This window comes from Haliotis rufescens, unplaced genomic scaffold (genome assembly GCF_023055435.1).
Source record: "Haliotis rufescens isolate VD_foot unplaced genomic scaffold, xgHalRufe1.0.p SCAF_3, whole genome shotgun sequence".
Classification (NCBI taxonomy): domain Eukaryota; kingdom Metazoa; phylum Mollusca; class Gastropoda; order Lepetellida; family Haliotidae; genus Haliotis; species Haliotis rufescens.
This window is the reverse complement of record NW_025964001.1, coordinates 2358281-2430369: the sequence shown is the minus strand read 5'-3', so window position 1 is coordinate 2430369 and position 72089 is coordinate 2358281. Positions and strand designations below refer to the sequence as shown.

At 40.6% G+C, this 72089-nt stretch overlaps 1 protein-coding gene across 2 annotated transcripts; it reads right to left on the bottom strand.

Annotated features, from left to right (window-relative positions):
* Positions 1-26763: 26763 nt before the first annotated feature.
* LOC124148494 (homeobox protein SIX6-like) lies at positions 26764-62106 on the bottom strand. 2 transcript variants are annotated; one of them, XM_046519603.2, is made up of 2 exons: positions 61258-62106; positions 26764-29779 (listed from the first exon to the last, which is right to left on the bottom strand). In XM_046519603.2, exons 1-2 carry the CDS (start codon positions 62037-62039, stop codon positions 29572-29574), a joined length of 990 nt encoding a protein of 329 aa, XP_046375559.2. In that variant the 5' UTR covers positions 62040-62106; the 3' UTR covers positions 26764-29571. The 2 variants fall into 2 exon arrangements, with proteins under 2 accessions (XP_046375559.2, XP_046375560.2); XM_046519604.2 differs by having other exon boundaries at positions 26764-29776.
* Between the last annotated feature and the right edge of the window lie 9983 nt (positions 62107-72089).

Below are 72089 nucleotides of genomic sequence, written 5' to 3'. Positions count from 1 at the left end.
ACGCACCCTCACCCCTAACCCCCCACCACACGCACCCTCACCCCCATCACACGCACCCTCACCCCCACACCCACACCACACGCACCCTCACCCCTACACCACACCACACGCATCCTCAAAACCCCCCTCCACCACCACACGCTCCCCCAACCCCCCACTACACACACCCTCACCCCCCCCCCCCCCCCCCATCACCACCACACACTCCCCACCCCCCGCACCCTCCACCCCCACCCTGTGTTTTCTAAACCATATCGCTGTGGTGTGGTATGTTTAGTCTGTGTGACATTCGCGAACACCTGGAGTCATCACTGACTTTCAGTGATGCATTCCTATAATTATCTCCGCGAATTTGCCTTTTACGCCCAATGGAATCTGTTTCGGCGGATAATCGAGACTGGTTATTCTCTGGCGTTGACGTTTTATTTCAATAAAAGTCTCATTGACATCCTCCACTCCAACTCCATCGCACCCCTCCCATTCCCACACTACCACCTCACACACACACACGCACGCACACACGCACGCACGCACGCACACACATAGTTTCACAAATCCGTCTTGTACATATAGGTACTGGTAAGTGTTATTTCAAAGTCGCCTTGTGCTAACGGGACGCTTGGTGTTTGCGCTGATATCCGGCAAACCGTTTCTACCGCGTTCATATATTCTATTTTTAAAAATATTCATAATCGAGTCTATTATGTTTTTAAATGATTTTAACTAAAGATGAGAGTTGATAGGAAAACAGTATATCGACTGACTAATGTAACATGAATGGGACAGTAGATGCGTATTGCATGTCGCTGCAATTTTCCAGCATTCACGACCTGAGAGCAAAACTGGGCATTAAATTGTGTACCAAGTGTGGAATGAACCAGGGTCTTTGACTTTAAACATTAGACTTCACAAAGGTTAGACCAACGAGTTAGATTTCCCGAGGCTTTGATCAGCATCGAATTATGTGTTGTCAGCATATACTTTGATATCATTATTGTAACACTATCTCAATATATGATATATCGTAAATTGTAAAATGTAAACGATATATAACAGTCATATGTCATGTAATAATCATCCAGTTGGAAACTAAGATATATCCCTAAAACGTTATGTCATAATAGCTACATGTAGCAAACCCCGAACGTCTAGAATTGAAAGCGCTAAACAGATAGAAGTAAAATAATTTCCATTGAGCATAAAACGAAAAATTAACGTGTCTGGGCATAGAAATACAGACTCATCGGGTATACAGCTTTATGATGATACTTTATAATAATACTGTAATTATTTGATTAAGAATTGAATATTGCATATTTTGATAACTTTATTTTATATTATGTGTAAATGCTGAAGCGTGTCGTACATGTGAACCTAATGCAGAATTGCTATACTATTTTAATATTTTAGATGGGACAATCCGATTTCTCATCCTTATTTCACCGACCGAATTTGTGCAGTAATCCAAATTCTCCTCTACTTCTATTTAATAATAAAAGCAGCAAAACCCTTCCCATATTCCTACGAATTCTCTGCCAAAAGCAGAGTCGGTTGTACGATTCCGACTATATCATGAACACGTGTTTATGAATTACTATCAAATAGTGATGACGCCAGATGTTCGCGAATATTCGAAATAACAACTTCTTAATGATGCATACAGGGAATAAAGAAGTTCTTATCCATGACATTCCTTGTAATATTTATATACAACTTCCAAATGCATAAAAAGGCTCATCTACATTTGTAGTTTTCATAGTCTGTATTCACAACATTTAAGATGCGAGCAGGTGAGGTGCTGAAACGAAAACCAACTATAAAGTTCAATCAGCATCTAGTTTTAGGTGCCTGTATATCGTATAAGACAGTTCTGTTAGTGCGACAGTGATCACATACATGTACATGTAATCATATAGTTCCAATGTCAAGCATATTGCGCCTGTTGTTTTGCCTGTGCAAGATTAAAACATATATTTTTGAAAGTAAATTAATCGAAATCTTCTCATACATATTGTAATTGTGAATAGAAGAAGGTTAATATCTAATTATTGATGAAGATGTATGTGGATAAATTTATGAGCAAATCCGTTCACTTATATATGTTTCAACTAAACGCGTTAATAATACCTTGACCTCTTTGAGAGGCATTTAGAAGTTGGAGTACTAAGTAAGGATAACATGTGTAGATGAACAAATTCTTTATTACAATTAGGAGCGACATTTCGGTGTAGGTTCTGCTTGATAACGGTGTTGGAACCTACACCGAAACGTCGCTCCTAATTGTAATAAAGAAGTTGTTCATCCATATACCTTATCCTAACTCAATAATACAAATACAAATTATAATATTGTGTATATCCAGACATAAATAAATGTGATTTTTCGTTTTTTGTTTGTTTGTTGTTTCATAATGTAAATAAAAACGTGAAGGGTATATTTTGTGTATCAACAGTTATTTATGATTCCAAGTTTTCTTCTGCTCATAGTCTACAGAAATGTTCTTGACAGGATTGTTTTTTGGAAACAAATTCCATTCCCCGTCAGATGAATAGTCGAATCCAAACTAACTCACTAAGTCATTGTAATAATATTACAAATGAAAACAAATAAAGTAATAATGTTCAATTCAATAATTAATTAATATTAAAGTTTGAATATACTTTAAATATACTCTTCCTATTTTCAAATATGATCATTATTCAAGCCAAAACGAATTCAAATTACCCGATGTCTGAACCTTTTTTTGTGTGGTTTATAGTTGTCAAAAACCTTAGATAAAACGTAATTAGTGCAATAGATTACTTATCAGTTTACAAATCCAAACAATTTGTTCTCAGTATTGCTTGGAAATGTCCACCTTGCACACAAGGTAGGACTACAGAGACATAGTACATGTTTCAACGCGTGAGCATCGCCAAATCTGTACCGAGATATAAAATAACTGGTCTAGTTATGCGAACTATTATCGAGGTCGAACATGCCCTCGTCAACATGCGATACCTTAACATGTCGCATTGTGGACAACAAGCAGTGTAATTGTAAGAATACTGTTAAATAAATAACAGTTTAAAATGTAGAATAATTTCTGTTTGAGCAAAGTCCAAAATATTTGTTGCAACGTATTTGCATTTGTATGCCTTTGGATGTGTTTGTGACGGGTGCCACCGGTGGGGCAGGATACGCTCACCTTTTCGCGAACACCTGGTATCATCACTATTTGATAGTGATTCAGAAACTCATGCTAATTATACAGTCAGAATCGTACAATGGACTCTGCTTTTAGTAGAAATTTCTTATGAAGAAGGAAATATCGATGTTGAAATATCGATATTGAAGCGATTTTGATAGGAATCGATATTGAAGTAGAGTTTGCTATTCTCATAGGATCTACTGGTCTTCTTTTTAATTTGACGATATCAGCTCACACAGTTAAGACAGCGCCGCCGGGCACGTTCATTAAGTTAAACTGACGCAATGTGCTAATTTATTTCTACCATATCAAAACAAACTATTTTTTGGGGATAAATATTTAACATACAACTACAAAATGTATGTTTTACAATATTACAATTTCACATGTATGAATATAGTACAGGAAGTAATAAATAAATTATTCAATTTTTTTTTTCATATAAATAGTTTGAAATTTTGAAAACGATGACCACAATTAATTTCAGTGATTAAAACAACAGATAAATTAACTGTTCTAATTTTATAAACAAGAACTACTACACTGGTTGAAATCAAAGTAAGTAATATCTATATTGTCAGTAACAGAAGTATTTGTTAGAAATCGCACTTTATCTATATCTAATGTCTGTAATGAATTAAGCGCCCAGGAATAAAGGGGTCCACTGCAATCAATATCAATATAAAGGTGGTAAACGAGAAGGGTCGTTTGAGCTGTATCCAATATCAATTTAACAGTTACGAATAAGAGAAGTGCGCTCCGTAACGGTTCTCCGCAGTTAACATTACACATACTTTATATGATTAAAATTTTGATTTTAATAAGAACAAGCATTTACGAAATGAAACTGAACAAGTTCTGTGGTATTGATGGTATTTTTTTTATCAAATTATACTTGATCATTGATGACAAGACGAGATAAATTAGAGCGCCCTGTTTTATTCGGAGAGTAAGGTCTGTTATTTCGCCTTTGAAGTAGATTAACTCGAGAAGTAGTAAACGCGATACTTGAAATTTCAGTTCTACCACAAATGAAAAAACATGATATTAAGAGAATTAATTTTTTTAATGAGGACTGGGACTTCAGCAGGTCCCGAAAGTTGTTCGAGAGGCCTTATGGGATTTTCTCTGGAGTAGGATATCCTAGCCAATTGCTAATGAATTGAAGACGAACGGACCCAGACAAGATGAAAAGTGCTTTCGCAAGCTTCAAGCACAGACGGGCAAGTATAGACCCTCCTCATAGGGCAAATCTAATTGGGTTATGTTTGTGTAGGTTAACTGTCAAGGTGTTCATTAACGTCAACGCTCTTGTAAGTACGATTTTAAAGTGTGTATTAAACATCGAAAATTATATTAGCGATATTCGTTATATTTTTAATTTTGGGTATCAAACAAATCTTTCTTAACAACAAAAGTAATATCTTTGTTCCAGTATATCCTGATTTTCATAAATGCAAGACGTAAAACTCTTATTTTCTTCAAAGAATAAAAACGTTCTGGTGTATTTTTGTTCAATGTGGATACCATTGTTTTTTTAATGTTTTTAAGTTTAAAAAATACATAGAATGTTAGTCAATTAAAGAAATTGAATTAAAATTCTGTTTACAAATTGTATATCTTTAAACAAACAAGTTATGGTGAAATAGTTATTTTCATTACTCATTCTGCAAAGTGATTTGAAAATCGAAAATAATTTAAAGTGATCATTATTGTGCGCACAGTAAGAAGAGCAGGCGTCATAATTAATGTATATTAACAGTAATATTTATACACGACCACGGTTACTTTTGCCTTTGAGTAAAAATATCAAACATAAACTTAAAAACACATTGAACATTTTCATGAGAGTATTTATATGTAAACTGATTTGACAACCTAAGTTTACACGGAAAATATTTGAGTACGGTGTCGTTTTAGTGTCTAATTGCGGACTTGACGTTTGTAATGTCCGAATGTATATAATATTCTCTTCTCCTATCTACTTTCAGTCTCGTACGTTAGATAATTTGAAGGTAACACGGTCAGAAATTGTCTAAATACTTTCCAACGTCAGGAAACTATACTCCCTTGCCCTTTTACAATCGGAACATTTTTCACTGTCTTGTTTTCTTGAATCATGAGCTTTAAGTGAAAAACGACAAATATATTCTATTACTTATAATTACTCATGCTTATGTCGTATGGGTTAACACGGGAAAGATAAACAGACGGAGATCTTATTAGCGTCTCTCTGTTTTTATGATTTAAAAATCTAGCATTCCATTGAGACTGTCTCAAGACTAATTGTAGAGCAAATGTTTTGTTTTTGACATGCACGAAGAAACATACACAAATACTAGTACATCATAATGTTTTCATAGAACAGTATTTATGTCTAGTAGCGGATAGCATAGTCCGTTATACAGGCAACAGTCGTCTAGACTGTATACAATATTGCATAATTCTAAATATCAATAAAAGTAGTATTATTATTCTTCATTTAATTAGAGTATGAACTCAGTATGTCAGCCGGGTAAAAAATGACATTTATCGTCAACGACATTCTTGCATTATGGAGGCGACATGTGAATTTAGACAGGTCGTTTCTTTCGACAAAAGCAAACTTCCCATTTCTGCGTTGGGAAGTGTTTGTTTTGGTCATATAATGTAATGTAACTTACTCAGCAGTTGCTGGTACAATTGCAACCTTTTAAATTAGTTTAAAAACGTTTTACTATTAACATTCGTTTTTTTCAGGTTTCAATTGACTTGCATTAGCATGTTTGTGCATGCCCGTGATGGGCCCGGATGCACGTACCGTTTCGCGAACACCTGGTATCATAACTATTTGATAGTGATTCATAGACACATGCTCATGATACAGTCGGAATCATACAATGGACTCTGCTTTTAGTAGAGATTTCTTATCAGTATGGAATACACGTTGTAGCAGTATAGCTCGGGGTATACCCTCTTCAAAAAAAAAGAAACGCACAGGTAGAGTAGTAAATTTAGTAAATTTATTGTACCTAATAAATCGGTATATTTAATTTAATATCATAGATACAAATATGCAATACTGGAGCTCGATAGTCACATGTTGTCGTTGTACAAAGGCATTGAAAAACTGTTCACTGTCATCTCACATAAGACCACAAGGTTGCGCTGAACTCAGTATCTCGTGTGACCGCCTCTGGCAGCACTCACGGCTCTGCATCTCCTCGGCACTGACTGGATAAGTGTACGAATTCTGTCCTGCGGAATTCTGCGCCATTCTGCTTGTAACGCGTTGACCAGTTGTGCGAGTGTCTGTGGCATGTTCTGACGTTGACATACACGTCGATCGTCATCCCAGAGGCGTTCGATTGGGTTGAGATCTGGAGATCTCGACGGCCAGGACAAGGCGTTGATGTTGGCATTATGAAAGTGGTCTACCGTGACACGAACTGTGTGCGCTGGAGCGTTGTCCTGTTGAAACGGCTGCGGTCAATGATTGGAAGAAGGTGATGTTGAAGAATTTAGGGAAGAATTCATGTAGCGACTTGCTGTCGAGTTTCCCTGAAACACAACCCAAGTCAGACCTCGTGGTGGAGGATATGGCCCTCCACACCATGACACTACCGCAACCGAATTTGTCGAATTCACGTACACAATGTGGGGCAAAACGCTCATTTCAACGATGATAAACAGTTGTCTTCCATCTCGCCGGTGAAGAAGAAATCGTGATTCGTTGCTAAACTACACTCGTCTCCAGTTTCTCAAATTCTAAGGCTGTAAGGTATGGCACCAACGCAAGCGGCGCTGTCGATGGATCTGTTGCAGGGACGATAACTGGTCTTCTGGGTTGGATTCCAGCCTCGCGAAGATGGTTCCTGTCAGTCTGGTGCGATATCCTCCTCAAACCAGGGATGCGTCCGGCAGTCTCCGTAGCTGTGGCATTACGATGACATAGGTGGAACAGTTGAATTTAGCGATCCTGTGCAGGGGTCGTAACTCTTGGTTGGTTGGTTCTCGGACGGTCTGCAGTGGAACTGAACTGTGTGTAACGGTCCTGGGGCGGTCGGGTAGCCTAGTGGTTAAAGCGTTCGCTCGTCACGCCGAAAACCGGGGTTCGATTCCCGACATGGGTACAATGCCATGATATTGCTGGAATATTGCTAAAAGCGGCGTAAACCCATACTCACTCACTCACTCACTCACTGTAACGGTCCCAAAGGCGGCAAGTAGTGCTGTGGTGGACGTTGAAGTGGCGTGCAACAGAAGACTGCGATTCCCTATCTTTGGATACGTCCTATGATCCGATCGGCAGCGCTGTGTCTCGGCATTTTCGAACTTGAGAAATGTTGACAAATGAATGACAAATTATTGGCTTATGCTTGCCTCTTTATAGCCACGATCACGAGTTATGAATGCCATAACTTTCACGTGCATTTTGCTTTCCTGTTTTCCTCCATGACATTTTTTAACAAGTGTATAAACAATGCCGTTTAAAACATTGTAAATCGACAATGGCTGCGTTTTGATTCACCGTTTGTCGAATATCAGGCCACCAACATTTTCCGATAACATATATCCAATTTATATACCGGATTTTTTGTGGATTCATACTGCATGTGCGTTTCTTTTTTTGAAGAGTGTGTGTGGTTTTATGCCACTCGCCTCCGGCCTTGTCACATACATCCCAAGTTATACTGCTACAACGAATAAGTGTAGCCGACATGTTTCAATCTACCAGTGTGAAAGAATTGAAACAACTTAAAATATTGAAAATTGATAGAAAATATCTGTCCAGGATTCATTGACACGAAAGCAACGTGTGGCTTTTTGCTTCGAAGCCGGGTATGAGGGATTAATCTCCCGCTCAGAAATGTATTTACCTTCCAGGCGGGATGCACTATAAGCTGTAGCAGTATAACGAGGGGTACATGTGGTTTAATGCGTCCCGAGTTTTATACCACGAGCCGGGCTGATAAAAAAAACTATCGCGGGACGCATCAAACCATATTTACCCCGAGTAAGGTGAGGTGAAATTGAGTTTAACGTCGCGTCCAAGATTATTGCACTTATATAGTGACGTGCATGTACGTGTGTGTGTTTGTGTGGCTGCTTGTACTGGTCCGGACTGATGCCGATTTATAGTGCTAGCCCACTGAGATACCTGCCAAAGTTTAACATGAATACCCCACTCAGACCCAGTATACTGACTCCGAGCCGACCAGTCCTTATTTTAGCCCCTTAATGCCGAGCGCCAACAACAAGTACCATCTTTTAACGTCTTTTAGTGTGACGCGGCCGGGGATCGAACCCCAGACCTACGCTCTCCGTGCGGACGCTTTTTCCCCCGAGTGATACTGATACAACGAATTTATCTTACCGACATGTTTTAATTTGACATTGTAAAAGAATTAAAACGAATTCAAAATTGATAGAAAACAGATGTTCGATTGAGCTGCTTCGAAGCGGGAATATAAGGGATTTATTATCTCTCTCTCAGAAATCCACGTGCAGCCTGTTTTCTTCGTGGTGGGGTATAAAGGATTTATTCTTCCTGCTCAGATTTTTTTTCTCCACCCATGGCGGGATTCATAGCATTTTATCAAGATCGCGTGAACCAATCAGGTCTCAACATTCTGACATGGGGGTACGCGAAAGTGTTTTGTCGCTTTTATTATTAAGTAGCGTGGAGGATTAATTTGGATTAGTTTCTTACTGCCACACAAATTCGGTCTGTGGAATACAGATGAGAAATCGGTTTGTCCCAACTGAAATATTTAAACAGTTTAACACGAAATATGAAATAAAGTTATCAAAATATGCATTATGAAATAATTACAATATCATTATAAAATATCCATTTAAACATCACGACACCTAATCTACTGATGTGATTTATTCAAATATTATCCATCGTAAAAAAGTCGAGTTAATGTGAATTTTATTTTCAGCTGCAGACACTTACGTATTTTGTGTGTGTGCTAACTTACAAACCACGGTCGTGTTTTCCACCTGAACGAAAGAAGTTTAATGATACGCAAAACTGGTATATGCTTTCGGATTAATTCGAGACTCTCATATTCTATTCTGGTATTGACATTCAAATGAAGTGGAAGTTAAATCATGCTGAGTTTTATTCATGTAATTATAAATTCATGCTGACAACATTCTCGCACTGTTCTCAATAAATACAACGGTTTTCTCATAAGGATCCGAACCCATTAGTTAGTAAATACCCACGTCCAAACCGTGTTATAACGTCATTTACGACCATAATGTATTAGGGGCTGATCACTTAACCCCTTCTGTTATAGAAGTACTGAAAGCTCTTGGACATGTGCACTCGACAGTATCACTAAAATAATTCAAAACGAATAAAATAATACTTTCTATTCATTTGAAGTTGTGAAAAAAATATTTTCGGTGAGTTTTAACTGTCTTTCATGTCGAAAACCCCTACTAGTATGGTATCTGCAGAAAGAGCCGACCCTGGACAGTAATCTTTATACAGACAAAGGAAGATCGGGGGCACAAATGTCCAAAGACATATTTAAGAACCTTAGGGTATTAGCTCTGTGACTGCATACAAGAAACTAGTGTTTTGTCCTATTTAAACGGATTCATCTGGGTTATTTCCGATGCGACCATACTTAAAGTTTTTTTCGACAAACCTCATTCTATCCCAAGGATAAATCATGTGGACCAGAGGATGAGTGAGTGAGTTGGGTTGGACGCCGCTTTGAACAGTATTCCAATTATTTGGTGCGGACAAATGGACCAGAGGACAAAATTCCGCAAAGTTATAAATATAATTGATTGGTTTTTTTTGTTTAACGACGCACTGAGCAATATTCCGGCTGTATGACGGCGGTCTGAAAATGGTTGACTCTGGACAAGACAATCCAGACAACGGAACTATTGTTTTTTACGTTAAATTCACATTGACAAGGCAAAATAATGACAGATGGTCATTTATGGAGTAAATATAACTTCTTGCCGTTTGTTATTCAATCAAAAATGTTTCGTTATAAACTGTTAGTTTCTTTCTAATTTAACTCGTCAATCGAGACTTCGTTTCGCAAAGCGCCATTTTGTTACCTGACCAGGGTGTATTCTTTCGCTTCCAACAGCGGTCTCCTAGTTTTCAAGAATATGTTTTGTTAAAGTTGATTTTGTATATAATCATATCGAAATGTAAGACTAAGAATTTTCGTGACCCTAAATATTTTTTTATACCCTTGTTTACATTTGTTAAGATTTTGCAAACCCGAAACTACATTTTTAGTTGCAAATACAAGGGGTAGTGAACTGTCCTTGTGGGCTAGGGAGGGAGAATTTACGTTATAAGTTTTTACAATTGAAATGAAATAATTTAATTTTCCGGGACAAAACTACATAAAAAGTACATAATAAATAGAGGATATTTCATGTGTCTCGTGAAATATCATGTTTCTGTCATCTGGTGACGGGGGCAAGGAGATATTGTCACTCGTGGCTACGTCATTCGTGAAAATATCTCCTTTCCCCCCGTCACGAGATGACAGAAACATGATATTTCAAGAGACACATGAAATAGCCTCTATTTATTATTCAGACTGTGTGAGTGGCGGATGCGACTGATAGACATGCCAACCTTTCTCACGAACACCTGGTGTTATAGCTGATTTTCTTTGCTCTATTCATTTGGTTTTTATCACCGTTTTGCCTTTTACGCCCAGTGGAATCTGTTTCGGCTGATAATCAGGACTGATTGTTCTCTGGCGTTGAAGTTTTTACAATGGCTACATTTCTAGCATCATTGCTTGCTGTGATTACCATGGCGTATGTCCGGGCCGCTCAGTGGTAAAAGCGTTCGCTCGTCACGCCACAGACCCGGTTCAATTCCCTCCCCATTTGGCAGACACTGCATAAAGGTACCATGTTGGAAGCGCACTCCATGTCTCTTCGTCCGCGATTATGCTTGATATTGTCTCTAAACGGTGTAAAACCACACACACGCACACTCTCACTGGTGTAATTAAAAGTGACAAAGCCATTTCGGTAATCATAAGGAATCCGTAAGAGTCCATTGTAGATTACGACTACTTCATGAGAATGTGTTTGTTACTAGGTGTTCGCGAAAAGGTGGGCGTATCCTGTCTCACCGGTGGCACCCGTCACAAACACATGCAAAGGCAAGTCAGTTGTGTAACTGAACAAAAACCAACTGTAACATATACTACTCAAAAGAAGTTAAGGATCACCCGATTCTTTCATATTACAATAGTTAATCTCTGATGCCATGACAGATTAACATTACCAATATAAAAGAATCGGGTGATCCTTTTTTGAGTAGTATGTGTTACAAGTCAGAAGAGGGAATTGCTAAGGATATACGTTTGGTCACTGAAGTCCCCCATATGCCTACCATCAATCGCGGTCAAAGCTTTACTGAGGACAAGAATGTTGTAACCCTGATCAAGCAACTTTTGAGCAAGATATATATGGCGCCCCCTTTAAAGGAAAGACCAAGCTCGATTTTACCCAGCACATGTCTCGGTTAGTGGTATATTGCCCGAGGCATTCTTGGTTCATGATTTATGAAATGTTGGAAAATATAATAACATATGACGAACTACCAAATTCTCCCGAAAAGTTAGGTGAAATCCTGGAAGGGGGAGCCGGGTGCAAGGGGTATGACCCCGACCCCCTTTTGACAAATGACCACACACATTAACATAACATTGCTATTCCATGCTTCCGATAACCCCCCCCCCCCCCCCCCCCCCCACAACCCAAGTCTAACCCATCGTACCCACACACAACCCTACCCTAGTCTATCCTAACCTACCCACACACACCCTCTGCCCCAGTCTACTCCTCACTACCCCACACAACCTCCACCCCAGTCTACCCCGCCCTACCCCACACAACCTCTGCCCCAGTCTACCCCGCCCTACCCCACACACCCTCTGCCCCAGTCTACCCCGCCCTACCCCACATAACCTCTGCCGCAGTCTACCCCGCCCTACCCCACACACCCTCTGCCCCAGTCTACCCCGCCCTACCCCACACAACCTCCACCCCAGTCTACTCCTCACTACCCCACACACCCTCCACCCCAGTCCACCCCGCCCTACCCCACACAACCTCTGCCCCAGTCCACCCCGCCCTACCCCACACACCCTCTGCTCCAGTCTACCCCGCCCTACCCAACGCAACCTCTGCCCCAGTCTACCCAGCCCTACCCCACACAACCTCTTGCCCCTGTCTACCCCGCCCTACCCAACACACCCTCTGCCCCAGTCTACCCCGCCCTACCCCACACACCCTCTGCCCCAGTCTACCACGCCCTACCCCACACACCCTCTGCCCTAGTCTACCCCGCCCTACCCCACACAACCTCCACCCCAGTCTACTCCTCACTACCCAGACACCCTCTGCCCCAGTCTACCCCGCTCTACCCCACACACCCTCTGCCCCAGTCTACCCCGCCCTACCCAACACAACCTCCACCCAGTCTACCCCGCCCTACCCCACACACCCTCTGCCCCAGTCTACCCCGCCCTACCCCACACAACCTCCACCCCAGTCTACTCCTCACTACCCCACACACCCTCTGCCCCAGTATACTCCTCACTACCCCACACACCCTCTGCCCCAGTCTACTCCTCACTACCCCACATAACCTCACCCTAGTCTACCCCGCCCTACCCCACACACCCTCTGCCCCTGTCTACCCCGCCCTACCCCACACACCCTCTGCCCCAGTCTACCACGCCCTACCCCACACAACCTCTGCCCCAGTCTACCCCGCCCTACCCCACACAACCTCTGCCCCAGTCTACCACGCCCTACCCCACACACCCTCTGCCCCAGTCTACCCCGCCCTACCCCACACACCTTCTGCCCCAGTCTACCCCGCCCTACCCCACACAACCTCCACCCCAGTCTACTCCTCACTACCCCACACACCCTCTGCCCCAGTCTACTCCTCACTACCCCACACAACCTCTACCCCAGTCTATCCAGCCCTACCCCACACAACCTCCACCCCAGTCTATCCCGCCCTACCCCACACATCCTCTGCCCCAGTCTACCCCGCCCTACCCCACACACCCTCTGCCCCAGTCTACTACGCCCTACCCCACACACCCTCTGCCCTAGTCTACCCCGCCCTACCCCCAACACCCTCTACCCCAGTCTACCACGCCCCTCCCCCACACAACCTCTGCCCCAGTCTACCCCCCCTACCCCACACACCCTCTGCCCCAGTATACCACGCCCTACCCCACACACCCTCTGCCCCAGTCTACCCCGCCCTACCCCACACACCCTCTGCCCCAGTCCACCACGCCCTACCCCACACACCCTCTGCCCCAGTCTACCAGTCTACCCAATTAAGTTAATAATTTAGAGTCTGAACACCAACACCCAACCCATCCATTCGTATAAACTTAACTTATAAAAAGTTGAAGCAACTTGAACCAATATTAACCTTTTTTTATTTTTTTAAGCGTTCTTTCTTGTAAATAATGTCATGTTTGAATGTTTACTGTCTGTTTTTTCATATATAATGCGAGTTCAACATAAACACTGAAAAACATAGTAATATTAATCTCCAATCTCTTTATTGTTAAAGGGTAATGTATGTATTGTGAAAAAGATTTACCAAAAAAAACGTATGAATCATAAACTGTCAGTGTTTTTTCTAGCCTAAACGAGTTTCTTAAATCGTTGATATTATAATCTGTGTTTGATGACAACTTTCCAGAAAATACAAGTATTTTTAGTATCATATTTTCAGACATGTCGAAAAAATGAAAGAAAATCTAAACGAGATAATAGTTATGGTGTCCTTTTTCAAGTATTTTCAAAGAAAAAATATAAAGAATAGGTTTTTATGTATATATAGAGAGAGAAGTATGTGGAAGTAAGAAGAGATGTTTCCAGTGTGTACCACTTAATAACAAAACTTACAATCAGTCAAGTTTTACCACAGCGTGTCTTTGTTCTTATCACAATCTGCTGCACGTGATTTCCAAACTTTCCACGCTAACCCTGCATGAGACAAAGGGTACGTCTGGAGTCATGGATCTATGACGTCACATGTGATGCGTTCATGAGCGTCGGTTCACACAATATACCAGTATGTTCGTTTGTGCATCGAACCAATCTGACATCTCTTGAATATGAGTAAGTCTTCATATATTACCAAGATGTATAGTACTCGCTTCTTTTGGAGGTGAATACACACACGCACGCACGCACACACGCACACACGCACAAACACCGATCACACACACACACACACACACACACACACACACACACACACACACACACACACACACACACACACACACACACACACACACACACACACACACACACACCGATCACACACACACACACCGATCACACACACACACACCGATCACACACCGATCACACACTCACACACACACCGATCACACACTCTCACACACACCGATCACACTTAAGAAATTAAGAAATTGCAATGTCTGAATGCGCATGGAAACAAACCCAAGACAAACATTGCAAAAACCAGTTATCTACCAGACACCCAGGCATCAACCAAACCTTGTCTTGCATCCAGAAACCATCGAGTCTTTCACCTGCCATCTCTTGCGGGATCGCTGTTACTGTGTACAATACCACACATACACCTTAGCTCATCTCTGGTTTTCAGTGATCCATTCATATAAATCTCACCGCCTTTTACGCCAAATGGAATTTGTTTCGGCGGATAATCGAGGCTGTTTATTCCCTGGCGATGATGTTTTATGCTTAATGTATTTTGCGTTTACCCATCCAAAATCCTTCTACATTATCACACTGATATATCAAATGAACACTCTTCTCCTTACCTCTCTCTATATTTACTTTGAGGTAGTGTTTAAATGACAACTTTGTGCTAACTGTCTGCCTACAAACCGATTGAATCGTAAATGGACTGTAACACCTATATCTAGCATAATTTGTACCAAATTTCACACATTGTACCCATGTGGGGAATCGAACCTGGTTCTTCGGCGTGACGAACAAACGTTTGGACCAATAGGCAACCCAACCGCCCCTCTATGTGAGTAAATCGTCTATGGACTTGCTGTGTGTAATTATGGTGCTGTAGTATAAATATCGTTGATTAGGTCAAGACTATCCCCTTCTCTCTCGCTGCTCCCTCCTACGAACCCTCTCCCCCTAAACACCACCACAACCACCACAACATTCGTACACGGATAATAACTCCTACTCATTGAGTAGGTGTCAGGTTAGTGTATCACCGGGTGTTGTCGTTTGATGTCATTAATAACGGTGGCTTTTTACTCGAATGTACCGAACAGCGCTGCTCGTGTACAGAGGTAGGCGATCCAGGAAGTTACCGACGGATTTGATCATACTTTCTCGCTTTAAAAAATCGATTGGAGTCGTGGAACGTTGTGTTTGAGCTGAGGTGGAACTACCGGTGTAGTTGTCATGTAGAAGATGTTGATCACCGACAGGGAGAACTGCTCTTAAGGTGGCAGAAATTCACCATTTTATCAAGGTGAATGTCGCGGAAGCCAGGCTTGGGGCATGTGGTGACACCGGGTGTTCATCAAGTGTGGGTATGTCCCTTCAGACTGGCTGGAAGGCATGTGGTGACACCTGGTGTTCATCAAGTGCGTGTATGTCCCTGAAGCCAGACTGGGAGGCATGTGGTGACACCTGGTGTTCATCAAGTACGGGTATGTCCTTGAGGCCGGGCTGGGAGGCATGTGGTGACACCTGGTGTTCATCAAGTACGGGTATGTCCCTTCAGCCAGTCTGGGAGGCATTTGGTGACACCGGGTGTTCATCAAGTGTTGGTATGTCCTTGAAGCCGGGCTGGGAGGCATGTGGTGACACCGGGTGTTCATCAAGTGCGGATATGTCCCTTCAGCCGGGCTGGGAGGCACGTGGTGACACCGGGTGTTCATCAAGTGCGGGTATGTCCCTTCAGCCTGGCTGGGAGGCATGTGGTGACACCGGGTGTTCATCAAGTGTTGGTATGTCCTTGAAGCCAGACTGGGTGGCATGTGGTGACACCGGGTGTTAATCAAGTGCGGGTATGTCCCTTCAGCCTGGCTGGGAGGCATGTGGTGACACCGGGTGTTCATCAAGTGTTGGTATGACCTTGAAGCCGGGTTAGGAGGCACGTGGTGACACCTGGTGTTCATCAAGTGCGGGTATGTCCCTTCAGCCTGGCTGGGAGGCATGTGGTGACACCGGGTGTTCATCAAGTGTTGGTATGTCCTTGAAGCCGGACTGGGAGGCACGTGGTGACACCTGGTGTTCATCAAGTGCGGGTATGTCCCTGAAGCCGGGCTGGGAGGCACGTGGTGAAACCGGGTGTTCATCAAGTGTTGGTATGTCCTTTAAGCCAGACTTGCTTTAATTTAGAAAGAAAACAAGATGCGTCAAATAATAGTTGCTACAAAAGCAAACATGTCCAACTAAAAACTTTTAAACGTGGGCTTCTTTAAACATTGTAACAAAAATGTGAATAATGAATATAACCTTATTAAAAACAATCAACTGGTAATTGTTATCCTTTCCGCGAACTTCCACAACAATGCGGCAATTCTTGTGGGCTGATTATTTCCTTATCAGAACTGTGCTGCTATCAATAAAACTGCACAGTGCGCCGCATTTTAACTCGCCCATTTACACATCGTTATGCTCTCAACTTGACGGAGGGTCATGTTCCAAGCTCATGGCATTATTACCCTGGTTAACTGCCAGTGTGCATTCAAACTGCATTCTCAGCTCCCTGGGGAGTGTTCTGCGACTGGTAGTGATACTATGGTTGTGTGCAATACTCATATATGCTTTCAATGAAAACATCATCTTGACAATTTAGGATATATCAATTTTAAGTGACCTATAGTCGCAGGTTCCTTTGGGAATTAGGAAACTTTCATCTTCCTCAACTGCGATGACAGAACTAGATTGCTTGTTGATCTCCTCCCGATAGTGTAACCTGATATAGCAGGCATATCGACTCCACCCTACCTCACAAACACCCCCCTTCCCCTAAAGTGACCCCCTCTCCCATCCACAGTGCGAGGATCACAGAACCATCATTTTACCCTTAATAGAACGTCTGGACTGGAAAAAGACAATTAAATACCATCTTCCGCCATATTACACAAAACATGTAAATGCACTAGACAATGTATGGACAAGTTCAGGACGACCGAAAAAGTGCAATAACCTCACCCCACACAGCACACTCTACTCCCATACTCCAAATCCGACACACACCTGATCCCCCCCACAGCACATCCCCCCCCTACACAATATCCCCCCACCACATTCCCCCACAACATCTCACACACCACATCCCCCACACCCCACACCCCACACATCAGCACATCTCACACACAACATCCCACACATCAGCACATCCCACACACAACATCCCACACATCAGCACATCCCACACACAACATCCCACACATCAGCACATCCCACACACAACATCCCACACATCAGCACATCCCACACACAACATCCCACACATCAGCACATCTCACACACAACATTTAAAGCTCATCTTCACACAACAATATCAACTCTACTCCCCCTTTCATTAGCATTACTTGCTAAAGCTATGTAGCGCCATTTGCACTAACTTAGTGAATGGAGTATAAATGGACTTATTATTATTATCCCCCACATCAGCACATCCCCCACATAACATCCCCCACACAATATCCCACACACCAGCACATCCCCCCACACAACATCCCACACATCAGCACCCCCCCCCCCCCCCCCCCCCCCCACACACACACACACACACACACACAACATCCCACATATCAGCACATCCCACACATCAGCACATCCCACTTATCAGCACATCCCCCACACAACCTCCCACCCATCAGCACATCCCCCCACACAACATCCCACATATCAGAACATCCCACACACCAGCACACCCACCCCCTCACACCCACAATCTCGTTCTCTCTCTCACACACACACACACACACACACACACACACACACACACACACACACACACACACACACACACACACACACACACACACACACACACACACACACACACACACACACACACACACACACACACACACATCATACACACAACACATCCCACAGACTCACCACATCCAACACATCAGCACATCCAACCCACGACCACCCCCCCACCCCACCCCCCCCCACCCCCACACAAATACATACACACTACATCTCACACATCAGCACATCCAACACACACACACACACACATCCCCAACCCGAAACACTGCCGCCACCCTGTCTTGGAGAGCTTCCGTGTTCCACGATCTGCTGTACACACGTCGGTCCCTAACTGAGCAGCAAACTCACTTGTTCCGCTTGGCACAGTCAGTGTCAGTTGTGGCACGAATGGTCCTGTGGTGTGAGTTGGTTGCTTGCTTCATTGCGAGTACTGGTTGTTGTGCTTTGATCATGTGTGCACTGTGTCCGCGCTCGTGGGTTTCACCACAGTGATGAGATTCCATGACCTGCGACGCCTTTGGATTTTCTCCTTCTTTGAACCCAACCGCCGTGCTATGAGTGGAATAGTGTCACAGTCGGCGTTTAACCACACAACAGTACCCACAACTACGGATAAATGAGAAAATAACATACCGTTTATTCCTTTCATGCTAGCCTGTCAATTGAGTCACTTTGAATTTCAGATCATTTCAAACTGCAGTTTGCACTGCCGTAATCACTGAGATTGGTTGGTGATTTGGGCGGCATGTTGCTCTTAACAATATTGCCATAATCTTCTGTGGAAACAACCAGCGCTTGCATTTCTGCAGTTGGGTATGACAAAGTTTCCCAGTCGGACATGACACACGAAGGGTGGCTAAAAATGATCTGAGCCTAACTATAATGGACAGCGTTTATGGAATTGGTCGTTAATTAGTTTGCGACATAATCTCCTCCGAGGTCCACACACTTCTGTCAACGATGCTGGAGTTTCCGCATCCCACTGATGTAGAAGGCTACCTCCTGGTGGCTAAGTCCTCCACAGCAGAATGACGTCATCCTCATTTGCATAATGCTTGCCAGCCTGTCCCTTTGGATGCAGAGGGAAGAGGTGGAAACCTGTCGGTACAAAATTTGGTGAATACGGAGGATGTTTAATGAGTTCAAACCCAAAGTCATGCTTCTCAGCCATGGCGACAACAGACTTGTGCACAGATGCAGTGTCGTGGTGGAACACGCCTTTAGTGAGTTTTCTACGACGTTTAGCCTTCATATTATCACGCAGTGGCCTAAGCAGATTAGCATACTATTGGCCATTAATGGTCTGACTTTTCAGGAGGTAGTCCACCAGCAGGTTCCCGTGGAATCACTGAAAACCGAAGCCATCTCCTTACCGGCTGATGGAACAGACTTTGCCTTCCCCCGGAGGACACTTTAGAGATTTCTATTGCTTTGACGTTTGTTTAGTCTCGGGTTGTTACTGGTAAACCAAGACTCATACATAGTTATAAATCCCTCTTCATAGTCGGCTGGGTCGGCTTCAGAACGTCGTGATTTCTCACGAGAGATGACGCCTTTCTGATCAGGTATCATAATCGTTGAAAACAGCGGACTGAAATCTTTCTCATTAGTTCATTCCTTAAAATGTTCTCAACTATCTTATAAGAGGTGCCTACTGTATTGGCGCTATGTAACATGTGGTTAGTCGTCGATCATCCATAATAATATCATGTATTTTATCAACATTTTCCTTAGTGGTGGTGGTTGAATTAAGGTCCTCCTGATATTGGATCATCTTGAAATCTTTCTCTTCCCTTCTTGAACTCCGCTACCCTCAATTTAACAGGGGCAAAGGAAGGAGCCTAATCGTACGCTGACACCATGTCCCCATGGATGGCTGTTGGGGTTAGTCTTTCATGACTGAAGATGCCTGAGAACAGTTCGGTAGCCAGTTTTCTCCATTTCCGTTTAACAGAGAATTCTCAGTGATGACTGCATAACTATGATGCCTGGTTGTGTATTAGTTCAAATGCTGCATGTAAGCATGGACAGTGTTGTTCGTAAAACATACACATTTGTTGTTGAAAAGAACTTTACATCCTACGTAGTTAGGCTCAGAACATTTGCTAGAGAGTGTTACAGAGGTTCCTGTATGGTGAGTCGTATGTTCCCAGTCGAGTGTTGCAGAGGTCCCTGGATGGTGGGACGTACGTTCTAGTCGAGTGTTGCAGAGGTCCCTGGATGGTGGGACATACGTTCCCAGTCGAGTGTTACAGAGGTCCCTGTATGGTAAGACATACGTTCCCAGTCGAGTGTTACAGAGGTCCCTGTATGGTGAGACATATGTTCCCAGTCGAGTGTTACAGAGGTTCCTGTATGGTGAGACATACGTTCCCAGTCGAGTGTTACAGAGGTCCCTGTATGGTGAGACATACGTTCCCAGTCGAGTGTTACAGAGGTCCCTGTATGGTGAGACATATGTTCCCAGTCGAGTGTTACAAAGGTCCCTGGATGGTGGGACGTACGTTCTAGTCGAGTGTTACAGAGGTCCCTGTATGGTGAGACATATGTTCCCAGTCGAGTGTTACAGAGGTCCCTGGATGGTGAGACATACGTTCTAGTCGAGTGTTACAGAGGTTCCTGTATGGTGACACATACGTTCCAAGTCGAGTGTTACAGAGGTCCCTGTATGGTGAGTCGTATGTTCTAGTCGAGTGTTGCAGAGGTCCCTGGATGGTGGGACGTACGTTCCCAGTCGAAAGTGTGAGAGTTGATGTGTGATATCGAGGTTGTGTATGTCAGTGGTCGAGTGTGAGAGTGGATGTGTGATATGGAGGTTGTGTATGTCAGTGGTCGAGTGTGAGAGTGGATGTGTGACATGGAGGTTGTGTATGTCAGTGGTCGAGTGTGAGAGTGGATGTGTGATATGGAGGTTGTGTATGTCAGTGGTCGAGTGTGAGAGTGGATGTGTCATATGGAGGTTGTGTATGTCAGTGGTCGAGTGTGAGAGTGGATGTGCCTCAAGGAGGTTGTGTATGTCAGTGGTCGAGTGTGAGAGTGGATGTGTGACACGAAGGTTGTGTATGTCAGTGGTCGAGTGTCAGAGTGGATGTGTGACACGTAGGTTGTGAATGTCAGTGGTCGAGTGTGAAAGTGGATGTGTGACATGGAGATTGTGTATGTCAGTGGTCGAGTGTGGGAGTGGATGTGTGTCAAGAAGGTTGTGTATGTCAGTGGTCGAGTGTGTTAGTTGATGTGTGTCACGGAGGTTGTGTATGTCAGTGGTCGAGTGTGTGAGTGGATGTGTGACATGGAGGTTGTGTATGTCAGTGGTCGAGCGTGACAGTGGATGTGTGACATGGAGGTTGTGTATGCCAGTGGTCGAGTGTGAGAGTGGATGTGTGTCATGGAGGTTGTGTATGTCAGTGGTCGAGTGTGAGAGTGGATGTGTGACATGGAGGTTGTGTATGTCAGTGGTTGAGTGTGAGAGTGGATGTGTGTCATGGAGGTTGTGTATGTCAGTGGTCGAGTGTGGGAGTGGATGTGTGACATGGAGGTTGTGTATGTCAGTGGTTGAGTGTGACAGTGGATGTGTGACATGGAGGTTGTGTATGTCAGTGGTCGAGTGTGGGAGTGGATGTGTGTCAAGAAGGTTGTGTATGTCAGTGGTCGAGTGTGTTAGTTGATGTGTGACATGGAGAATGTGTATGTCAGTGGTCGAGTGTGTGAGTGGATATGTAACATGGAGGTTGTGTATGTCAGTGGTCGAGTGTGAGAGTGGATGTGTGTCATGGAGGTTGTGTATGTCAGTGGTCGAGTGTGACAGTGGATGTGTGACATGGAGGTTGTGTATGTCAGTGGTCGAGTGTGTGAGTGGATGTGTGTCATGGAGGTTGTGTATGTCAGTGGTCGAGTGTGAGAGTGGATGTGTGACATGGAGAATGTGTATGTCAGTGGTCGAGTGTGAGAGTTGATGTGTGTCATGGAGGTTGTGTATGTCAGTGGTCGAGTGTGAGAGTGGATGTGTGACATGGAGAATGTGTATGTCAGTGGTCGAGACTGAGAGTGGATGTGTGTCACGGAGGTTGTGTATGTCAGTGGTCGAGTGTGAGAGTGGATGTGTGACATGGAGAATGTGTATGTCAGTGGTCGAGTGTGAGAAAGGATGTGTGTCACATGGAGGTTGTGTATGTCAGTGGTCGAGTGTGTGAGTGGATATGTAACATGGAGGTTGTGTATGTCAGTGGTTGAGTGTGAGAGTTGATGTGTGTCATGGAGGTTGTGTATGTCAGTGGTCGAGTGTGAGAGTGGATGTGTGACATGGAGAATGTGTATGTCAGTGGTCGAGTGTGAGAGTGGATGTGTGACATGGAGAATGTGTATGTCAGTGGTCGAGTGTGAGAGTTGATGAGTGTCATGGAGGTTGTGTATGTCAGTGGTCGAGTGTGAGAAAGGATGTGTGACATGGAGAATGTGTATGTCAGTGGTCGAGTGTGAGAGTGGATGTGTGATATGGAGAATGTGTATGTCAGTGGTCGAGTGTGAGAGTGGATGTGTGACATGGAGAATGTGTATGTCAGTGGTCGAGTGTGAGAAAGGATGTGTGTCACGGTGGTTGTGTATGTCAGTGGTCGAGTGTGTGAGTGGATATGTAACATGGAGAATGTGTATGTCAGTGGTCGAGTGTGAGAGTTGATGAGTGTCATTGAGGTTGTGTATGTCAGTGGTCGAGTGTGAGAAAGGATGTGTGACATGGAGAATGTGTATGTCAGTGGTCGAGTGTGAGAGTGGATGTGTGATATGGAGAATGTGTATGTCAGTGGTTGAGTGTGAGAGTTGATGTGTGACATGGAGAATGTGTATGTCAGTGGTCGAGTGTGAGAGTTGATGTGTGTCATGGAGGTTGTGTATGTCAGTGGTCGAGTGTGAGAGTTGATGTGTGACATGGAGGTTGTGTATGTCAGTGGTTGAGTGTGAGAGTGGATGTGTGACATGGAGAATGTGTATGTCAGTGGTCGAGTGTGTGAGTGGATATGTAACATGGAGGTTGTGTATGTCAGTGGTCGAGTGTGAGAGTGGATGTGTGATATGGAGGTTGTGTATGTCAGTGGTCGAGTGTGTGAGTGGATATGTAACATGGAGGTTGTGTATGTCAGTGGTTGAGTGTGAGAGTTGATGTGTGACATGGAGAATGTGTATGTCAGTGGTCGAGTGTGTGAGTGGATATGTAACATGGAGGTTGTGTATGTCAGTGGTTGAGTGTGAGAGTTGATGTGTGACATGGAGAATGTGTATGTCAGTGGTCGAGTGTGAGAGTTGATGTGTGTCATGGAGGTTGTGTATGTCAGTGGTTGAGTGTGAGAGTTGATGTGTGACATGGAGAATGTGTATGTCAGTGGTCGAGTGTGTTAGTTGATGTGTGTCATGGAGGTTGTGTATGTCAGTGGTCGAGTGTGAGAGTTGATGTGTGACATGGAGAATGTGTATGTCAGTGGTCGAGTGTGAGAGTGGATGTGTGACATGGAGAATGTGTAAGTCAGTGGTCCTGCGTGACAGTGGATGTCAGTGGTCGAGTGTGACATGGAGAATGTGTATGTCAGTGGTCGAGTGTGAGAGTGGATGTGTGACATGGAGGTTGTGTATGTTAGTGGTCGAGTGTGAGAGTGGATGTGCCTCATGGAGGTTGTGTATGTCAGTGATCGAGTGTGAGAGTTGATGTGTGACATGGAGAATGTGTATGTCAGTGGTCGAGCGTGACAGTGGATGTGTGACATGGAGAATGTGTATGTCAGTGGTCGAGTGTGAGAGTGGATGTGTGACATGGAGGTTGTGTATGTCAGTGGTCGAGTGTGAGAGTGGATGTGTGACATGGAGAATGTGTATGTCAGTGGTCGAGCGTGACAGTGGATGTGTGACATGGAGAATGTGTATGTCAGTGGTCGAGTGTGAGAGTGGATGTGTGACATGGAGGTTGTGTATGTCAGTGGTCGAGTGTGAGAGTTGATGTGTGTCATGGAGGTTGTGTATGTCAGTGGTCGAGTGTGAGAGTGGATGTGTGACATGGAGAATGTGTATGTCAGTGGTCGAGTGTGAGAGTTGATGTGTGACATGGAGGTTGTGTATGTCAGTGGTTGAGTGTGAGAGTTGATGTGTGACATGGAGGTTGTGTATGTCAGTGGTTGAGTGTGAGAGTTGATGTGTGATATGGAGAATGTGTATGTCAGTGGTCGAGTGTGAGAAAGGATGTGTGTCACGGAGAATGTGTATGTCAGTGGTCGAGTGTGAGAGTTGATGTGTGTCATGGAGGTTGTGTATGTCAGTGGTCGAGTGTGAGAGTGGATGTGTGACATGGAGAATGTGTATGTCAGTGGTCGAGTGTGAGAGTGGATGTGTCACATGGAGGTTGTGTATGTCAGTGGTCGAGTGTGAGAGTGGATGTGCCTCAAGGAGGTTGTGCATGTCAGTGGTAGAGTGTGAGAGAGGATGTGCCTCATGGAGGTTGTGTATGTCAGTGGTCGAGTGTGAGAGTGGATGTGCCTGATGGAGGTTGTGTATGTCAGTGGTCGAGTGTGAGAGTGGATGTGCCTCAAGGAGGTTGTGTATGTCAGTGGTCGAGTGTGAGAGTGGATGTGCCTCATGGAGGTTGTGTATGTCAGTGGTCGAGTGTGTGAGTGGATGTGTGACATGGAGGTTGTGTATGTCAGTGGTCGAGTGTGAGAGTGGATGTGCCTCATGGAGGTTGTGTATGCCAGTGGTCGAGTGTGAGAGTGGATGTGCCTCAAGGAGGTTGTGTATGTCAGTGGTAGATTGTGAGAGTGGATGTGCCTCATGGAGGTTGTGTATGTCAGTGGTAGATTGTGAGAGTGGATGTGTGTCTTGGAGGTTGTGTAAGTCAGTGGCCGTCTGTGTCAGTGATCGGAGGTGACAGAGATTAGGTGTGACTGGTGGAGCGCCAGGTGTGACAATGACACGGGCACGCAGTCGGATGTTACATCTGCGGGGAGCTGTATTTAGTCTGTGTCTAACTAGTAACTTGTCAGAGATTTAATATTGTAATACTTTTCGTTGAATAAATATTCAAAATATCTTTTTGATATCTTGGAAGTGATGGGTTTGTTACGCAAGGGAAATAATATATCCGTGATGTTGACGGAAGTTGGTTTGTTTCATGAGTGGGTATCATACCAATGATGTTGCTGGCGAACGGTTGGTTCATGAGTACAATTGTTCTAGTGTGTGCCGTATGTATAGTGTAGGCGTGTGTATGCGTGCGTGCGTGTGTGTGTCTGTCTGTCTGTGTGTGTGTGCGACTATGCGTATGTGTGTGCATTATGGGTAACAACATTGAACATCAGAGTGCAACATAGTGCAAGCAAGTACAGCATTGAACATCAGGGTACAACTTGATACAACAGAGAAAAAGATGATATTATAGAGTACAACATCGAACTACGGAATACAACAGAGTACAACATCGAACCACGGAATACAACAGAGTACAACATCGAACCACGGAATACAAAAGAGTACAACATCGAACTGACGATCATAATTGAGTATCAATATATATGCAAATCACAGCTCTGTCAGGGCATGAGGTGAGAATAACGTGATGTTAAACATAGTATCCTTACATTTCACGAACAAGCAGGATTTCTGCGAAATGGTAGCTTCTGTGGAGGGCCATGTTCAAAGCGTAGGACTGGGCCTGGGCCCGGTCGCATAGCGATAATGAAAATCAGCCCGTCTTTGCGGATAGATATGTCTATCACAAGAAGGTTTTGTTAATATGGCTAATTGTAGCTCTAACAGCACATTGATGTGCACGGCTCGATCAGTGCACCTGTCAGTATTGGCCTTGTCCACACAACAGAAGTCGCAGGTGTCCAGGTGCTCCACCAGGCACAACTACAGGCACAACTACAGGCACAACATATTGTTAACCTTCTCGGATACACATGCAAAAGCATGCTAATTGTTCACCTTATAATACACGGCAGCATCGGCCTTGTTTTCATATGATGATAACCAAAAGCGACGAAACCCTTTTACATTCATAAGAAATCTCTGCCAAAAGCAAGGTCGATTGTACAATTGTACTATATCATAAGCATGTGTTTATGAACAACCATCAAATAGTGATGATACCAGGTGGTCGCGGAAAGGTGAGCGTATCCTGCTCCAGCGGTGGCATCGGTCACAAACACATGCAAACTCAAGACAATTGTGCATATGAAAAAACACGGGAACGTATGGTGAAAGTCAAAATAGGGACTTGCATCGGACATCATTCTTGTCACAGGTGCATGCCCGATTGTACCTCAAAAGTGAAATGTAGACACCAAGGGCCATGACTTGTTGCGGAACCATGACTTATTGATGGCGTTGACTAGACATATAACATTGCTCAACCTAGGGCCGTCGGGTAGCCCAGTGGTTAAAACGTTTGCTTGTCTCGCCGGGAAGCCAGGTTCGATTCCCGAAAGGTATAGTATGTGCAATATGTGATGTCAAATCGTGTACAATAACTGTGTATCAATATAGCATAGCATAACAATATAACGAATACCAAGAGCTGTTTTATCATTTGTTTATTTTCGGACATGATTGCACATATAAAATGAACACGAATATACGGTAACATGTGGAAACCATGAACGTCTTACTCACTCACACATAATCGATATTCATGTTTTACGAGAAATAAAGAATATAACAAACATAAAAAAAATGGAAAAATAGATTAAACTTTGTCAGCGCCCAGCGACTCAACACTCGGAGGTAAGGGCACTTAACTCTGTTAGATATACGTCCATTGTCTGAGAGGAACTTCTCGTTTACATTATATAAACACCTTTAGATATACACTTTGAGATCGACGGGGATATCCCAGAATCCCTCTGAAGGTCGCGGCCACAATGTCTACTGCATTGACGCATGTGTGTAACCTTTGTATCTGAGTCGTTAGCACCTGGAGTCCGTTCCACAGAGCGATAATAGAGCTATGGCTGCTGAAAATCTGCTGTAACTGCTGTAACTCATATGTTTTAAATTCGATGTGCTGCAGCCAACGCTTTGTGGTACGGAATCAGGATCATAAGCAACACAGATCAAAAACCTTAAGGGCATGGCACATCGTGCTGCTGAAGATTAAAGAATCAATTTAGCACTTTTGTGAAAATACATTAGGACAATAATCAGAGACTTGAGCCTCGAGAAGTGCACTTACAGCAATGGGCAGTGACGTCATTAAACCTTTAAAAATACCAAGAGGTTTAACACTAAGAGAAAAAAATTGATACATATTGACAATAAAACAGATGCAAAAATGTGTACGTCTCTCGTTTTGCTATCTGAGTACTACTGTACTTGACTTGGGGATCAGGGATTAACGATTTGGGTTCAGAACCCTTCTGCACATCAGTCTTTGAGCTACTTTCATGTTTAACTTCCAGACTTACGATAATCGCAGAGTCATTGCTTTGTGGAACGGTTCCAGACCCGATGTTTCGGCAGCTCTCTATCTCGATTCCGGAAACACTGTTGAGTATGGCATAAGGACCAACAGCGCCCGTGCTTGGTAGTTTCCCAGAGAAACAGCATTATGTGGTGTAAAACTTAAAACACGAAATGGGAATTATCAACTACACGGTAGTGAGGAAACATAACACGTTTTATTCTGATTCCAGAAAACATAGGATGCAATAATGTCTCTAAGGAATTATCCATCTGACATAGAAAGATGTGACATAAGTTAAAGCATGCTGTAAAATATAAATTACTTTGTAATAGGAAATTCAGAACATTAATTCGAATAATCTTTAAACAATTGTTGACACACTGTATACATCATGACAAAGCGAGAACTCTGTATATTGTCTTACATTATATACATTACACGATGTACGCTAGCTCCACACGTAGCTCCCACTGACCAGAACAATGTACATATACTTTCTCTGAGAGTGGCCATAACGCCGTCATAAAACTTGGTAACATTTGGACATGTTTTGCTAATTACTTGGTTCAGGGATTACACCTAACAATTATTTAAAATATGAAATAGAATTAAAATCTTAAGGACAATCTTTGTTTTGGAATCTTTGTATTGAAAGATAAAAACAATCCCAAAGAAGAGCGTTAAAAGAAGGGAACATCCTTGTTAACTTGTCACTCAATGGAAAAGCTCCCCCTGATTCGAATTACCAAAATACTGTTGAAACTCTCCACGCATTTCTTTATGTGTATGTATTTCTGTCTTTCAATCCTATGATGTTACAAAAACAATCCTTAAACAAGTGAACAGAAGGCCTGGGGGTTTGTTTAAATAAATAACTTATTTCAAGTAGCACAGTCATGTAATTTTACATTAATCCCAGACTACTGAAATATATATCTCATATTTTACTTACTTTCTTTCTTCAGGCGAAAGGCTAGACACATTATGGAACCTACAGTCTATTTAATGATACTAAATTTTAAACGTTAACATTGACGCTGTGCATGTACAGTTCGATAAACAGTGTGATACCCAGTGGAGATGACCTGTTAGTGGCAGTGTCCAGGTCATATTGGTCAACAATTTACGTATGGTACTGCGTTCATTCAGAATTATTTTTTACCCCCGTACACTATGGTACCTCTCATCCACACCGAAACTACTCAATTAGTTGTACCAAGAGCAGTGGGCTTTAGTTGTCGACATCATTCACTCTCGCATACATGTTTCTTAAGACTCTCCCATCATCATCATCATCATCATCATCATCACAGCATACTGGGAACATACAAAAAAACAAATGTTCAGATAAAACATAGCACTGTTACGTGATAACAAAGCACGGCACAGAAGGTTCGCCTTGCAGAACGTGTGATGGCAATGTCAACACCTTTCTTCCAAGGAACACCAATTACTTGGACAAAAGCTAGGAAATAAGTCCTTAAAGCCATCAAACGTCACCCCCAACACGGGAGGAAGACAGGTACGGAATGTTCGTTGATACATCTTGGAGACTTCACGCACTATTGTTGGTGTAGGTCTTAGTTTCAAACCAACGGCGTATATCGGATGTCCTCAGTTTACAAAGGACAATCCTACATAGCAGTTTTTGTCTAGAGCAAACTAGAGGTCAGAAAGCTGATGAATCAACTGAATTAAATACTGGAGACCGAGTCAGCTCATTATGGCGCAAAATACCCTCCCACAACGATGGGGCTCACATCCTTTCCAGGACTGGTCCAAAGCACATCCTTTCCCGATCTGGGATGAAGCACACCCTCTCCAGGATTGGACTCAAGCACAGGTAACATGGCAGTTATACCACAACTCGTCAGCATGTCGTCTGCTACCAACAGGTCGAGTCCATTCCCGGATTGGCCCACTGTCAAACGGGGGGCACGGAGTGGTGCAGGTGGTGATGGTGGTGGTCCATGGGTGGCGAACAGAGGTAGTGGGGTGGGATGGGCTCCGACTTGACCAAGGGCATGGACAGATTGAAATCCCGGTGGCCGTAGTCGTGCGTCATCATTGGCTGGTTCATGTTGCACATCTGGTGCATCGCCTGTTTCATGTTCTCCTCGACCAGGTCCCTGCTGAAACAGAACAGTATAAATATAACAAAAAGAACAAAGAAAGACAGTTATCATGATAACCACCACAACCATCAGTCAGTAAGAAAGACATCATCATCATCATCATCATCATCATCATCATCATCGTCATCATCATCATCATCATATACTGGGAACATACACAAAAAACAAATGTTCAGGTAAAACATAGCACTGTTACGTGATAACAAAGCACGGCACAGAAGGTTCGCCTTGCAGAACGTGTGATGGCAATGTCAACACCTTTCTTCCAAGGAACACCAATTACTTGGGCAAAAGCTAGGAAATAAGTCCTTAAAGCCATCAAACGCCCTCCCCACCCCATCCCCCACCCCACCCCACCCCCACCCCCCAACACGGGAGGAAGACAGGTACGGAATGTTCGTTGATACATCTTGGAGACTTCACGCACTCCATGTTGGTGTAGGTCTTAGTTATCATCATCATCATCATCATCATCATCATCATCATCACCACCGCCATCAGTCAGTCAGTCAGATGTTAACAATTTCGATGTTATTAACAAACACTAGCATATTATACTTCTGTAAGGTGGAATGTATATAGGTGGAATGTATGTAAATTTGACATAGATCTGCATAAGCCTCACAAACAAGCATAACTTTGATACTCACTTCTACATGTCCATAGTCACATGTTTTACCCATTCTTTCGTCTCTGGCTTTTTATACAGTTAAAGTACAAAACCCTTTCAATGTCCAATAGAAATCTCTGCATAAAGCCGAGTCGAATGTACGATTCCTTCTATATCACGAGCATGTGTTTATGAATCACTATCAAATAGTAACGATACCAAGAGTTGTTTTTAAGGCACAGTTATATGACGACATGTCAGTTGAATGTAGAAGGACTACAGTAACGTGGGTGTTAAATAAATACATAATACAAATACATGCGGGAGGTTACAATTCTCCTCTTAAATATAGCAAAATAACAAAATGTCGTTCTGTTTTATGCAATTGCAGTGAATCATATTAATTTCGTTGTATTCCTAATCTATTGATCTGAACTTATTGCTTCTAGTATGTATGAGCGAGAGACACACATACGTCGAAACACACGTTGGACAAACGACAGCGTGTTTGTGTATGATTTCAAAATTATCACAGGAATACGCTGCTGGGAGTTCATAGTAACCTAGACAAGACAAGCTGATGATTCCCAAACCAAAAACATCCACGAGGAACTTATGCTGCGTGAATCCTCTTGTTATTTCAAAGTTAGAGAAAGAAATTACAATGAAAATGTGCGGTCATAATTACTTCAATCTGCAGTCGCTGTTTATTCACGTTGATATTGTGTAAATTTCAATTCTAATCACAGTTCATGATATTGAAGTACTTAATAATTCATAACTCCAAACACAGACAGCACCAAATTGAAAGAAGGTCTCGATCTGAGGAAAGTCGATCAAAATAATATGTCGCGTTGGCACTGAAGAGACATGTCATTAATCACTCGACAATCTGCTTCGAGACTGATCCAAGCCACGCCGAGTGGCGGTTTAACTAAGTCTGACAGACAACTCTCGCGAGACCAACGACGAGCACCTGACATGAGAGTATGGCCGTTGTGCACGACATCGTCCCTGAGACAACTGGCTATCACCAACATCACAAATCAGTGGCTCTGATTCCTGGACAAACAGGTCTGCGTCGCGGCTGGCTGGTCCTGACACGATACATCAATCACAGGTCCCCCGCAGACCACAGCACAAACCCTGGCATAGTCCCCGTTATGATCAATCTTTTCTACACCATGGATCACTGACTGTTTCACATGGAACGGGGAATGGTTTTCTGAAATATGGCACTGGATTGTTGGAGACAATTGCATTGCGTTTTTGTTTCTGTCTCAAGCGGGCATTAATCTTTGCTTGTCAGGGTTACTTGATCGATAGTCCCACTTGCTGGGTTTAAATCTGACAACATACCCCCTGCTTCTATATTGCTAGAAGTAACCCATTCTCCACCCAGTGATGCTTGTTGAATCTCATTTTGGATGACCTCGAACCTTAACTAATTCCTCATCTTAACCTTGTCGAATCCGTTGTCATTTAAACTTATTGAAAGCAAAGTCGACCAGGATTAGCATTCAAACCAAACCCCGGTCCATTAATGATATTCGAAATATATATTAATGATGACAGTAGGTAATACAGCCATGAAGTCCTGACAGACCAAGGTCAACGATGCAAGTAAACGTTTTAGCAAGAGTAACACAGGTTTTGCTTCACGAGTGGATAAATATGCTTTTAACTTTGATTATTATTGTAGTTAGACAACACAAATTGTTACCGGAAGATAAAGCGTGTCGTGGTTGAAAGGCGAGGATATTTATAGTATGGCTTTGACAGATAAGGGCGTGGATACAGCTTATTATCACACTGCGTTTGTTAACGTGACAGAACAATAGGTCGATGAAGCATGTGTGAGTAATATCCATTATAAGCACGGTTCCTCCCTATGCTCTAATCATTGTAGATCATATCTCTCCTCGCCCCAGTGTTAACGCCGCGCTTTCAAAGAAGGGATTTCATGTGTAAAACAGACATGGTTTGCTGAATTTTGCCGTGTTTCATCTAAAGTGTACATCTAGGTTTCGTTATTGGCATTGTCAGTGGCTAAAACATTTCCAATTAAAAGGCAATGAAATCGCCCAGTGGCGTTGATTTTTTATCCTTTTTCGGCATTTACTACTTTTATCATTAACTGTCGAATGTACGACATAACACACGTGGGATTTCATTGATAAAGATCAAAGTAATTTGTTTTGACCCGTGCTTGAAGATGAAAAACATTAACCATTGTGACATGGCCCTTTCAGTAATCTGAAATCATACAATCATTTTTTTTTATTCTGCAACAACATTTTGTATTGCATTAGTCGTATAAAATGTAATGTGACATATATAATAAATATTAAAGCAAATGAAATAAACTATTTGCAACTGAAGATGACAAAAAGAGGAGATTTAATACAAAATGCAAAAATGTATGTAACTTATGATCTGTTTACATCAATTCATGGCGTTTAGGGAAACATTATTTATTCCTCCTATGATAACCACCTCCTTTAAACTTGTTTCATCAATATGCATGCTTCATATTTTGTTGAATTTGATTTATGCAGAGGGATGTTATAATGAAAAATGTTCAGATTTTCAGCGTGTGTGGCGTTCCTAGGTGTTAGCGTTGATCACAATACTCCATTCATGACTTAACCTGTTACTGCGCCGCCATTATGATGTTGGCAAATAAGATTGAATGGACGGGACAAAGCTACAGTGACAAATCCACCATGACAGTACAAAAGACCGGACTCCCATCAATATCAGTGCTCAGATAGGGAATGGACGCGTGTTGTACTACAAGTGGGGACACAAACGATTATGGTTACCTTTGCTTGGATAATCGGACATTTATATACTTGCTATTCAGAAACGTGAACAGAAGGTAGATACGCGCTGTGATCAAACTCTGGATGTCGGACGAGAGACATTTTTCGGTTGGCGGTAGAATATAACCTCAGCGCCGAAATGACAATTTGTATTGCAATGACCATTTTTTTACAATGTGTGATAAAGAAAAACACGTATATTAAGTGTATTTCTGAAAATACATGTTCGATTTAAATGTATATTTGTATGAGCTAGTCCACTGCATTCCTCAATAATGTGATGTTCACGGTAATAGTTAGTGAAATTCAAAGGTATGCATTATAGGTTTTTTGGTTTGTTTGTTGTTTAAAGCCGCACATGCATTATAGGTAGAACAACACACGAGAATATGTACAGCTACACATGGATGACAAAATGAACATACATGAAAAATACAAATTTATGCATTGGCAAGGAAAAACACTTTGACTTAAAATGAAATAAAATGAGAAAACATATTAATCATCCCCGTAATTCCGATTATTATGCAACTAATGATATTTATACTTGTTTGAACATAAATGTATCATTTGATACTGGTTCAGCGGCTTGTTGCCAGACTCCGTGTTATCACCCAGACAGTACAGAAGCCAAGCCCGAGTTCCTGCAAGTGTCCGCCCCACCCTCTCTCGGAATCCAACATGTGACCCCTACTATAAATCTCGGTGCCTCTACCCACTTATCTACAATCGTCTTTTCTGTTTTTCGTTACAAGCAAAACAAACTGACCTAGAAGAAGCGTTTCCGCCAACCCTGCCTGTTAAAGCCCACGTTATACCACAGAGAGATGCTACGGTATAGCGCGATGCTTCTCTGTAACTCGAAACAATGTTGATCTACGTTCGTACTTGAAGACTGAAGATGTTTAAATTTGTTATAAACGACGTAACATATGAATAAATGTTTTATTCTGTAGACTTGATTCTGTATTTGCGAAGAAGACATCTTTATATATGGTCATGTTATTTTTTTAATACAAAGTAAATGATTGATTTCAAACATATTTTACTTTTTGAATATATCAATATATCAATATATATATCAATATATATATATATATATATATATATATATATATATATATATATATATATAATAACGTGGTTATAAATGTAATAATATTATGATATAATTAATAATTTTTTAATATAAACGTTATTAATGTGGTTATAAATACATGCTTTTATCTGTGAGTATATGATTGGTGTTCTGCGTCCTCTGTCTCAACATTCACGTGACCAGTCATAAAGCATAAGGTTTTTTTAATTTGAAAGCATTTCCGTTCTTTCCTTGTCTTTTTAGAAGAACATACCATTATCAATCACCTTGGATTTAGTAAGTCATGGGATTAAAATTAAACGAGCTAGGAAGCAGTTCCTTTCTTGGATAATTAACTTCACAAGTTGACTAGCACAGCATATACCGATTCACCACAATGACAGGTACTTTAGCAGACTTTCTTGGCGATAACTTTTAAACAAACTTTTGTTCGAAAGCTATACATCTTTGTCCATACAAATCCACTTTTCTTTAAAACTTGAACAAAACGTCCCCTGGGAGTTGAAATGTAATCAATCATATTTCCATGTATTTGGAATCGGATATAGTTTGAAAGAAATGGTGCTAGGTTAGCTTATGATCCCGCCTGTGGTCGCGACATCGCACAAAGACCCTGTCGACTTCCACTTACCCCACAATAAAGCTTGCCAGGTAGTTCCAAGATTTAACACTTAAAATTTGTCACTGGGGCGATTAAGGTATGTGGTAGAAAAATAGTCCCCTTTTTCCGAATGCAGCGAAGCGATCATTTGAAACACAATGTAATAATTCATCCGCGTCCAACTGAAATTACTTTTCATGCTCAACTTTTCATTAAGCAGCTTTACACATCAACATCTTTATTCTTGTTCACGAAAATAAAGGACACATTTTGGTATATCTTGATCTTGTAAATAATTAACTGTATGAAATATTTTCATTTATCATAGCTGTCTGTATGGATATTATCATATTAGAAAGATAAAAGGATATAATATTTAAGAAATATATATGTAAGTAGAATATGTATTGGGATATAGGTTTCTAGGTTTATCCTTTAAGGGACGACGTGTGTTCTTGTGAAAGAATTTGGGAACATGTAGTACTTGTGGCGTTACGAGCAAAACCAAGATGGTTTATATTAAAAGAAATAACATTAAATAAACATTTCAATTAAAAATTAGCAAACGATGCTATGATAACGACATCATCTACGACAGCCATCTGTTGCCAGCACGACATGGTCAACATCACCAAGAATACTACAACAATTATTATTTGTCATATTCTACATATGTTTATTCAATGAAATTATTTTATTTCATTTCAGGAAATCAAATATTAATTAATGTTTACCTTACTTCATCAGCTTTCCTAAATAATTGATAACAACTCATATTTCAAATTTACACTTTTCAGAGATGTGTTTGCAAAAAAGTCCTAATGCTATAAGATGGCAAATGGTTGTTATCTGTCGCGACCGAGTGACGTCACGGGTGACGTGGCGCGCGTTCAGGGCTCTAACATCGCACCTGGTATTAACATATGTCTGATGCGATGCCGCCCCTAATCACGACTAATTGGACAGATTGCGATTGGAATATAGAACTCTATCGTGAATAATTGATGAGAAAAGGGATGCAGAGGACTGTATGGCTTTAAATGACTACTGATTGTGACAAGCTCGTTTATGAGACAAAAACGAAAACCCTAACTCTATCTTCATGTAAAACAAATCAACCGAATACATTTATAATAGAATTAACTATAACAACGTATGAATTAGTTTTGAATTTTTTTTAATCCCCCCCCCCCCCCCCCCCCCCCCCCCCACACACACACACACACACACTAAAACAAAATATATAAATTTCGGTTTTACAATTTATAAATGAAGCACTCCTTCGAAGAAACATATTTTGAAGACTAATTCGAGTATCTTAGCAGTGCAAAGTTTTAATGGACGGGAAAAGAGAGTACGGAGAGGGTTTCATAAATATTGATAATAGCAAAGCTGAAATGACTACTTCTTTGTTGGAGGTGTGGATGAATGTCCAGTCCCTTACATGCATCCTGACCGAACACAATAGACCATTAGCTATATAGAGGGTCAGTGGAGTTAGCCCTGGTTGTACCTGTCGGTCGCACGCTATTTAATGGTGGGTATTGATTGTTTTTACAATATTCATGGGAACAGCGTTGCTTGCTTGACTGAGGTGTCATGTTCAACTGTCTAATATCTTTGTTAGTATGTGATAAATAATATACCTTCAAGTCCTTGGGTGTAAGGTGTGTCATTAAATAAGTTGATATCACCTGATGGTGATGATCATCACTGCTATCAAATGTCGATTCCGAGGTAGAAACAAAATATATGATCACTATTTCCTGAAGTTAATTTACTCACAAATCTTGAAAGTAATTTGCACGATGTCTGGAGTACATATATAAAGACGATCGGGATGAAACCAATTTGCACCTACGTTGACATTTTCCTATTGAAAACTTAATCAGATTAGGAGACTATAGGCATTGTTACTTATTGGTTGCAATGTTAATATGGTAAAAGATGCTGAAGTTGTCCCTTTAAGTGGTTGCAGTCGTGGACGTCACAGCAACGATGTAGTGGCCAGGCACGCCGTGGTGTTGAGGGGAGAGGAAAAGACAATTGTAGGGTCGTCACTGAGACGCGCGACACTTCTAGAACTACATCCGACTTCCGTATGTTTCATATCCTGAGCTTAATATAGCACAACCCTCATTCACACAAACGCCTTGATATCGAACAAGTGTTGTGGCGGCCGTTTGAGAATGTCTTCACGAACGTGGGCGTCAGTTAGGCATCCCTGGGACACTTTAGGTAATTAAAATACAAAGGATTTATTTCTCACACTAGACATGAGCGTTGACGTCAGAAGGCAACTCCAGCGACCCAGCAGTTACAACTCCTCGCGGTGTTTGGATGTGAATATTTATAATTTAATAAATGCGGATATAACACTTAAACGAGTTACCTTATCGGGCAATATTAGAATGAAGAAACAGGATAAAGAGTTTTTTTTATTATTGATATTATGTTTTGAAGCATATTAATAACAAAGCAAGTTATGTTACTTTTTAAACCATAAAAATGAACGGCCGTATTTCAAAAGAAATCACAAAAAATGCTAACATATATAAAACAAAACAGCCTCAATGGTCATTAGCAAACCACATGCATTGTGCACTTTATTATTAATATTATGTTTGGAGCATATTAATGACAAAGCAAGTTATGTTACTATTTAAACCATAAAAATGAACGGCCGGATTTCAAAAGAAATCACAAAGAAGGCTGACATATGTAAATCAAAACAGCCTCCATGGTCCCTAGCAAACCACATGCATTGTTCAGTCCGATATGCAATGACTTTCAACAACCTTGTTCCCTGAAACTTAACAATGCATTGCAGTACTTTGAACCACTACCTTCATCCTGGGTTGAAACTATGAACTCTGCAGATTGAATACTGCCAACATGGACATTGTGCATGACTTTTAACCCGGCACAGAAGCAACTCTACAACAGGTTAGCGAAACACTGCACGTTCAACACTGTTGAACGGGTGACGGTGCCCCCGGTGGGGCAGGACAACGCTCACCTTTTCGCGAACACCTGGTATCATTACTATTGATAGTGATTCATAAACACATGCTCATGATACAGTCGAGTCGTACAATCGACTCTGTTTTTTACAGAGGTTTCTTATGAATACGGAAAGGGTTTTGTCGCTTTCGTTTACACCAAGTCCATCGGTTATATCAACTAGGAAGTTAACATTGTCTTAACCACGGTTTTGAACGAGGAATACCGTACATTCTATGTCTGGCTACAACAATTCTCCATAAATGATCTCTCGATCGTGGCTGATTGTTATTTCAGACATAACTAATAGGAAACTAGAAAAAATCGGTCATTATATCTTTTCATTTCTCAATTAAACATATTTGAATTTGAGATTCTACAATATTTATTTTTTCATCAAATGTGTGTCTAATCGACTGATGGTTAAATTCCCCCATTCAGTGTTTCTAACTCAAATTGAAAGCTAAATTATGTAACTTGAAATCTGTGTGTCTGTGCAAACACTCACAGTGGTGGATCCTGGAGTGGGGTGTTGTGGTGGTGGTAATAAAGGGGATTCAACCCCGGACCCCTTTTAAATATAACAAAATGTAATATGAACCCCCATGAAATAACTACCTTCGATTTTTTAAAATATCTGTGTATACTGACAAGTGGCCACTCCACGCTGATGTCACGAATTGAAAGCGTGCCACGGCACGAAAACACGCATCCTGGCTCCACCATTGCCTCGCGTACTGATCATGATTGTACGCTCAATATTAAAAGTATCGTGCCATGACCCAGTAACAAATTTGAATTAGAGCAAACTGTACTACTGCTACCTGTATTAAACTGTAATATCATTACAAATCTAGCCAAATATTTGTACTGTGCACATTTCGAAAGAAATATACGATTAACTGCAATTCCGCCTGTATCATAACAGTTGCACACAAAGGCATGTGGCATAAAAGTACTGAAATAAATTGACTGATTGACTATTAACTATGTACAGTTTGCCATTAGATCTTTGTGGGAGCTACCTCCATATATTCTAACTTACTGCTATGTAACCTCCTACATGATAATGGTGATCGCAGTTTATATATTTTAGAAAACGAGTTTTTTATTTTCTTTATTCTAAAGTACAACTTTTAGAAATAAAACATACAGTTTCATTAAGAGTTAATTTTGAGCAAAAACTAATTTTGAAGTCATTAATGTACACAAAGCCTACTTAAAGATTTATTACAGAAATAACATTTCATCAACACTTTAATTAATCGAGTCTGATTAAAATGTCCTGCACTAAAAACATATGTTACCAGATGCGAATATTGCAATTTGAAACAAGGGTCTGGTACAAGTCCAGTGTCTGGTGAAATACACGTGAAAGACGAGCTACAAGTTTAACTGTTGACTGTTGATATACAGTACATTGTTGCATCTGGGTCACATTTCAAAAGTGACATAATGGACACCAAGCGTCGTATAAGTGGAAGGCTTCCTGTGTGCGAGTACATATTGTCACCCGGATGTACAGAGGAAGTGGCGCAGTTTAAGTGGAACATTATCATCGCAGGCGAGTTTGTCTTCGGACTAATATGTTTGTTACAGTTTATAGACAGTCTTGTACAGACTGTGCATTACTGCATTCATTTGAATTAGTTTGTTTTTGTTTGTTTGTTTATTGTTTATCTCCGCACTCGGGAATGTGCCAGCTAAATAACGGCGGTCTGTTAATAATCGAGTCTGGACCAGGTAAAATCCAGTGATTGAGAATTTAGTTAGTTTTACAGACTTGCCATGCCTGTTATGTTCTCTTGGTTGGCGAAGATGGCTAGTTTAACCCTTCCCGTTAACGTCACTCCACGTTGCCGGCCACGGTGACTGGTGTTCTACAGGCTAGGTTGGTCGTATGTGGAGGAGACGTAAATATATGACCAACACATAAATAGGTTTTTCCACGTCATGTATTCTTAAGTAATGTTAAATGACACAAACACATTTTGTGGAGCAGTATTACCCGGTCAACAGCTCCATAAGCCCCAGCGTAACAAGAGATGTCGTAAAAGGAATAAGGATTGCCAAACAAATGCTTCTTTTTTGTAAATTGTGTGAGTTGCCACGGATAGAGCAGGACATGCTTACCCTTTTCGCAAAAAAACCCACCTAGTGTCATCACTGATTCTCGGTGATCCATTTGTATAATTGTCACCACCATTTTGCCTGTTACACCAAATGGAATCTGTTTTTGTCTGATTGAGACTGAATCGAAGTTCCTTTAAAGGACATTACTACTTGGATTAACACGCAGTTTCAGTATCCCAGGCATTGTGGTTTTAAAGGAGCTATCTACATGATAGAAGATCATAGCTCTGGAAAGTCGACAATATATAGTTTTCAACGATGTTATTCGTGTAATGTTGAACGTTACGTATGTAATACAAGATCCCTTGAGTACAAGGAGAAAAGATATAGATGAAGACGAAGAGAAGACGAACGCAGGAGGAACTGATGCTGGAGATGGTTGCAGTGGCCTGTGGTCATTTTCTCTGTTCGTGTCATGTTCAACGACGGGCGGTCAAACACGCAGCCATCGAGGCTGGGCCCCGTTCCACAAAGCGATCTTAGCGCTACGACTATCTTAGCGCTAAGATGGCTTTGTGGAACGGGGCCCTGGTCTTTGGGCGGAGTGATGAAGGAATGGGAAGAGGAAGAAGTAACAAGGATGTGAAGAGGCTACGGTGGTTGCGGTGGGATATCGGTGGAACAATTCTATTTTGTGTGTGCAGAAATGTGGTTTTCAACGCGGACGACCGGCATGCAACACGAGCACCCTGACTTCCGTCTCGTGGTTCCTTCTTGCGTCTGCCCTCTGTCATCCTGGTTGTATATTGAGCCACTTCAGCTTATGCATGTTAACTGCTTTGGTTTCCGACTCGTGTATGCGAGACACTTCAGGCTGACAATAGGAAGCACTCGAGGGTCGACACTGCCCATTCAGTGTTCGGTGACACGTGACGTCGCTGGAGAATGTCCGGAGATCGAATGGAACACTTCCCCTGACGGTTTTGTCGAAACCTCACGCCACGAGTATAGTCATGTATATGCATGTGGGTATATGTATGGTTATGCTTATATGACGACACATCATGATCAGTTTATCAAGACAGCCGTGTTTGGCGGATCGTATTCTATCCAGGACTTACTGTGGGCATGTGGGTGTTTGTTAACAAGACATACAGTCGGCGTTTCAAAGGAGGTAAAAAGTTTGTCACCACGTCGCGTGTTAGAGTGATTCCCGAAATACGTTGACGTACGCTAATGCAAAAACTTTCTCCCTTACCTTGGCCTTAGCACTTGGCACGGTTTGAGGGTAGCCTAGCGGTTAAAGCTTTAGATCGTCACGCCCGGGTTCGATTCCAGGATGAGTCAAATGTGCACGTAAAGACTATTTCTGGTGTACCCGCTGTAATATTGATAAAATCGGCGTAAAACCATCCTAACATATAGAGGGACACTTCCTAATATATCCGAACACATGCTCAAGAACCTTAGACCAAATGCATTTGTGTTTTGACAGTTTGGGATGACTAATCTCTTCATTTGAACCTCATCTATATTATCAGGATATGAAATTGGATTGTCACAAGAAATGACAACCATCTGGAATTTAACCTGATTTTTAAATTTAAGGTAATGTTAACATGTTAGAATAAATATCAAATGCACCACAATAGTACCATCGTGTACACTGTAAAACTACATTTGGAAGTACCGATTAATTTGGTTTCGTGAAATACATAAATATCATGTTCAACGTAATAATAACACCCCTTGACAGAAGAACACAACTTAAACACGCGCTTCGCGTCTCTTCCATGCAAGCCCATGTCAACGCCGGTCAGAAAATCAATGAGCTTGTTAAAATCTCTATGTTTAAACAACACAAGAAGGGGCGGGGAAGGGCGGGGGCTAATGCGGGTCTATTAACTGTCGGAATTGTTCTCCTTCCTTTTGAAAGACGCCATCTCATACTGACGCGCTAATCCATTAAATCTTACGAGAAACATCATCAGAGGTGATTATCTACCTGTATGGGCAGATAATGAGGTTACCTGAGGGTGAGGATTTAATTAGACCACTGTCCACTGGTTTCTCACACCTGCTGGACACCAGACTCATGAAGCAATTGTTTCCAATAACTCGGACAAATTACGCAACATCGCATATTCTTGTGAGTCATAGAGTAAAAAGAATAAGATGATTGGTTTAATTAAGTGTCAAAAATTCTGTCTGTACAGTGTGTGCCGTTCTTCAGACATAAGCATGATATAAGCATACAGCGTACAGTCCATTGAATACAACATAGCATACAGCCTACAGCTGTATATAGCATAGCATACAGTTTAAGTTGTACACTGGTACTGAACCACACACTTGTACTTAATCACGAACACAGGTACTCAATCACACACACAGGTACTCAATCACACACACAGGTACTCAATCACACATACTCGTACTCTATCACACATACTCGTACTCTATCACACACACTGATACTCACTCACAAACACTGTTACTCAATCACACACACACTGTTACTCAATCACGAACACAGGTACTCAATCACACACGCAGGTACTCAATCACACATACTCGTACTCTATCACACACACTGATACTCAATCACAAACATTGTAACTCAATCACACACACACTGTTACTCAATCACGAACACAGGTACTCAATCACACACGCAGGTACTCAATCACACATACTCGTACTCTATCACACACTGATACTCAATCACAAACATTGTTACTCAATCACACACACTCTGTTACTCAACAGGAACACAGGTACTCAGTCACACACACAGGTACTCAAGCACATACTCGTACTCTATCACACACACTGATACTCAATCACACACACTGTCACTCAATCATACACACACTTGTACTCAATCACGAACACAGGTACTCAATCACACACAAAGGTACTCAAGCACATACACTTGTATTCAATCACACACACACTGGTACTCAATCACACACACTGGTACTCAATCACAGACACTTGTACACAATCACACACACAGGTACCCAATCACACATACTCGTACTCTATCACACACACTGATACTCAATCACAAACATTGTTACTCAATCACACTCACACACTGGTACTCAATCACGAACACAGATACTCAATCACACACAAAGGTACTCAAGCACATACACTTGTACTCAATCACAGACACTTGTACACAATCACACACACAGGTACTCAATCACACATACTCGTACTCTATCACACACACTGATACTCAATCACAAACATTGTTACTCAATTACACACACACACTGGTACTCAATCACGAACACAGGTACTCAATCACACACAAAGGTACTCAAGCACATACACTTGTACTCAATCACACACACTTGTACTCAATCACACACACAGGTACTCAATCACACACACATGTACTCAATCACATACACTTGTACTCAATCACACACACATGTACTCAATCACACACACACACACACTGTAACTCAATCACACACACTGTCACTCAATCACACACACTGGTACTTAATCACAGACACTTGTACTCAATCACATACAAACACTGTTACTCAATCATACACACATTTGCACTCAATAACACACACACACTGGTACTCAATGATACACACTGGTACTCAGTCACAGACAAAGAGGGACTCAATCACACACATTTGTCCTCAATAACACACACAGGTACTCAATCACACACACAGGTACTCAATCACACACATAGGTACTGAGCCACATACACACTGGTACTCAGTCACACACACTGGTACTCAGTCACAGACAAAGAGGGGCTCAATCACACACATTTGTACTCAATAACACACCCACGGGTACTCAATCACACACAGAGAGGTACTGAACCACATACACACTGGTACTCAATCACACACACATTGGTACTCACACACACAGGAACTCAATCACACACACAAGTACTGAATCACACACTCTCTGGTGCTGAATCACACAAACACACACTGGTACTTCATGACATACACTGGTACTAAATCACACACGCACACACACCTTAGTACACAATTACACACAATGGTACTGAATCACACAAATAGAGGAACTGAATCAGAATGTCTGAGGACGCACACCGGCACGACAGCAAATAGAGGAGAATAATGTAGAAACTCAAGCACATGCATACAGGGAAACACACACGCAGTGCATCGCATTCTCAGCTCACCATCACTGACGTGCAGGCCAAACGTGATCGTGCTTACTGTATTTTAAAGTACTTTACACGGCGTCAATTACATTGCTGCTAAACACTATGGTACATTACAGGTAGTCAGTTAGTTACCCGGATAGACCATACACTACTTGGGAATTCTCCTTGATGAGGGTTATTCTGCATACGAAGATCGCACAACATCTGGTGCGAAACAAATGCTCACAAAACAAGACGGTGTCAAAACTAAAGGATCAAACTTCACATAGTAATTTAAGATATCATGAATGTTTAATTCAGCGCGAGTTCCTAACTTGTACATGGTTGAATAACTAAAGTGGGACACGACGTTGGTCGGCATTGTCCCCGATAGGGGCGAGCAGCATTTAATGAAGCGGGGACGTACATAAACTGAGATCTGTTGTAATATTCATCAGACAATTGCAAGACAGAGGATACTGACAAATCTCCACATCTATTGACATTGGTCCAGTTAGTACAAGTTCAATTTGTAGAAAACGACACCAATGTCATGTGAGAACAGGCTGAAATATTAAGTGGCTGGCGTTTTATACACTGCAATACAACTCCTATATGTTTTGCGGAGAAGCTGATACAAAATAAAGGCAATGACGCGGAACGCTGGGGTGACGTTTCCCCTTGAAAACACAGGCATCAGATTATCATCAACGAAGGAATAAAAGCCTTATACTATTTAATATTACTCGTACTTATTCAAATTACAGCTATTGATGAAGAAGTGAAAATGGCAACAGAATCCTCAAGAGAGTGGTACAATATGATAGTGTATAAATTATTCCCGGGTCTTTATCTCTTCATAGCATAATATGTTGGTACACTTTGATATAATAACCGTTATCGCTGAGCCATAACAAAACGAAAAACAGAACAGCATATAATATAACATAATAATTATTTTTTAAATTGCTATGCTTTATTTTAAATAAATGATACACGTGAAACTTCCTTACTAAATTTTACAAACGTCTCACTAATTAAACTTAAGTTGATCGATTTCGTTTCTTCGTATCAAGAAAACACATTCTACAAAATACTATTCGGGGTTAAGTAACTATTTCATAACAATTGTTTAATATTTAATATTGAATGACCCTTTAACTGCATAAAACACTTATGAAAATATTTGCTTTCGTATTCATTTGTAAACTGTACCTATTTTAGGTTACGCAGGTAACAAAGTAATGCTGCTTGTTGTGATACGAACGAGATCTCATTGATGAAGATGCAGTTAGTTTGCTTTTGAAAACATTTTTATCATGATGGTACAATCACGGTTCGTGGCAGGAACATTTCCAATGCTTTTTCACAAGCAATAAGATCTATCTTTATATATTTACCGCTTTTCAAAAATAATAACTCAAGCGAAATTTACGTATTTGTTAAGTCATGAATGCGTCAGGAGATAAGGTTTCAGAAACCACAACCAAGTTTCTTCTAATTGATACAATTAATTAAGTTTCAAAATTAATCAAAGCACACAGAGAGAGAGAGAGAGAGAGAGGGGGAGAGAGAGAGTGAGTGAGAGAGAGAGAAAGATTTAAGTTAAATAAATACATAATACAAATGCACACGGGAGGCTACAAGTTTCCTCTTGAATCAAGCAAAATAATACAATGGCTTTCTGTTTCTTACAGTGAATTGCATTTATTCTGTTCTCGTTCCAATACTATCGATCAAAACTTATTGCTTCCAGTATGTTTTCTGTGAGACACTGTACAGACAGATATGCCCTTAAGACACTGTGTAATTTACATGTTTAATGCAATCTTGGATTTGTGTCCATATGTGCTTAAAGAAAATAACTTAACACATTTTTAAAGTGTCCTGTACCCGAATAATGTCCTGAATTCACTCCTTCAGTTTTCATACAGATTAACAGTGTCTCAAGCGTAGATACTGTTTTACTATTTAAAGAGTTACATCGTACCTTCGGAAACGTCTCTACAATCTTGTAGACACATGACGTACTCTACTCATATCTTAAATGTCCATCTAATGTAATTAGTTTACCGGTTTATAATCCTAAAAAGTTATCTGCAAATTATGTATTCTAACACCGATCAATATCAAGCATCACAGATAGAAGCAAAACTTGCACATTTAATACATGCTTGTTTCAGTAAAAAAAAAGTCTTAATTATATTTTATTTTTCTATTAGATTTGGTATTCGTTATGACTTTGATTTTCATGAAACAAAAATATTTCATGTAATTACCACAGCTTGGTAATACTAGTATTCTATAGTCCCCGCCCTTCACCTAAATTAAATATGTCTATCATGTTATTAACTACTGTTGTTTTATAAATACATTAAATATATTTAACAAGTGTAATATTGTATAACACTATATATAAATATAGCTCATGTATATATGTATATGCGTGTATATGTATGTGTATGTGCATGTAGGTATATGTTGGTGTGTAATACTGTATATATGTACGTGTGTGTTATTCGCGTTACTTGTATATAATTTCTATGCATTGCACATTTATTCTGCACGATCATTATTAACAATATTGTCACTTGTGCCAAAGCCATTTGATTTTTCGCAATAAAATAAGTTTAAATCAAATAAATCAAGCCAAATATGGGTGCTTCAGATGATAACTCATCTTCCTTCACATTTCGTGGCTGTTGAACGCCGGTCGTCTGGGCACGGCGTGAGCGTCAATTCTCGCGCCTACGGATTGAGATTCCAGACCTCACGTGTGACTAATGTGTTTAAACATCATACTCACAATGTAAAAGCTTTAGGCGATAAACTTGATAGAAAGTGTGAAATTCAATATTAACGCCAACTAGACAGAAAATAAACAATAGTTTATAGTCGGTGTTAACAAGCGTTAAATAGCAAGCATGAAAACATCACTGCGATTTCAGTTGGAGAGATGCTGGGCGGAGATGACAAAGCATTGACTGAGCGGTTCTAAATATCACTGTGTGATCAACATTAGGCTTACTTCACTGCACACGGCGATACAGGTGCAATTGTATTGTCCAGGTAATATATGCACAGTCGCTCTAAAACAATCGGCGACATTCAGACCGCCAAGTAGATCACCAGTTTCCTGAACGAATGGTTTTCAACGGCCAGACATGATGATCAATGGCTTAAACTGCGTTCCCTATGACTTCCCAACAACCTTTGTTTCATCACTGTTTTATTATCCAGCTTCATCACTTCCATCCTTAACGACGGCAAACACACCCGGATTTTATTGGTATTTCGAAAATATATGTGGCATTATTAAGAAAACCATTAATATTATTAATTCACCATAAGGCAAAGTATAGTAAAACAACATGTTTGGTTTATGATCATTTTCATCCTCCGCAGCATCATTGGGATGCTTAATTAAATTTTCATGATGATGAAATGGAAGTCTCTTCACGATTACTTCTGTCAATCATCAGCCCATTTCCAGTTCAATTTGATAAAAAAGAAAAGCCATTCATCAAATGTTGCCATAGACAAACCCAAATTAATCTGATCGCGCTATGAAAGTCCACCTGAACACAAACAGTTTTATAGCCGCCCTACTTTTACAGGATTAGGGATAGAATGATCACGAAACACTGATAATCCTCTTAAAGACATCCTTTCCACAGCGTTCAAACCACCAAGGGAGATTAAAGAAGCTCGTGCTCCCTGTGTACTGCTCTTTGCTTTTCTAAATTATTCATATTCAAAATCTCCCAGGACTCATAAACTGTTATACTCAAGCTTTGCCTTCCACTGACGAATAGGGCTAAAAAGCTTAGGGCTCTTCTCCAACCCCTGGGATTGTCTTCGGATGGCGAAACGACACACAACCAAACAACTTAGCTTGCTAGGCCGGGCTTTAAGCACGTTGGGGCTCAACATTAAATTTGTATTAGCTCTTGAAAACTATTACACCATTGCTAGCATATTTGGTAATAATATTGAACAGGGCTCGAAGCACATTATCATACAAATCGCAAGTCACGGGGCAGTTAAGAATTGTGTGATCAAAATCCCAATGAGGCTTTTTGAATGCATGGATAACAATTGATTCTCTTGTAAGAGAAGAGAAAGATATTTGGGGGTCATATACCACCGTGCGCCTCGGTTATCAGATGAATATTAGAAACACTATGTACACCGATTTTGCGAGATTATTTCAATAATGTGCATGTTGCAAGAACCGCAATCGTTTAACTTATATAGGAAGATAAAGAAGAGAATATATGGATGTCAACTTCTTTATTATGAGGAACACAACGTTTCGGAGTATATGCTTACTCCTTCATCCGGTGAATGAATGCCATGAGGCAGAGAACACATATATATATATATATATATATATATATATATATATATATATATATGTACATGTAAGGACAACAAAATTAGATAAAGATAAAAAAAGGGTGGAAAATAACAGGCGCAGCGCCAATCATCTGTTGGCTTCCCTTGTTAGGTTCTACCCTTTGTTATTTTCCAACTTTTGTTATCTTATTAATTTTGTTGTCTTTACTTGTACATATATATGCTCTCTGCCTCATGGCATTCAGACCCGTGAAGATCCGGGGTAGAATAGGTCTTCAGCAACCCATGCTTGCCGTAAAAGGCGACTATGCTTGTCGTAAAAGGCGAGTAACGGGATCGGGTGGTCAGGCTCGCTGACTTGGTTGATGCATGTCATCGATCCCAATTGCGTGGATCGATGCTCATGATATTAATCACTGGATTGTCTGGTCCAGACTCGATTATTTACAGACCGCCGTCATATAGCTGGAATATAGCTGAGTGTGGCGTTAAACAACAAACCTACCAACCAAATCATGGCATTTATATACTCCGAAACGTTGTGTTTCTCATAATAAAGAAATTGACATCCATATATTCTCTTCCTTATGTGTAGCACTTCTAAATGCCTTTCAAAGACCTGATATAAAAGATGTATATTTTTAAAGAGAGAGAGAAAGAAGGCTACTTTAACGTGATTCGTTTGAATTCCAAAACCTCAGTACAAGGTTTGGTTATCAAATCATAAATCTCTCTCTCTCTCTCTCTCTCTCTCTCTCTCTCTCTCTCTCTCTCTCACACACACACACACACACAAACACACTCTCCCCCCACACACACACACAACACACACGCTCACAACACACACACGTTCACAACACACACACGCTCACCACACCACACACACTCATAACACACACATACACACACGCTCACAACACACACATGTACAACACACACGATAACAACACACACCACACACGCTCACAACACACACACACACACACACGCTCACCACACCACACACTCATAACACACACATACACACACGATCACAACACACACCACACACGCCCACAACACACATACGCTCACCACACCACACTCATAACACACACATACACACACGCTCACAACACACACACGTACAACACACACACGATCACACCACACACGCTCACAACACACACACGCTCACCACACAACACACACTCATAACACACACACACACGCTCACAACACACACACACAACACACACACACACGCTCACAACACACACACACACACACACACGATAACAACACACACACGCTCACCACACCACACACACTCATAACACACACATACACCCACGATCACAACACACACCACACACGCCCACAACACACACACGCTCACCACACCACACTCATAACACACACATACACACACGCTCACAACACACACATGTACAACACACACACGATCACACCACACACGCTCACAACACACACACGCTCACCACACAACACACACTCATAACACACACATACACACACGATCACAACACACACACAAACAACACACACACACGCTCACAACACATACATACAACACACGCTCACAACACACACACGATCACAACACACACACACATATATATATGTATATATATATCGGACATCCATAATTGTTTAATAAAAGGATGAGAATGATTACTACGAGACATCATTGTAAAATCATTTTAGCCAAGGGTTCCGATTTCAAATGCCTGTACATGAAACCTAACGACTATTTAACTGTCATAGTCAGGTAATGTGTATATAGCGGTCATCGAGTGAAGACTACCTGCTCTCATTTAAAACCACCATCGTTTCCTCGTGTGCATGCCTTTTGAGCATAAAATGGTATGTTGTTATTACTGTGTATGCTTGTACAAGTGACCGTCAAACATATCGCTGTATTTTAATTCATTACACCTCGTCAGTTGACTAAATATTAAAGAATTGATACGATTTTAGACAGTAATCATTTGACTTTAATTTTAAAAGATTTAACAGTTTAATTGTAAACAATTATGAGCAATCTTATGCTGGGCACTTAAATTAGTAGTTAAAATAATCAGCTTTTTCGGATAAGCAAATAACTCTCACAAATTATTTAAAGGAAAATGAAGAATAGAGATAAGATCTTGTCGAAGAAAACAATAATTTGTCGTTGCCTATTTTTTAACATTCTTTATTTCTTGGCCTGTCACGTGTTAACTAGATTACATTTTATTCTAACAGATTTTCATATTCATCAAACGTATGTCTGTTAATCTACAGTTGGTATCAACATGGACGAAAAGTATCACGTTCTTTTTCGTACAATATATCTGTTACCTAACATGCTTCATTAGGCCATGATCAGAATGGAAGGATAGTGTTACATGTGTAAGAATTTGTTGAGAACGTCTATATCAACAGTGCCACTAGAACGTAATGCAATTGTAAGTGCATTGAATGGTTATTTTGTATGTTTTCTGAATATTTATAACCTTCTTAAAAAATATGTGAAGGTGAATGTTACAATTCGGACGCCGGAATAAAGAAACGAATGAGAAAATTAAATATAGTTTGTTTTAATATTTCGTGTATATGATTCCTCAATTGTATCATGTTAAATCGGAAGTGGGAGGAGGTAGGATAAGGGGCCGCTTTGGCTCGTTGGAACTTTCAAATTTTAAAGAAAACTTATTGAAATATTGGTATGAGAATTATCAGACATGTTTAAATGGCTGACAACTTGTCTGTTTTCTTTCTTACACTTGCACGTTTTGGACCGCTGACGGTAAAAAAAATGTTTAAATGCGTCAAAATGGAAGGTTTTAGAACTTTAAATGAAATATTTGTACGAGCAAATTTGGTCATGTTAAAATATCAGAAGCACGCTCCGTGAAAACCTCTAAAACCAATCTGCTTAACACACTTTATCCTTACCTCTGTATTTGGTGTTGTCCTAAGTCTCAAACATGTAATTGTTAAAATGGGCAAGGTAAGTTTAGTTCATTTGGATATATCTGACAGGTTTCTTTACAATTTCTAAAAGTTTGGATGAATTCTTAAATTTTGCAGATATTGTGATCCAAAACAGGCCCTTATCCCACCTCGTCATTTGTTGGTAAATACACCAGGTGTAAAATACTACCCGTTGTTTCCATTCCCACACATACAGTAACGCCAAAAGCATCAAAGAGAAAATCAATTAACGTCAAGAGCGTCAAACGGACAGTAGCATTTACCTCAAGAGCGTCAAACAGTAACATGCACATAAAAAGAGTCACCAAAGAACATTTGCACCTACAGCGTCAAACAGACAGTAAACTAACGTCATCAATGTCATACAGAAACATCCAAGTCAACGGCATCAACAACAAATCAACATCGACGTTCATAGCGTCAAACAGGAAGTAAATATAACACTTCCACGCCAGAGAATAACCAGTCTCCATTAGCCGACGAAACAGATTCCATTGAGCGTAATGGGCAAACTTATGGTGAAAATTATATGAATTGATCACTGAAAAATCAACGATGACACCAGGTGTTCGCGAAAGGGTATTCATGTCCTGCCCTACCGGCAGCACCCGCCACTCACACAATTTGCATAAAAATTTATGTGTTTGTTGCCTGACGCTGCACAGCAGTAACATCAACGTCAGCAGCGTCATGCAGACAGCAACATCCAACAAGCTGCAGCCGACCCCCCCAGTGAGTATAAACTGTATACATTGTATCATTACATCTATCGAATGTAAATGTTGCTATGGAAACATTCATAAACGTATTATGAAATACTTCATATGCTGAAACGCATAATCGATCATTGAATTGTCCATGCTACAATTTTCATCAAATTCATGGCTTTGTTGGATTGCATTTTAAAAGAGGATGAAAGTAATTTTCAAAATGAAAATAGAATTAATAGAATTTAAGACGTTAACAGCCATACTTGTAAATATTAAACCTTGTTTTATTAAAAAATAATGTATGATTTGGCTTCTTTCCACGAGTTACAGTATGACATATACTTAAGGAAAGCTGTTGTTGAATATTTAAGGCTTAATGATAAAAATATATTGTCCGACCATTGAAGCCGGGAGGCATTTTGATGTTTATAAGCAGGTTGGCATGAAAACAAATCTCAAACAACCTAAAGACAACGTTTGTTATGTGTATAGTTTTTCGTTAAGAGATTGCATTCTGTATGAATAAACACTTTATTAAAATGTGGAGTTAACATCATAGGAATATGTTTCGTTTATATGGTAGTATTCAAAGTCGATATGTGTGGCCAGGCGTCTCTTGGAGACGAATAGGAAATATCGTCTCATAAAGCGATTAAAGTACATTCTTTAAATATGGGTTAAATGAACAGGGGAAAATACTTGAAATACATTTTTGGATTGTTAAAATAATTACCCTAATTTAAATACAAAGTATAATAACATTTCATATATATTCATATTCTAATTTAATATTTTTTTTGAAAAAAGGATTTGTTTGAATTGACACAAAACGAAGGCCAAATTAAGATTTAAAGATATGGATGGCAAAGGCCCTTTTGTTAAATATCTTAACGTGCCGTTAACTTAGGGCGCTCACACGGGTAAAATATGAAATTTTGGAGGAAGTTGATTTGAATACACGTCGCACTGATAAATCATCTGTGAAGATAGTGTGTGTATGCTTAGTGAGCTAATGACCCCGAAAGCCGTTATTTGGACATGGTCCTCTTGGCAGACATAAATTAACCGACGTTCAGACAAAACCTGACAAGGGCTTTGATTTTACTGTTTCCAAGAAAGCGTCACCTGCTTCTGTGTAGTGTTAAATAGGGAAGCTTACAAGGTGAAAAGCGTATCTTTCGTGTTGTTCAATGGCTATACCTGGCGTTACGCATATAACCCACGCTGTTGCGAAATACAGAAATATAGACAGTGCAATGCAACCATTATCTGAATGGCTCTCTGTATATAGATCACCGAGTATTGGGATTATTTATACGCGAGTGATAATAGCGACGATAATGATGATGATGATAATAATAATAACTACAACAAATATCAAGACACTTAAAGATATTATCAAGGTGTCAAAGGGCATTGATCAGTATCTGTGGGGCGGCGGTTGTGACACTTCGGACAACATCGGAATCGTGGCTAATGTTTGACTCCCGAGATTTTTATCAAGTTAATCATGCAGATATATGGGTGCTGAATATGACAGGTGTAATGAATTGGAATAATTTTGAAATTTGGACAGATTATCAAGGTATGAAGAATTTCCATTCTAGGAACAGAGTGCTTAATAGTTTCTACCCTCATCACCATATAAACGATTCATTGTCCCCACACCTAAACTGATTCTTACCATTAAAAGTTTTTTGTCGACGGAAATTATATGTGTGGATTAGCCGTGGGCTGTAGCAGTGTCTATTGTTTGCCGAAATTCCATATATTCCGGTAGGTGGCCTCCAGTTTCAACACAGGCGCTAGAGTGGAAAATTTTGTATAATTTCAGAGGTTTGTTCTGTCCGCAGTTAATAGCACGCCATGGCCCCAGCGGGGTCTTCAGCAACGCCGCATTCAGCTTCTCGTCCCCCTTACTCCTCGCTGACGGAACGCGGACAACTTCACATCTCCCTGAATATAATTAATAACTCGTGCTTTTTCGCATGACTGTTCGTCGTTGGATTTATTATTCTGGGAGAATCCATCTTTAGCGGAGAGCAGTAGGGGGCGAGTCTTCAGTCCCCCGATCGTTCTAGCTAGTTAATAACGTGTTCACGGCCTTCCAACACAAGATATTGTCATAAGCTCGGGCCATTGAGGCACGGCGAGTAGGGTGATAGGAAGGGTGACGTCTCTACCCATCGGCCCTGGTGGGGATCGGCCTGTCGTTGCTCCCACCCTCGATGTCTACTTTGTAATGATTAAACCAGTGTAGCCGGGTCCCGTGGCACAATGGCCGGGCCGGGGAAGCTGGGTGCCCCTCAGTGTGGCGGCACAGACGCCAGGGATGGTGATTTACGGCCGTCAAAGGATTACAGTGAAACATGAAGAGTTCGAAAGGAAACACTGGCGCAATAACTGTTGTTACGCTGAGAGCAGTATTGTAACAACACAAACAACGTGTTGAAAACAGATATGAATATTATTGTCGCGTGGCGGTCTAGTTGAACGTAGTCATCTGTCACAAGCGAAGGAAGGGAAATAAGGTTTTAATTTGTCCATATATCATAATACATCATAAATATAAAAAACACAATTGTCGGATAAGGTTTGTCATCAGCTTGTCGAGCATTTAACGCGAGAGTTTTGTTTAGCACCTTGACAGAAACTCGAGTTTTTTCTGCATAAATTATCCTGTGGTAGTGGGGTATTTAGTTACAAATGCAAAAATTAAAGCAGAATGCGAATCACGTGACATCACGTGACTTTATAAAAAATAATATTTTGACACCTGCTCATGTAGATGTGTGTGATCGATGACAGATATATGACAGGTATTTGCCTCCATGCATACAAACTTCACAACATTATGTGTTGTAAAACAGGACAAAAACAATTTGATTTAGCGTGAATTATAGCCCCATTCACGATCCAATACAGAGCAATATTCTGCATCCAATAATTTTGTCTACAAGAACTGACGTCGTTTGTTTTTTTCTATATGTCACCGTACAATTACGCCTTCCCGTAAATCAAGTTAAGTTTCCATAATGGTCGAATTGAATAACACATATCCTATTTTTACTGTCTATTTGTCTGCAATGGCAAATAAACTCTCGATGTTTATGCACACAAATTTCCTCGGAATCATTTCATAACGCGCGGATCTAATGAACCAGAAATACAGGAAGGCTGAAGTAAACGAAGCGCATTCACAAGCTTCTAACCTGTCACATTAGTCAAAAAGGCGATAACTATATGGAGTTAAAATGCCACGTCATTGTTTCGGCGAGCGCGAGTCTACTTCCTACGGTTGCTATTGTCAGTCAATTTGAGGTCACTGTCAGGCGGTGACGAGGGTTTTCCCAGTCGAGGAGACATTGCGTCACGTTCAAACTGACCCTCCCTGGGCTGGGCCCGATGCAATTATGAGAACAGCATTTCCTGAAACTGGTCCAAGTAGCGGAGATATGATTCATATATTCTACATTGTTCTGGCTCTAAATGGAGCTTGGCATCATTTAAAAGTGAAAAGCGGCCCATTTTATGCGATTGGTTGTTTTAATAACCTATTCATTTAAAAACTTGTTTTAACAACCTTTTCAAATATAAACATGTTTTTAATAACCTATTCCCCTATAACATGTATTTTATTAACTCATTTATTATAAATGAGATGTTTTCTGATTGCGGATAGCAAACAGGCCCTAATAGGCAGAATGTATGAAAACCGAGTTGACTTTTAGATCATAACTTCTTTATTATTTTAATGTACCGTATCGCTACAGATGCTAATATCTTCATCACTTACTTGATACAGGTACCAGCATCTGTATCTAACCGCCCCACATTGTCTTAATTGTATTGCCACATTTGTATTTATCTTCTAAAATTCCATTTAAAGATAACTGAGATGCAAAATGTTAGTAATATATAAAAAGCAACCCAAAACCTTTCCTAAATCATAAGAAATATCTGTCTCCAGGCATAAATACCGTTTTGCTCCTCGGTCTGATCGAACTATAACTAAATATTGCCCCCATTGCCTGCTTGACAAGAACCAGAATCAGATGCAAGGGAGCGATCTGTTTGCCATTTCACCATCGGGATAACGAGAAGAGTATTAACGCGTATCTGTTTGTGTTATTGTGACGTAAATTGACAAACCCCAGACTGTTTTGGCGGAGAACAATAGCTAGACAACACCTTCAAATGGCGCATGTCAAAAAGTTATCACCGCGAACTCCCCTGGCGCCAGGCGTGACGTTGTACAAGTACTCTACTTGGAAGAAATAGAACATTCTCAATGATCATGCCACAAAATGCGAGTCGATCGTTTAATTAAACTTCCTGTGGGTCCAGCAGTTGGATTAGCGGAACTGACCGGTACCAAACCAATATAACATTGAGCGGACGGTGCCCTTGGGCAGTACAGAGTCACGTGCATGATATTTATAAAAACTTATATGTTTTCTCACATTCTCTCTCTCTCTCCTCTCCGTCTCTCTTCTCTCTCTCTCTCTCTCTTCTTGTCCCCTTGTGAGTAGCATCGCCTCTCCGAATCCACTACCCGCGCAGTGTTGTGATAGTTGCCATGGTGATACTATCGCCAGTCATACTTTAATTAAATCCGCGATATGTTTCATTCCGGTAAAGAGAAATAATTGTTTCTTTTTGTGTTGCAGCAATACTCTTTCAAAGACACAATGCTGGTTCATTTGTCATTTGCAGAATCAACTGCATCAGCGTCATGCATAAGAAACTTAATTGCCCTTTTCATCTCAGACATGGCTTCTTCCAAATGCTTTGGTTTACTGATAGTTTTTTTTAAATGTTTTGTTTTTTGCCTGTAGGCGTTAAAGAAACCAGTGTATATTAATTCTGCTTCTCCAAGACTGTTTGAGTTTTTTTACACACTATTCATTTCTCACTATGTGATCTACACTGTTTGAGGAAATATTAATATAGTCAGTCGCAATGTGAATTTGGATAACAATCGTAACATACGCTAACATAAATATTGCTAGACATGTGACCTTTGTAGAACATTAAATTCATACGGACAGTGGAATGAAAGTTTTATTTTGCATTTCTATGAATAAGTAGACATGTTCATCATTTGACAACATCTCTCCACGTTTACGAAAATGACCTTATCACGAATATAAGAAGAAATATCGTACGATGATTACAAAATATTTTTTTCCAAAGTCGTTACATGCTGTCGACGTACAGCGATAAAACTAGTCTATATGCTCTTTCATTGCAAATCCACTTTTCTGGGCCACTAAGCGTAAACATAAATCGTCTCCATAAAAGCCGGTTAAACACAAGTGCTGGTTGAAAATAATGTGTATATATTGTTTATAGCGAGATCATAATTGAACGGCATGCACACACTTCCACTCGGGTGGAGCTTTGCTATACAAAGCCGGGTGATAAAGAGAATGGTCCAGCCACCAGTTTTCCCTCGGTGACGATACGGACAGGCGAGGAAATTGCTTGCAGTGATGGTTATCCCGATAGTTAGGCTCTGTGAACACTATGAATGGGGACTAAGCGATGATGAAGTCTTGTCCCTGGGATTAAGGGGTATTTTCCCCAGGACTGGGCACATTATTCTGACTCCGCTGTGGCACTGGCTGGTTGATCCTGGGCATGGCTGAGCGACTTGGCCATCAACGCTACAGGTTGTTCATCAATCACAGACCCTGACAAGTCTCCCTGCCGTCCCGCTCCCGCCTCTAGTCCAACACACAATCAGCTGAACACTACCGAACACTACTGAACGTTGTGGTGAACCGAAAGGTAATGAGCCGGATCTGATATAGCTCATGTATTTATGATATATGTGTTTTCGTCAAGACGCCATTGTACCCTGCCCAGCCCGCATCGTCGCAGCTTTGTGATGGAAACCATTTGCCACCATCGTGTTTAGCGTTGTATTCAGGGTAGCCATAAACCTACCCGGGTATAGTCTATGTGTCACACGTAGGGAGAGATGTTCAATGTTTGAATGGGGAAATGAAGTCATTGACTAAGTTATGTATTCACACAGCGAAATTCAAGTAACTCACTACAAGTAACAAAGTCCGACCTATATTCCTTCATTGTAACACTTAAACTCGTCATTTTCATATAATGTCAACATTTAAAAGCATCATTTTTATGTACGCATGCTCACTGATGTTTAAATATATTCTATTGTATTCTCACACAAACAGAGGTTGACGTTATGTGATTATGTGACCAGTAGAGCACAACAGCCGTGAAGACACAATCACCGCTGTAAGACAACAGGTAACCTGTATTTATGAACATGTTGCCAACATGTTAAATATGTTCTTCGTGAGAAAGCATTGTTCTTGTGTTTAATGATACTGTGGAGGAAGATACCTGATTACAGCCGAGAAATCACGGTATGGATGAGGCTGTGTCTCCATCAATGAAACATTTGCCTACTAAATATCACCATATGTGTTAGGAAGTTGCATTTTTCCTACATCAAGCTTAGATATTTCTTAATATTTCACGTCGGGTAATTACTGTCAGTCCAATTCAGCGTGTTATTATTTGGACATTAACTCTTTTCTTCCTTCTTGAATTTAGGTTAACGATATATTAATATTACAGTTTTCATTTTACTATAGAGATAAAGAACACAAATTCTGTCAAATATACAACATATCGTCTGAAGATATCGATAAGCAGATGTAAGGTATCAGTTTACACAGCTTAAAGAAAGAGTTAATGAGAACCACACGCTCCTGAAGTCAGTATGGGAAATGACAACTATTAAGACCGTCATTACGAGGTAACCAAATGACGAAAAACTCCATTGTCGTCTCCTATTTAAAGTCAATAAAACAGAAGGTAAAACAGATAAGAATCATCCAAATAAGTAGTAGCCTTTCACGAGAAGACGTCACCAGTGAGTAAACTAAATAATATACACGTGTAGTAAACATAGATAATTCATAATAAATACATGATATATCTCTGAAAGGATCTCTTATTGTTCACAGATCATGTCTAAATTAACTACATATTTAACAATTATATTTATTTTACAGGTTTTAATGAGTCTTTTTTAGGAAGGGATTCATGAACAAACTCCTATAATGCGGCATTGCTTATGTCCATTGTTAGACACTGGCTAATGTTTTGATTGATTTTTAAGTAGTATTTGGGTCAGGGAAGATTTTTGTGAGCGGGGATAAGAAGCAGACCCGTGGCTCAATGTGCCTGTTGAACATCTTGTTAATATTTAATACACTAGGCAGGGATTGTTGATGACAAGTTGGCTTGGCTAGATCAACTCAGACGAGAAGAATCGACTCTCAACGATTCTCTTACATCTGACAAGGAAAAACTAAAGCCTTCAATATGCATCCGGAACCGTTCCCATTGATGATTCATGACACCGAAAGCATGTAATAATATTATGACATTCAATAAACGTCTTTTCCTCTTTTCTTCTATTTCTTTTTGATTAACCTATATTTTGATTTATTTATGAATCAACTATTAGAATTCACTAAATGGTTTGTTTAGAGTTGTTTGAATAACGGTAACGTGATGTCTAACTTGGATTTGAAGACAAGCATTATTTCATTGTATGGAATCGCTGCAAAAATGGTAAATAAAAGCGAAATCTCAGTTTGTACGATTTCGACTCTATCATGAGCATGTGTTTATGAATCACTATGAAATAGTAATGACACCAGGTGTTCGCGAAAAGGTGAGCGAAGTAATGTATTAATTGTGTCAGATTCCATGATCCAACCAACTTTACCCACTACCTACCTGTCATGTTGTATATTACCATAAGTAAAAACTTCTATTCAATAATAAGCATATATTGATATTGTTATAGAAATTCGCTCGTTTTTTATGTCTGTATAATTTAAAGGTTATTAAGGTGTAGTGGTAATATCTAACATAACTTTACCATTTACAGAAAATGGATATTATAAATATCAATATAGATATATAGATAGTTTGTAATTAACACATTTGAGAAAAAAAGGTTTTTGACTCCTGTACTTTTAAAGTTTAAATATAGGTTTGAAGTAGAAGATATAAACCATTTGTCTAAAGTTGAAGTTCTGCCAAATATGTTCTAATCTTATTGGATTCAGAAGAGTGTATATCTCTGATGGAAAATATTATTCCAAAGAAATTTTAACAGTACGGCTTTGGGCGTGTAACGTCGTGTATGGGCTACAAAAACAATTTATCATGAAACATTAAACTTCAAAAACACATATTTTAGTAATTTAAGCAACATTGTGTCAAGCAACATTTATGATAGATCCCTCAATCTCCGAACAAGAGTAAAACTGTGTCGGTAAAACGTGTGATTTATAAAGAAGTTTTTGTGTCAGTCAGAGGTCTGGGGGAAACTTCCCTCCTCTTCTAAGATGAGGTGTCTGACGATGCGGGGAAAAAAGGGAGGGGGAGGAGGAGGAGGGACCCTTCCGACATCTCGCGTTATCGCTCCCTCAATCTCGTCTTGGGCGGCTTGCTATTGTGAAGCGAGTAATCCCTAAAATAAACCTCGCACTTGAAAACAACCTACCGGATTTCAGACGGGGTACGAATTTCTTTTTGCTAACCAGTGCTACGTGATTGTATCAAATGAACGATATTTTGGAAAGCTTAGGATTTGTTTGAATTGTAAAAATTCAATATAATTGATGTCATAGCGAAAACGTGCCTATGCGCTGTGGCGATCTACGCGAGCCCATGTTAACGTGATGCTGAATACCGAGCGTCTCCTCTGCATTGTCCTCGGATATGAAAGGGCAAAATCAACAGCCTGACAATGTTCTGCTCATGTCCCCGTGCTCATCGTTAGTAAATATATCGGTGACACTATCCAAACAACGGTGCCGACCCTAGTACCGGACCGACAGCATATGCTAAAGCTCGGAATCTCAGTCCCGCTGATACCGGGGTCTACGTGCTGTTACACTCACATTGCGACAAGGGAGATTGAAAACAAACAGCGTTTCAGTGTCATTAAAATGCAAATCAAAAGGTAAGGTGTAGGTATTCTCTACTCACTGTCCTCCATGTCCCTGGCTATGAGGGGTTCTGTCTCGCTGTCGGCGATTCTTGAACCAGTTGCTCACTTGCGTCAACGTCAGTCCTGTTTTTTTGGCCAGATTCCGCTTCTCATCTGGTGTAGGGTACCTGTTCTGTTTGTAACACTCTTTCAGAGCTTGTCGAGATTTCTCCTTGAAGCAATAAACTGTCTCTTCGCCATCCCAGATTGTTTTAGGAAGAGGGAACTTCCTCCTAAGCCTGTACTTATCGACAGCCCCGAGAGGCCTTCCTCGAATCTTCTGAGCCTCCATGTAATGCGCTTTATACCACAACTGCTGTAAAAACGCATGATTAGAGCTTTCAAAACTGTGACTCTCCAAAATAGCATAGAGTTCTCTGTAGCTACCCCTATGAAAGGCGACAGTTGCTCTTGCTTTTAGCACGGCTTCGCTCCCTCGTAACAATTCACTTGGAGGTAGAGACCACAGGAATCTAGCTAGTCTTTCTATGTCTCCTTTCTGTTGTAATGCCTCGCAAACACACGCAACCTGCTCAGGAGAAAAAGTCAAATTTTTGCCAGCCAGTAATTCCGAGTTGGATGTTGAAGATGGCGATTTTACATCTGTAGATCTGTTGTTGCTGGTGTTGTCAGTTGCCGCCACTGTGCTGTTGACGTCCCCACCCCCTGCTGTCGGGTCCCCGGGGGTGAGGATAGAATCCTCGGAGTCTCCATTCAGACAGGTGGGTGCCGTTACGTCAGGGCTGAGGCTTGGTTCCATGTGAGATGGACTTGGCTCCATACTCTCCGTGACAGCTTGTCTCGTGTAGCAGACACAATGTTTACCCGCGTGACTGCAGTGCAAGAGAGCTCATGCCCAACACTTTTATAATTACCAACTTACTGGAACGAACAATTCTCATTGGCCGTCTGGGCGTTCACTTGACACATTCTGTGAAAGCGATGGGCGGGGGCCTGTCAGTTTCTCAGCCTATCACACCAGGCAAGGAGCGACTCGGTGATTCAGGAAGATATTCAATTGAAGGGGGACGGTCCCTCGTCGGAAATATACAGTTCTCCATCACATTCGGACACTACGTGAAATGAGCTGGAAAATAGTAAAGGAAGTCTTTGAAATAATTGATTAAAATTTGATTTTATCTTCGTCAGCCGTGATTACACCTGTAATACGCCAGGTCGATGTGTGGATTTCTCTGAAATGCCGGATCGGACACATGGGACAAGCGTTAACAGATGCTGTTGCAGAAAATTAACGTTGCAAAACTGACGTGATTAAGACAAGCTGCCGATCTGATTCTTGTAATCTTCACATTTTTGTAGCATTAATGAACGTGACACGCGCCGGGTATTATTCACCCTCACACGTGCCACGTGACCTCACGCGTGACACATAAAGTACCCCGTTGGACGACAGCATACAGTGGACGTCCAAAAATGTTCATGTTTTATGAAGAGCATGTAGAACACCATGTAAAATCTCCAACCCCCTTAGTAACTATTTACTTTACTGTACTGAAACACTAACAACATAACTAACTAACTAACAAGAAATACATAACTAACGACTAACTGATTGATTTTCTGAGATATAACTAAATAACTAAAGGACTAAACTAAATGAGTAAATATATGACCAAGACATTGATTGACTAACTGACTAATGCTGATCATTGACCCCCCGAGAAGGAGATTAACTATTTACGACATCGCTTGGAAGTCGGGTCGCTATATGGCTGAAATAATGCCTTTAATTTTAACTCACTCACTCATTCCAGGAAGTGATGATGAACCACGCGGTGTGATGTCTCTATACACCTACTGGATGCCTTTAGCATACTACTCAAAAGAAGTTAAACAACATCCGATTCTTTCATATTTCTATGGTTATCCTGTCAAGAAGATCCGATTATTTCATATTACTAATGTTAACCTGTCTAGGAGACACCCGATTCTTTCATGCAACTAGTTAATCTATCATGGAGAACGCGCGATTCATTCATATTACTATAGTTAATCTGTCATATCATGACATATTAACTGTAGTAATATGAAGAATCAGGTGTTCTTTAACTTCTTTTGAGTAATATATTTGCTCTATTGAACTCCGTGTCTGACTTCGTTGTCATTGCCAAACCGATTACTGAATTTATTGAACTGAACTTTATTTGAGAATTACTTCGGCACTTACTTTCAATAAATGTTTTTAATTCCCTTTGTTCTCCCCCCTTTTATACACACGAGCTCTGAAGTACTAGCTATTAAAGTATCTTGTTCAGTCAGCTGAAGAGCTACAGTTCCTGATACATAACAGCGTTACACATATATTAGAGAAACGAGAACATTTAAGTATCAATGTTAATGATAATTGAACGCTTTAAGCGACCTCTTTGGAACTGAACAGATAGTATCTGTTTCAAATTAAATGAAATCGTAATACGTTTACATCAAACTCGACGTTGCTACATTCCTCCTAATCTGAGAGCGTAATAAGGGGTTGTTGTGAAGCTGGCCCAATACTCGACATGCATGTGCCTTTGATAGGGCATGCTTGAGATATCGTATTTTTTAAGTCGTGATATGGTTAGGGGATTAATTATCTACAGTGTAAATAAAATGTCGGTTACGAGTTTCATTCATTGTGAGTACATTTGACATCATCAGAAACTGTGACCCGTCGGATATATATCCTTTCCTCTAAACACTTGACCTATTATGAAATACTCATAGGCAGGATAATTATCCGAAATATATCCGATTGTTATGTATAGCAACCAAGGAGATAATACAGGCGGTTGCCTAGTAATGAATGTGGTTGTGCAGACGTTATTTCCGAAAACTCAGACTTGGCGTTCTTGAAAAGTTAAAGGTCAATATCACTTCACAATTGCGTTTGTTATAAGCTTAATTCCAAGTACAATATGCCACTAAAACGAATTTATATGACACAAAATGTAACATACAGCTTATATATTGTACTTAGTGAATACGTTATACATAGTAAGGTAATATGAGTTGAAGGGATTTAATAACCACTTTTATAAAAGTGAGTACCTTATCCATCTTTTCAAATGGAAATATTAGGATCCTTATACACCGTCGACAGTCAACAGCTACAATAACAGTGAGACACCAATGGTTTGATCCTCTGGTAACATAAATCACATTCATTAACGTATTATTCGACGTCAATGTCCGTGATAACACCAGGTGTTACAACCAGGTGACACACGCTACATCACATTTAATGCAATAATACCAACTCAAAGTCAGTGATAACACCAGGTGTTCACTCCTCCGATAACACATCATTTCATAATTAGGGAAAATAACACTTACAAGAAACTTTATTGAAGTAAATTATACAACATTATCTCTTAGAATTATTATTCATTAAGATATTATCATATGATATCTATTATTATATTTATCATTATATTTATCATTAAGATTCAGAAGCAACAAACATGATTCATAAGAAAACATGAAAAATTAGATACAAATTTACCGTAAAATGCTTATTATATAAGAGAAATCACAGGGATGATTACTTATTACATTAACATACAGAGTATTTGAGCATGCACCCTGAGCAGTTCCAATGAAGCCAACAAAAGCAATATACATATAAAATTCAACGTTTGAAAATCACTTAATTCCAGACCCTAGTATGTTTATAAGACAATTTTTTTTATCCCGAACATCTGTAAGAACACCAGGGTAACACACCACACAGTCATTCCTAATAGTCATACCACTTCAATATCCATGGTACCACATCACACTCATGACGAACATGCCACTACAATATCCGTGATAACACCAGGGTAACACATCACACTCATCACTCATGACAGTCACACCACTTCAATATCCAGGGTAACACATCACACTCATCACTCATGACAGTCACACCGCTTCAATATCCATGGTAACACCAGGGTAAAACATCACTCTCATCACTCATGACAGTCACACCACTTCAATATCCATGGTAACACATCACACTCATGACGAACATACCACTTAAATATCCCTGATAACACCAGGGTAACACATCACACTCATCACTCATGACAGTCACACCAATTCAATATCCATGATAACACATCAAACTCATGACAGTCACACCACTTCAATATCCAGGGTAACACATCACACTCATCACTCATGACAGTCACACCACTTCAATATCCATGGTAACACATCACACTCATGACAGTCACACCACTTAAATATCCATGGTAACACATCACACTCATGACAGTTACATCACTTCATTATCCATAATAACACCAGGGTAACACATCACACTCATCACTCATGACAGTCATACCACTACAATATCCACGGTAACACCAGGGTAACACATCACTCTCATCACTCATGACAGTCATACCACTTAAATATCCGTCATAACACCAGGGTAACACATATCACTCATGACAGTCACACCAATTCAATATCCATGATAACACCAGGGTAACACATCACACTCATGACAGTCACACCACATCAATATCCATGATAACACCAGGGTAACACATCACACTCATCACTCATGACAGTCACACCACTTCAATATCCATGGTAACACCAGGGTATCACATCACACCCATGACAGTCATACCACTTAAATATCCGTCATAACACCAGGGTAACACATATCACTCATGACAGTCACACCAATTCAATATCCATGATAACACCAGGGTAACACATCACACTCATGACAGTCACACCACATCAATATCCATGATAACACCAGGGTAACACATCACACTCATCACTCATGACAGTCACACCACTTCAATATCCATGGTAACACCAGGGTATCACATCATACTCATCACTCATGACAGTCACACCACTTCAATATCCGTGATAACCCGTGAAATACATCACACTCATGACGAACATGCCACTACAATAGCCATGATAACACCAGGGTATCACATCATACTCATCACTCATGACAGTTACATCACTTCAATATCCATGATAACACCAGGGAAACACATCACACTCATCACTCATGACAGTCACACCACTTCAATATCCACGGTAACACCAGGGTAACACATCATACTCATCACTCATGACGGTCACACCACTACAATATCCGTGATAACGACCGTATAACACATCACACTCATGACGGTCACACCACTTCAATATCCATGGTAGCACCAGGGTAACACATCATACTCATGACAGTCACACCACTTCAATATCCATGGTAGCACCAGGGTAACACATCACACTCATGACAGTCACACCACTTCAATATCCATGGTAACACCAGAGTAACACATCACACTCATCACTCATGACAGTCACACCACTTTAATATCCATGGTAACACCAGAGTAACACATCACACCCATGACAGTCATACCACTTCAATATCCGTGATAACACCAGAAGTTTGCAAAAATGGATATTCCATTCATTTGTAAGCAGTAAGATGATAAAAAGATATAAAAGCCTAAGATGGTTTCCATATTACCACGAAGGCTGTGAATGCCACGATGTGCTGTTTTCATATACGATTGTCCAAATTAAAAACACATCATTACGTAATAACCAATTCGACGACAACGAGGAGACGACAAGGTGTAGTTCCACTACCTTCATTCTCCTATGGATCAGTTTGTCTTAAATCATAATATGATGCGTCAGGCACATTAGCCCGCGACGCAGGTATTATTAGATTTTAGATTGCATCCAACTTAAAAGAAAAAATATATATTTGATCTTTATGGTGAAATTCATATTAAATTTAATAAATAATCACGTCTTCTGGATACTGTCTTATTATGGACATTACAGGTTATCTATAGGTCTCAAAGAACAATGACCACCTGATTCCAACATGTGTCGTGACCGTGGACATTAGTCTGTCATATGATATGCGATGAGAAACAATGGTTTTCTCCGTCCATATAGAAATACTACAAGATTCAGAATTAGAAACAGAATTATGTTATTCAGCAACGATCAAAACATGCAATCACATTTCAACATTCATGGGCAATGTTTGAAAATATGAAATAATGTCAAATGTCAAGGCCGACAAATTATCCACAGAATGAGCTATTCAGATGGGTTCTGCATATATTTCAATTTTCAACAAGAAATGTTTCTAATGAAAATAGGTTTCAGACTAGTTTCATTTGAGAATTGTTCTTGCCAAGAGACTGATTCGTAAGTAAAGTACAATATTAACGTATAACGATTCTTCTACACAGTGATTGCTTTTTGACAGAGATTTCTTAAGAATATGAGCATTGTCGCCTTTCTTTACTTATATAGCCAACGTCAATATCGATTTGTATTTTACAGTTTATATAAAAGGTGTGACATAATTTGTTTGTGAGTTTGATAATGCGACGATTATTAAATACTATTGAATTGTACACTATTGAATATACCTAATCAACTTATTCTTTGTTCCACAGGATATCATGTAAGACTGTGCAGTTAGATGGCTCTTGGCGCATTGACCATTCACAAGTGCTTATTAAAAGCAATGTTTTGTCAAACGTTTAACTACAGAAGATTCAGACATTCTGATATTGCTGAATTTCTGTTTTAGCCTGGATCTTGATGTTTAAGTACGTGTAACGTCTCTTTGAATAGTGTTTCTGTTGTATCATGTGTTAACTTACTGTGGAAAGTAAGACTTAAGTGTTGTAGGCCGTAAACTTTTACCTCCAGGTCGGAATTTGTGTTGACAATCTGAGGATCATAATCTCGTCTCCAATTAGGTCAGATGAGGTTAAATGGGGTTTAACGTCGCGTTCAAGATGACTGCACTTACATAGCGATACATAGTGAATATATATATGTACAGTGTTTCTCACGTCGCTCTTCTCCTACAGAAAGGCCATACTGTACTTGTAATCAGAGTTAGATTTTTTATGAAACCCGCAATAAAAAACGTAAATACTGGAAACAAGCAGGGATATTTCACATCGAGGCAGTAGGACACGTAATCGTTACAGTTCCTCATGTTAAATTAGTTATACTGTTTTGGTTATTTCTTTCCACAATGATATTAAATACATTGACTTTCATTGCTAGGTCCAGAATTTCTGCATTTTCCATTCTTTGAAATTAAGGGTATTGTTCTATTCTGTACGCTGAAGTAAATCTTTTTATATGTCTATTTTAAAAGACTCTTTTGTTCCACAAGCTTTTGGTAAATGTCACTTTGGAAAATGATTTAAAAAAACTCAAGTAAACTAGATTTAAAAAAAAGAAATACATACATTCCGGCTTGTTTAAGCCTTGTCAGCTGAACTGTGACAGCTGATGAGTCGAGGCGAGATCGACTTATTCGAGCAAATGTGTGTTGGTAGTACATGTTTGGAAATGACTTTGATTCAAGCGTAACTTTGACACATCCGATTCGACATATGAGTGGTTAAATTATGATGAATATAATACTAGGAATAAGCAGGGACCAAAGTTTTACTTCGAGATAACCGTAAATTCGACACATCAAAGTTCGACACAGCGGCGTTTGTCTTAGTTTATATTTAATGTAAAGTCGCGGAACTGAATAAAATTAACATTCTGTAGTTTGAGTTGGTTTTTCGCTGACAAAGTAATCAGGAAAAATAATATTTAATTGTTTTCGAAATTACCTAGAAAATTACAATTTATAATAAACGCTATATTTACTGCACGGTATCCGACTGAATCCACATAATTAAAGTGTTATGTATATACATCAAAGGTCAGATGTATTATCTATTGCTGTCAAACATAGTCTGTTATTAAGCACGCGATAGGTATGGACTATATGTAGACGCCGGGCTTGACCTTTGAAGGTCATACAGACAGAAGACTATTATTGGAGTATACACCTCTCCAATATATTACAGTGGTGTCATGCTAGGTATTATAACCCGAGGTGGGGTGACTGACGTATATTTCCAGGCCGCTTTAGCGTTGGGAGAAGTGATACAATGAAGCTATGTGGTGTTCATTGTATGTACACCCTGTTAACGCATCGTTACCCACTAGCTAAATATTGACAAGGCAATGATCCAACGGCTCCACTCAATATATATACATTTAACACCAACTCTGGCTAAACTTCTTTTTTACCTATGCAAACACTTGTTGATAATAAGCGACTATGAGTAGCGATGGCGACAGTGGAGGAGACGCAGCCAATACACCCCATCCTCTGATGCCGAATCATCTTGAAGTCAAGACCGGGACCATCTAATCCCTTTACACTCCTGGCCAATGAACAAATCAGCCCACTGTTTATGTATAGATTTGACGAGCAGAATAAAGATACAAAGCCTATAATTTGCTATTATATGTACGGAAGCCCGGGAGCGTCATATGGGGCTGAGATGGTCCTTAAGGCAGTTCTCAAGCCCCGGACCTGTGTGATGGTGTGTGGTGTTCGACAGACCGGGGCAGAGAGAGGGGCGAGAAGGACGCTGTGAATAGGAACGCATACAAAACTTGGGTCCGCTTGACAAGCTTGGGCGAGCGGGGTGCTGAATTCAATTTTTTAATAATAAAAACGTTATGATTGCCTTGAGGCGATGGCATTCTGGAATCACACGTTTTGTAAAGACTATTTCGTCTTTGTTCCTTATCAAGATCTTTAAGATTTTTATACATTAAGAGCTTTTGGTATCAAAAAAGGTTCTGCATTTGAAGTTTTCATGACCACCTGATGGAGTCGTAGCTGGCTTGAATGCGGTTTAATTGGAGGTCAGACTCAACTTCATTGGAGGTCTATGTGAACTCCATTCATGATGAAAATACGTGGATAATAGGAACTGTATCTGAATATCATGCCAAATGAAAAATGAATGCACGAATCTTTATTTGTGTGCATTGCGTTTAACATAGATATTCTATTTCATAGAATGAATGTGTGAGAAAAACGATACACGCTTGCACGACATGTAAAGTGCGGTATTCGTGTGCCGTTCATATAGACAAGACCTTGTTGTGGTGAGGATTAGTACACGTCACAAACGCAAAACAACTACATACGCACTTACTCATCAACGTACTCACAATCACTAACTATTAAAAATAACATTATTGAACACGTGTGGCAGTAGTAGATGTTATGGTGATGTTACAACATCAGTTGGCATCTGCTACAATGTATTCACAATGGGGGACATGGCTGGAACCTATGATTGTGGGTTCGAATCCCGGCTCGACCCGATTACGTTTCTAGGTTTGTCAGCACATACCCGTGCTCGTGGGCTTCACTAAAGTGATAAACACCGAAGACCTGCATGACTTCGGGCTTCCTTCCCACACCAAGCTGACACGCCGTGATATAACTGGAATACTGTTCAAAGCGGCGTTGTATCCAACTCACTCACTATTGGTATTACAGTAAACTACGGTTATAACGAACACGCTTATAACGAACTAACGGATATAACGAACTAACATTTTAGTCCCGACTATTTTCTGTAGTTATACTGTATATATGCTTATAACGAATTACGGTTATAACGAACTAAAATTGGTAGTCCCTTTGAGTTCGTTATAACCGTAGTTTACTGTATTACGTATTATGACGGCAAGTAGTGTATAACTATGTAGGCAACGCTGCCATCTGCGTCAATATCCTCCTAAGGCAAGGGGTTTCATTCCAGCACACATAACTTCACAAATGTTGGATATTTGTATTGTGAATCGTATTTCCTTGAAGTTTTCTGAGACTGTGTTCAGTATCCACGGGTCCAGTGCTTCAATTTCACCACACTGAACATTAAAGTGTGATATTGACAGCCGTTTGTAGTGTCAGTGATATTAAGAAAAATGCCATTAATCAGATCTCTTCTCTGGTGCACAGAGAGATGTGAGGCTTCATTTTCACAAATGTTTATGACATATGATACGAGTGACGAGTATTCCACAAAGACGACCTTTCCCAGTCTAGACTAATTAACTACTAATTCTATATAGGTGGAATTGAACATCTTGCAGTTTTATACATTGTTTCCCCAAACACTATTGAGAACAGAGGAACTGATTGCAGCGTGGCACAAATTACAAATCTACACGGTAAGTAAATAAGAATTTGTGCTATTTTCCAATCACTGTAAAAGGTTGAACTTTTCTATTCTCTCATCATTATCAAAGGTGGTGCGATTCTCTCATCACTATTAAAGGTAGTGCTATTCTCTCATCACTATGAAAGGTAGTGCTATTCTCTCATCACTATGAAAGGTAGTGCTATTCTCTCATCACTATGAAAGGCAGTGCTATTCTATCATCACTATGAAAGATAGTGCTATTCTCTCATCACTATGAAAGGAAGTGCTATTCTCTCATCACTATGAAAGGTAGTGCTATTCTCTCACCACTATGAAAGGTAGTGTTATTCCTCTTGTGAGATGTAAATGACGCCCCCCTCCTCTGAGTGTGAGAAATAAATGACGTCCCCCTCCTCTCAGCGTGAATTATAAATGAAGCCCCCCTCCTCTCAGTGTGAGATATAAATGACGTCCCCCTCCCCTCAGTGTGAGATATAAATGACACCCCCTCCTCTCAGTGTGAGATATAAATGACGTCCCCCTCCCCTCAGTGTGAGATATAAATGACGTCCCCCTCCCCTCAGTGTGAGATATAAATGATGTCCCCTCCTCTCAGTGTGAGATGTAAATGATGTCCCCTCCTCTCAGTGTGAGATGTAAATGACGCCCCCCTCCTCTGAGTGTGAGAAATAAATGACGTCCCCCTCCTCTCAGCGTGAATTATAAATGAAGCCCCCCTCCTCTCAGTGTGAGATATAAATGACGTCCCCCTCCCCTCAGTGTGAGATATAAAT

Excerpts from the sequence above, each read along its gene's own strand:
- LOC124148494 (XM_046519603.2), bottom strand. The coding sequence starts at position 62,039 with ATGGAGCCAAGTCCATCTCACATGGAACCAAGCCTCAGCCCTGACGTA. Across the intron at positions 29,780-61,257 it reads AGCCAGGGACATGGAGGACA|CAGGGACCTGGTCGAGGAGA; the intron begins GTGAGTAGAGAA and ends GTTCTGTTTCAG.